Source organism: Pistacia vera, unplaced genomic scaffold, assembly GCF_008641045.1.
Source record: "Pistacia vera cultivar Batoury unplaced genomic scaffold, PisVer_v2 Contig108, whole genome shotgun sequence".
Classification (NCBI taxonomy): Eukaryota; Viridiplantae; Streptophyta; class Magnoliopsida; order Sapindales; family Anacardiaceae; genus Pistacia; species Pistacia vera.
This window is the reverse complement of record NW_022195115.1, coordinates 446,998-499,319: the sequence shown is the minus strand read 5'-3', so window position 1 is coordinate 499,319 and position 52,322 is coordinate 446,998. Positions and strand designations below refer to the sequence as shown.

At 39.2% G+C, this 52,322-nt stretch overlaps 6 protein-coding genes and 1 pseudogene across 7 annotated transcripts; 2 read left to right on the top strand and 5 right to left on the bottom strand.

Annotated features, from left to right (window-relative positions):
* Positions 1-1,417: 1,417 nt before the first annotated feature.
* Positions 1,418-7,015, top strand: LOC116133545. The gene is made up of 5 exons (XM_031419236.1): positions 1,418-1,751; positions 2,793-2,887; positions 3,068-3,391; positions 3,480-5,497; positions 5,588-7,015. Exons 3-5 carry the CDS (start codon positions 3,197-3,199, stop codon positions 6,687-6,689), a joined length of 3,315 nt encoding a protein of 1,104 aa, XP_031275096.1. The 5' UTR covers positions 1,418-1,751; positions 2,793-2,887; positions 3,068-3,196; the 3' UTR covers positions 6,690-7,015.
* Positions 7,016-11,591: 4,576 nt separating this feature from the next.
* LOC116133535 (ferric reduction oxidase 5-like) lies at positions 11,592-13,409 on the bottom strand. The gene is made up of 4 exons (XM_031419229.1): positions 13,015-13,409; positions 12,682-12,919; positions 11,860-12,572; positions 11,592-11,738 (listed from the first exon to the last, which is right to left on the bottom strand). Exons 1-4 carry the CDS (start codon positions 13,298-13,300, stop codon positions 11,599-11,601), a joined length of 1,377 nt encoding a protein of 458 aa, XP_031275089.1. The 5' UTR covers positions 13,301-13,409; the 3' UTR covers positions 11,592-11,598.
* Positions 13,410-13,492: 83 nt separating this feature from the next.
* Positions 13,493-17,567, bottom strand: LOC116133517 (ferric reduction oxidase 4-like). Of its 2 annotated transcripts, XM_031419220.1 has the most exons (8): positions 17,206-17,567; positions 16,993-17,092; positions 16,685-16,870; positions 16,271-16,505; positions 15,071-15,398; positions 14,738-14,975; positions 13,916-14,628; positions 13,493-13,794 (listed from the first exon to the last, which is right to left on the bottom strand). In XM_031419220.1, exons 1-8 carry the CDS (start codon positions 17,357-17,359, stop codon positions 13,655-13,657), a joined length of 2,094 nt encoding a protein of 697 aa, XP_031275080.1. In that variant the 5' UTR covers positions 17,360-17,567; the 3' UTR covers positions 13,493-13,654. The 2 variants fall into 2 exon arrangements, with proteins under 2 accessions (XP_031275080.1, XP_031275084.1); XM_031419224.1 differs by lacking the exon at positions 16,685-16,870.
* Positions 17,568-19,193: 1,626 nt separating this feature from the next.
* On the bottom strand, positions 19,194-23,504 carry LOC116134231 (uncharacterized membrane protein YjcL). Its single transcript, XM_031419905.1, has 6 exons — positions 23,419-23,504; positions 22,237-22,908; positions 21,410-21,520; positions 20,499-20,651; positions 19,917-20,158; positions 19,194-19,611 (listed from the first exon to the last, which is right to left on the bottom strand). Exons 2-6 carry the CDS (start codon positions 22,736-22,738, stop codon positions 19,288-19,290), a joined length of 1,332 nt encoding a protein of 443 aa, XP_031275765.1. The 5' UTR covers positions 22,739-22,908; positions 23,419-23,504; the 3' UTR covers positions 19,194-19,287.
* Positions 23,062-25,666, bottom strand: LOC116134224 (uncharacterized membrane protein YjcL-like). Its single transcript, XM_031419898.1, is given in 6 exon segments — positions 23,062-23,635; positions 23,807-24,048; positions 24,467-24,622; positions 24,737-24,847; positions 24,989-25,215; positions 25,301-25,666. Coding segments are annotated over 6 exon segments (1,395 nt in total). The 5' UTR covers positions 25,636-25,666; the 3' UTR covers positions 23,062-23,311.
* A 13,728-nt stretch (positions 25,667-39,394) lies between these two features.
* Positions 39,395-44,532, bottom strand: LOC116133820 (annotated as a pseudogene).
* A 3,675-nt stretch (positions 44,533-48,207) lies between these two features.
* On the top strand, positions 48,208-48,732 carry LOC116133811. Its single transcript, XM_031419495.1, has one exon. It carries the CDS (start codon positions 48,208-48,210, stop codon positions 48,730-48,732), a length of 525 nt encoding a protein of 174 aa, XP_031275355.1.
* The last annotated feature ends 3,590 nt before the right edge of the window (positions 48,733-52,322 follow it).

The following is a 52,322-nucleotide window of genomic DNA, read 5'->3' as shown; positions in this document are numbered from 1 at the left end:
AGTAATTGAACTGGGCTAGCACTAGGCTGGGCTGGGCTGGGCTTGCAAAAGAAGGGACAGAACTTTTAGAAGGGCCCATGGCAAAGCCAATTAAGGAGCTCCAACATTCGCAACGGCTTTGTCGGATCTTGAAGGGGTAAAGGGACAAAGACAATTGATAGTGGTGGGATCCAATCTACCACATCTTCATATATCAGCCGTTGATTTGAGAGGTGAGATGCTATTGGCAAGAGGGGAAGGAATCTTTCGACTTTTTTTTTTGGTAATGTGGGGTCTTATGCACTTCTTTTCGTGGAAGAAAAGTCATAGCTTCTTTTTTGGAATATAATTACAATTTCAAGAAATAAAGTAGAAAGGCATCAAATTATTATAGAAAAAAGGTCACTACAAGCCTCTTCTTGTTCATATTACTTTTTTTTTTAATCGAGATTGTTCGGGCTAGCATGTGTGTAACTCAACTGATTTTTGTGATTTATTGAACACTTTACAAGTTCAAAAGGTCAGACAAGTCACAAAGTGGTATGTGGTCTCAAGGTTCAAAACATTTTTTTTTTTTTTTTTGGATAAGCTCAAGGTTCAAAACATGACTCAATGAAGGGAGTAACCTTCCTTAACCGTAGGCCAAACACTCGGTGTTTAAGTTCATATTTACTTTGATGTGTGGATGTAAGTGTACAAATCAAAATTGAATATGTTTGGAATTAAAATTCTAATTAAAAAGGAAAACCATTTTTTTTAGCTGTAACAAGTCATTATTCTTAATAGAATTTAAATTAAGGTAAACAAGCAAAATTTTGATTACATAAGGACACCGAATTTGACGAAAGTAAAATTGTTCTTATATTGCCTACTTTTAATTCAAATAGAAATTAAACTTAAACTAGGAAAGTAATAAGTCAGAAGAATTATCCTAGATTATTTTTAATATATTCTATTTTTCTTGAAGAAAAAAAATGTTTTAAATTAAAATAATTTATTTAAGCGCTTTATCATGGTAATTATAAATATGAATCAATTAATATAATAATAAATACAACTTTTATTAGTATACGTATATGTGATGAATTTGTGATCTAAAATAGAGCTTTTATAAAAAATGTTTTATGTTTAATGTTATTAAATAAAAAAAAATATACAGTATTAGAAATAGTGAAGCAACCAGTAACGTGGTGACACCTCATGAAACTTGCCGTGCCAAATTGCCCTTCTATTGGTCACTATTTGACTATTGACTTTCCTTTAACCAAATGAAGACTTCGAGAAGGCAATATAAAATTTATTTTTTTTGTTTAATACGAGTTAGGGCAAGGGAGAAATTAGAAGTATACAAGGATGGCATTATCGGCAGAAAAACAAAATAAACAAGGACATTGTGGGTACAAAGCCAATGATAAATACGTGGTGATAGGGCTCCTAGGTCTCATCCAGACAAGGAAGAAAAGAGAAGAAGATTTTAGTTGATTGGCTCTGGAGGCGCAGCGGAGAAATTATCAGAGGAAACGAACTACACCGATCAAAATCTGATCAATCGGAAGGTCATTAATCAGCGAGCATTCGTCTCTCTGTAATCTTCAATATTTCAAGCCGTGGCTTGCCGTGCCGTGCCGTGCCTTTAATAATAACTAGACCAAAGCAAAGAAGAAGAAGAAGAAGAAGAGGAAGATCGTAATAATCTTTGTTGAAGATTTGAAGATTAATGCGAGTTGTTTAAATCTGTGGAAGTTTATCGTCAAATCATCTGTAAGAAACAGGTATTAAAACACCGTAGCTTTTTTGATTTCTACACTTTCTTTGTGGATGTTTTTCTTCGACAGAGGACCGAAGACTTAATATCGTCACGAGATCTTTGATCTATCGGCTTAAATCTCCCGAGATTTCTATCAATTAGAGAAGAAAAAGTTAGGGTTTCTGAATATTGTGCAAGACAACTGTCGGATTCTTCTAGATTTAGGAAAACTATCTGCTCGGAGTTTGATCGTGGCTGCTTGGCACGTGCTTCGTTATAGAGCTGCTGGGGGATTTTATTATGCTTCTCGGAGCTAATATGACTGCTAATGGCGTTGATGATTTACCTTCTAGATTTATTTATAGACAATTTGAATATGTTATATTTTATTTACTACATGAATGGATATATTCGTTATGGACGAGATTATGTTACCTCCGGAGCCCCGTTCATATGGTAGCTTGTGAAACTCAAGCTGCATGTTTGCAAGATTATATGCTTCACGCTATGTGGCTTTTGATGGATAATAGCAAGGACCATAAGTGGGAAGCTCACGTAGATTCTATTTATTTGCCTTGTATAATAACTGAAACAATGGATTCAAAATTGTTGGGCGATGGGAGGCGGTGATTAGACAACAAGTGGCTTATTAATGATTAGTTTTCGCGCCTTTCCTACAAATTAATGTCGTTTAGAAACAACTGAATAACCCTTTCGGGTGCTAAACTCATACTTATATATCTTGATTATCTATTAGCATGTTATTTATTTGGTTGCAAAGAAGCCCTGGTTCCTTGTTTTGGAACTATGTCAAAAGCTACAATCTGAATTGAGGAAGTACTTACAGGCCAAAACTGGTTAATACGACTTGCCTCAAGGTAATGGCCTATGGAGGCATATGCTGGCAGTACTTGTTATTAGCTTTTGGGCTTGATAACATGTTGTCAATTAGGTGGATTAGCTTTTTGTTTTTTTTTTTTAATATTTTTTAAAATATTTTTATGTATATATATTTTTTTGTATTATGTTCTTGTTTTGTTACTGATCTGAATGTTATGCTTTGTAGGTGTAGTAGGTTGGAGACGTTTTGACCCAGCTGTAATCGCCAGGAAGGGATCATTCCTCTCAAAGTCTGTCAAGATTGGAGGAATTAAATTAAAAGTAAGTTTTTGTTTTTTGGGTCGCATATATGGATGCCGTTCATATTGAATTTGCTTGATGGTTTTTATATTAGTTGCATAATGATTATAATTCTAATAGAAGGAAAGAAATTTATTTCAACATGAGTCAATACATTTCTTCTCTCAATATTAATTAGAGTTTAATGTTTTCTTTTTGCAGAGTCGGTCTTGCACCTGCACTGGGGTTTCATCAACCCTGTTGTCAATTGGAAAGCAAGGAGCAACGGCTTCCTGCAAGACTTGTCGTGGTAGACAATTAGTTGATGGGATAGGATCTGTATCGGCAAAAATGATGAGCACTGTAGGCCTAGAACTTACAAACTTTTTAAATCCTGACTTGACTTGGAAGACAGTAGCAAAAGGAAATAGAAGTGCTACAAGGCGTACTAGGAAACCTTTTGTTAGAAATTTTACAGCAGGAGTGGAGCTAGCTGATAAGAGTCCTAAAAGGGCAGAGAACGGAACAGTTTCAGAATCTGAGAAGGTTATTATTGTGTTTTGGTTATTTGGCTTTTCATTGTACTTATGTAGTTGCATTTTACCTGATGAATTTGTTTTTGTCTCTTTGGCAGCTTGGTGTGGCTGTTCTTGGACGACGATTCAGTGACAAAATAGAGCATGTGCCTATCAAGAAAAGAAAATTTAATCTACGGTCTCCATCGCCACCACCTTGTTCCCACCATTCTTCAAGTCGAGGATGTTATCCAAATTCAAACGGCAAGAGACAACATAGGGTGATTGATGCTTCTACAGAAGCTAGTAGTCCCGGTGTTAAAGGGGAGATTTCTGATGGATTGAATGGGAAACTTGGTTGTAGAGAAGACTTCTCTGGTATTGAAATTCTTGCAGCTGCAGCTTGTGATAACAACTTTGATGTTGACCAGGATAAGGAGAATAAAGTGGTCGAAGAGTCGTTGTGTGAAGATGATTCAAAGCCAGTTGAGGAAAAAATTGCATCAATAGGAGCAACTAATCTCTCCAACAAAGATCTGGCACTTGAAGATAAGAAGGACGTGTCTTCTTTTCAGGATTTTACCACTTCGTCTGCACAGAAATCCCCTAATGAGGGGGATAAAAAAGGAGCTGAAAAGTCTGTTCCCTCGCGAGATGATAGGTTACACTGGGATTTAAATGTTGTGATAGATGCTTGGGAGCAACCTTGTGATATTGAGAATGTTGGTTCTCAAGCAAACCCTGCTATGGTTACTTCGGTGGTTGGGAGTGGAAAGCTGCACGGGTTAGAAGGTGGTGAGATTGAGAAGGAAACTAAAGAAATCAAACATGATGAGGCGATCATGGTAGATTCATCTGAAGTTCATGGGGAAATGTGCATTCCTTCAGACCCAAGAGACCTGCTTCATGGGTCAAACGGAATGGACCATCAATTGGAAACTTGCTCTGACCTTGACTGCTGCCATGATGAATGTGGTGACGGTGCAAAAGCTTACACTCAGGTTGTCAGCACAGATGCATGCCTCAATAATGTTGCCTTCCCGAGTAATACGGCGGGCAACATAGTACTTCCTGATTGCCTCGAGGAGGAGACAGAAGGTTGTGCTACTGGTGTCCAAGAGGAAGAAATTGTGTGTATAGAAAATGTTGAAGTTGAGAAGTGTGCTGTTGCTTCTTCTTTTGGACCTGCATTAGAGAGAGTTACTTGTGAGGTTGACAGCTCAACCCTAGTTGAAAATGCTGAAGATTCTGGTCGTACTCAAGAGATGTTGACTTGTGCTCCTCACGAGATGTTGACTTGTGCTCCTCACGAGATGTTGAGTATGGACAATTGTCAAGTGATGGTACCTTTATCCCTTGGAATGGAGCCTGCATGTGAAGCAGAGGAAGTGGGTATTGACCATCCTTTATCCATATGTGACGAAGGACCTACTTCCAGTGCAGTTGTTGAAGAAGCCATTCCTGTAGAAACTGGGGATGGAACGGGAGAATCAAATGAAGTTCTTCGTGGTAATATTGTTGAGATCGATTCTTCTGTGGATATTGGGTCTGAGAAACTGATGCTTATGTCTTCTGGAAATTTTACTGATAGCTCGGATAAGATCAATATTGAAGGTCCTTTTGATGAAACCTGTGAGTCAGACTCTTATCAAGATGATAAGGTTCAGATAGATGCCATAGAAAAAACTGGGGAACCCCAGGAAGCTGGTTATGATTCTCAGTTTGAGGATGGGGAATTGAGGGAATCAGATGTGCATTGCTGGGAGGATAATGAAGGTGAGGGTGCAGACATTGAACAATTGGACTATGGGTCTGATTGTGATGGAGAAAGATTCTTTAGTCTGGAACTGGAGGATGCTGAGAATAAAAGAGCTGGGTCTAGTGTTGCAGTTGAAAAAATTGAACAATGTTCCCCTGGAAATGCTTTCAGAGATCATTTAACAAGCTCAAAGACAAAAACTTTGGAAACCGTTGATGGAAGCAAAATTAAGAATCACACTGTTGATTGTGAGGATAGGGTCAATAGTAAAGAATTTACCTCTAGAGTGGTTGGACCCAGGGCATTGAAGAGGGATTTGCCGTCACACATTCAGGGATCTTTATCCACTGATGCCCCTGATTCTGTACAAAGAAAAAGGTAATCTTATGAACCTTACACTGTATCTTCTTTTCTATTGTGCCTTTTCTTTACTGCCTGGTTAGTTGCTTACATACTTCTTTTTTCCAGATCCGATGATTTTGATGATGTATGCCCTCGATCAGTAAGGGGAGCTGGTTTAAACAAATTTATGGGAAGGGATAGATATGCTCTGGATATGCAGTGCAGAAGTCCAGGCACTGGCCACTTTGTCAGTAGCCGTCGGTCACCTACTTACCATGGCCCTTATGGTTCCTCACGTCCTAGACCAAGAAATGTTATTGAGGGCCGTGGATTTGTAACGACCTCTGACCGTGCAATTTCAGATGCAGAAGCTGTTGAAGGATTTGACAGCCGTGTTCGTAGGCAATATTTGAGCTCCTCGTCAAATAGTGGCTATTGGCCTTTTAACCGGAGATATGTGGCCTACAGGGATGATTTTTATGGAACCCATACTGGAACAGCTCTTGTTAGAGATGATGTCAATCCTGATAGGAGTAGGTTTAGAAAATATCCACAAGGGGTTAGTAGAGGCATCAGGGAGGAATTTCGGAGGCCCATACCTAATTATTCCTCTGAATATGCTGATCATATGCCTTATCGTATGAGCAGGAGAGAGAGAAGTATTTCACCACCAAGTGGAGAAAGACTGCATTATTCCCAACCTTATAAGAAATCTCGATCAAGATCCAGAAGTCGGTCACCCAGTTCATGGTTATTGTTAAGGGAACGAAATGAGGGATCACGACGTCGCAGTAGGTCACCAAATTTTAGATCTGCCAGAATGGATAGGGTGAGGTTGCCTTTTCAAAAACGTTTTGTGGCAGAGTATGAAGAAGGGTTTGTATCCCCTCCAAGAAACCGCTTCTCACCACAACGTCATTCGAGGTTTGATGACCGGATTTCAGGGTTAGATAATTTTAGGGATAGAAAGTCACCTCCTATGAGGATTTTCCGACAGAGCCAAAGGTTTGATTCAGTGCGTTCTATTAGACCCATGGTACATCCTAGAAGATTGGCAGATATGGGTAGTGGTAGAGAATATAAATATGAAGGTGGTGAAGATGATAGAAGAAAACAGGGGAACAGGTATGAGATGATGCCTCGAGTTAGGCGTCATGATGCTGATGGTGTGATGCGGCGATTGAGGTATAATAATGCGGAAGACTCTTTTGTGGGTAATGACTCGTAATTTAACGTGAGGAATTATTAGTGAAAAGTGTTTGCAGCTCCAATTCATTTGACTTAGAAGCAGAATATTTATGTCTCCTCAAATGTTCTGGGTTTATTTGCTGTTAGTAGATAGATTTCTTTCTTTTTGGCCCGTCTGATCTCCTTAGTAGGCTCTTATTTTCTTTTATGATAGCTAGAGGTTATTATTGTTATTTTTTCCTTTTTCTTTTGGGTTTATCGTCTTATTTTCATTGTCATTTTTCTTATGGCCGTCTCTGGCCGTTGTAACCTCTATACGAGGCCATTAAGATATATGAATATGACTGGTAAAGAATGATTTCGTAATGTTATTTCATTGAAAAATGAAACAATCAGGTGTTAATTGTCCATACAAAAATGTACACAAAACAAAAACAAGTATAATCTCCTGATCAGAGGATTAACATTCGTGGCACTTTAATTGCAGTAGATTGATCAAACATGCTTTCCAAACACTCAGTTCGGTCATGGTTAGCTAGTGAGATCTTGTTTAATTTAATTACTGAAGTAGCTTTTCCTGAATCACCAGCTAAAGCTCACGGACTCGAAATGTAAGTTGTCTGCCAAACCAGATGCACAGATTTTCGCCACTTGTTGCCTCATCCTTCTGGGGCCGCTAACAAGAACTCCAATGTTAGACCCTTCCTTCTCCGTTAGTATCTCTGCTACCAAATATTTAATACAGTTAAATCAAATCAGAAGATTAGGAGGATCTTTAGACTTTTTACAACATCAGAGGAATCGATCCTGATAAAACTGTGCATGATTCAATCATAAATAAATAAATATGATATGGATTTTATCCTTTTTATTAGTCTCAAAAAAAGGGTAATTGCTTACTTTTCAGGTTAGGTCTTTCACCATAATGCACTCTAGTTGCCTGCACAAAAGACTGGTGGGGAAGGCTTTCCAATTCTCTATCTGCATTGTAAAGCCATGAGCCTGGAGATACTGGTGTTGGTGTTTCCATGTTTTGAATCTGTTTCATTTCCTTCACATGCCCTTTTTTGTTCCAAAAGAAAGCAGCTGTTGCAGTCATGGCTATGGAGACACAAACAAATAACATGTTTAAAGCAGATCTCCAGGTGGTGGCATATATCATGTCAGAGTTATGGTCAATCGGGTAAATGTAATATCGCGTGAGAATGCCGATGAGCATAAGAAAGATGATGAAGGAAGAAGAAATTATTGCGCCAAGCCAGAGCCAGCTCCTAGCACCTAAAATAGCTGAAACTGGTGCGTCTGCTGCATTAGGCTTCAACCATACGGTGCGGAGCAACTTCTCATTGTTTGTTGTGGATCTTTTCTCCCTTGTTACATAGGCTTCAATTTGTATCTGCAAGCGAGAAATGTCTAGAGTGCTGCCTGAAACTGGGAGGATGAGATCTAGCATTGTAAGATCCTCAGATTTCTTGAAGGCACATACAAGAAGAACCTGCGGAGTTCTTCCACTTGAAGTGTTGGCCACAGAGAGAAGCTGACGGATGATGGAGATGAAAGGAGTAATGCCACTTCCTCCACTCACCATTACTAGCTTCTCATACCTGTGGCATATTGTCTCCATGTTAATTATAATTATTCATACATTACAATATCCCTCAATTTTCACTAGATGAATGGTTAATTTTCAAGCAAAGTTGTCAGACGAATTTCAAAATCACCCAAAGTTGACCCATATAGTGTAAAAAGCTTTGCAAGCCCTCTTTTGTTGAAAGCTGTGTCAAAGGAAATATTGAAAGGATAAAACAGGGAAGCAGCTATGGTATTATAACAGATTGTAAACACCTTGTAAAATGGGTTGAAGCAGGTCCATAGGGTCCTTCAATGGAGACCTCAAGGCGGTCCATTGGTGAAGGGAGGGAAAGCTTTTGATACAATTTGTGAGACCAACTTCCGTTACTTTTGATCACAACACTTAGCTTCTCGGGATCCATATTGCTACTAGAAGTGATTGTGAAAGGGTGCCATTGCAGCTTGGAAATTGAAGGCACATTTACAAACACAATGCTTGTCGGATTATAGCTTAATCCTGCATTAATTAATTATATTGGATAGAAACATCAGAGAAATTCTTATCGTATGCTTATAATCACATGGAAAGTCATTAGTTAAACATCACCTGGGCTCTTGGAGAAGTTAAACTCCACAGTTTCACAGGGTAAAATGCGCGCCGAAACAAGACGAACCTTTTGTTGAGATTGCAAGAATCTCAAGAAACGGTCAATCAAGAAGAGATAGAAGCCAGGAAGTATGATGCAAGAAGAGGAGAATCCCACATGGAACACATAAAACACAAGGAAGAGAATGTAAAGATAATGAGTATACAAGAAGAGCTCAAAAATCTTTCGCCGTATGCGTTTAAGGCTTGTAATCCACATGCCTATTCCTGAGAGCAAAGCTATTTCTCCGGCCATATTTGACACAGAGATCTTCTCCCATTTCAACATCTGCAATATGCAGCACAATTAGAGATGTAGGCAATTAGCAAATCTGTTAATTCAAGGTAATTAATGTCATAAATTCTGTTATTTTACCTGTGAGATTTGATCTGTCTTGGCCCAGAAGATAATATAACAAAAACCATGTATTGCAAAAAAGGTCATAGCAATATTTCCTAGCCAAATATGATACTTGACGCTTCCTTCAGAGGTGAGCCCAAAAAGCTGCAAAACTGATGACCCTCTACTCACTGGAAAGAATAGAAAGGCTAGGCATATGTTCCCAACAAGGCCTAGCATTAGACCTGACATCTCCAGTTTAGCTTCCCACCTAATTTGTGAACCAGAGAATCAATGTTGGTTTAAGATCATATGGTAAATTCGTATAGGCAAAAAGTTCAGAATGATAAGAGCTCTTACACTTGCAGGCCTTGTGCAGCTGCCTGTTGGCTTATATTTGCAAACATGTTGTGTAAATAAGAAGCGAAAGACCAAATCAGTAGTGCAATGAACATGGTTGAAAATGAAAGCTCTATCCATGAAACAATCCCAAGCGGGCCTTTTACTAGCACTGGTCTTTTCCATGATGCAAAACGAGAGTCCTTGACCTCACGGCCGCTTCAGAAAAAAGCATGCATTAATTCATTATGTCAACTAAATATATACACCATTGAGAAGAGTCTGATCGTTTATAGAGATGGGTACCTTTCGCCATTGTTGTTTCCAAGATGGAGATATAAACAGCCCAAAGTAGCAATGAAGAGGATGGGAAATGAGTAAATCAGCATGTATGCACCTAATAAATATTAATAACAATGCAGAGAACTTCAAAAATCTTCAGCAAAACAATGCAAGAAAACTGCGAACTAGCAGTTTAAAACATGAAAAACTAAAACACAAACCTTGTTTCCCAAAATATGTAGCATTTGTTTTTGAATGGATTTCAGGAAACCAGTGCATGAAAAATGTGTTGGTGGGCATCATGATCCAAATCATCATGTACCCAAGAAAGATCACCATGAGTAGCAATCTAATAGCTGATCGAACGGCCTCCATTACTTCGCTGTCACTGGAAATTCAAGTTTCTATATGGGGTTTTGTTACTTAAAGTTATATGTATATATAAGCGTTACATAGCAAGAATGGAACGTTACTGAATCAGAAGATCGTTGTTCATTAAGTAAGAAGTTGGGGGATAAATTTAATGGTTTTTGGAAGCCAAATTATGTGTCAAATCATCATGTGAATCTGTGCAGGACCAATAAAATTATGTACATCGCTGAAAACAAAGTTTACTTCTAATTTGAAGCAGGCAATATTAAGTGCCAAAATGAATTGTAATTTGTTTATATGTATATAGTTTCTTTTTTTGATAAGGTCAATCGGGACTCCATGGCCTTAGCGTTCCTTCCATTGCAAGTGTTATACTCAGGTTTGGACCAAATTTAATTGATTATTTGGTACATATTTTATCTGTATTAGAGATTCTAGTTGACGTTCGTGTGTGAAAAAACACTGGGTCTGATATTAGAGCTGGTTTTGACTGATTTGTAATTTGTGCGTACATTGATATATCACTATAGCAGCAGGTGCATTAGTTTGTTTATTGTAATGTAATGTGTCAAATTCATTATACCTTGATTCTGGTATTGATTTGATATAAACCAAATTATTAATTTTAATTGTTATTAATTATTATAAAGAGTAAACCATTTTTTTCCCACCCAAGGTTTGCCTTAATGACCCTTTCCCACCAAAAAAATTTTAAAATATCATTTTTCCACTCAAAGTTTATATTCCGTTAATACCCAAAATATATTTCACTTTCTCAGTCAGCGTTCTACAAGTTCCTAGGAGCCAAGATAAAAGGGGTTTTGTAGTTGGAATCAACCAAAAATTAGTTAAGAATAAGAAACCTTAACTTTAAAGAGAGAATTTTCGTCGTTGGAATCGGCTTTGAATGATAACGAATATTAACTTTGGGTGAGAAAGTGGTATTTTAAAACTTTTTTGGTTGGGAAAATGTCGTTAAGGCAAACCTTAGGTGGGAAAAAGTCGTTTACACTATTACTAAAGTTTTAATTATGAGTAATATCATATCTATAACCTTCTTATATAAATTTTCTCTCACAAGTTTATGTGGTAAAAAGTGATCGGATGAAAGTTTATTTAAAATTTAAAATCACTCAATCATCTTTTATTATATAAGTTAAAATAAAAAAGTCGTGAGTGTAATATTATTGTTAAATTAGTTTAATAGTAGATTATGCCCCATCCCATGAGATATGATAAAGCATCCCAAATATTCCATTTGGACCGAATACAGAGAATTCTTTTGTCTACATCACGTCAACCTTATTTATTTCACATAATAATACACATTTAAAAGATGGAGATTATGCAATGAGACCTAAAAAGTTCAGACCTTTTTATCTATTGTTAAACCTGTCGTCACCAGTTGAAGCTAATGGACTCAAAATGCAAGTTATCTGCTAACCCAGACGCACAAATCTTGGCGACTTCATATCTCATTTTCTTGGGGCCACAAACTAAAACTCCCACATCCGATCCTTTCAGACCAAACAGTATTTCTGCAAATTAAAACAACACCAATTCACTTCTTGAATATATTTTAGTTAACAATAATAACACAATAACTCTCTAATCTTATTATAATTAATTAGTGATTTGGTAGAAGTAGCAATAACTTACTTTTGAGATTTGGTCTTTCACCAAAATGCACCTTGGTAGCTTCAACAAGAGACTGATTGGGAAGGCTTTCCAGCTCCCTATCTGCACTGTAAAGCCACGAACCTGGTGATGTTGTCGGTGTTGGCACTTCCACGTTCTGAATTTGCTTCTCTTCCCTGTGATCATTCTCTTTCTTGCACCATAGGAAAACTGCACTAGAAGCTATAAAAATACAAGCACAAACCAGAAACATATCCCAGAGACACTTGTACGAATAATGGTAAACTTCAGTGCCGTTTCTTTCAATTGGGTAAATGTAGTAGCGAGTGATAATGCCCAACAAGAGGAGGAACATGACAAATGATGATGCTATTATTGCACCAAGCCATAGCCAAGTTTTAGGACCCAGAGCCGTGGAAATTGGTGAGTCCAATGGATTTGCCTTAAACCATAAGGATTGGAGTAGCTTTTGGGTGTCTGTTTTGGGCTGTTCAATCTCTCTGGTTACATAGACTTCTATCTGTAATTGTAGTTTTGAAATTTCTGCCGGTGTGCCGGAGATTGGAAGCAAGAGGTCCAACATGGAAAGGTCAGAAAAGTTCTTGAAGGCACAAATGAGATGAACATTGGGAGCTTGGTAATCTGGTTTGGTACTTTGAAATATGATCTCCCTGATTATGGAAATGAAAGGACTAATGCCACTCCCTCCACACACCATCACCAGTGTTTCATGCCTGGAAAGCAATTAGATTATTCGTTGTTAATAACATGCAGTGGAGAATTAAGTATATAATTTATAGCACCAACCCACATGAAAATTAAACTTTAATCTGTCCACACGACCTTAGAAAATCAGCTGAATTAGGACCATAGGGTCCTTCAATAGAGACTTCAAGACGATCAATAGAAGAAGAAATTTCTTGATAAAGCCTTTGAGTCCAACTTCCCTCGCTTTTACAAACAATGCTTAACTTATCCTGCTCCATGTTGCAGTTGGAAGTCACAGTAAAAGGGTGCCACTGAAGCCTGGAAATGCTTGGCACATTTATGAACAACATGCTTGTGGGATTATAGTACAATTCTGTATATAATTAGCACAAATGAATTAAGTTAAATAATTTGATGCTTCGGATTAATTATTAATTTTCTGTAGTTGTTGGCTAGGCTTATAATTACCAGCACTCTTGGAGAAGTTCAATTCAACAACGTCGCATGGTAAGAGGCGAGCAGAGAGTAATCTAGCACGTTTTCGTGACTGTAGAAATCTCAAGTATCGATCCACAACAAAGAGAAAGATTCCTGGAAGGATCATGCAAAAATAGGCAGAGCCAACATGCAATACATAGAAGATGATAAAAATGATGTAGAGATGGTGAGTGTAGAAGAAAACTTCAAACATCTTTCGCCTAAAGCGAGGCATGCTTGTCACCCACATCACCACTGCAATTACAGTTGCAATCATCCCAGCTAAATTTGATAAATAAGTTTTGCTCCATTCCAGTAACTGCAGGTATTATTAAAGATCAAATTAAAATTTGCTTCCAATGTCCACATTCATATAAGCAAACATAATAAGAGGATTCCATTCATTTCCACATATTCCAATAAATAAGGTAAATATATCTTATACCAATCCATTNCCCATGAGATATGATAAAGCATCCCAAATATTCCATTTGGACTGAATACAGAGAATTCTTTTGTCTACATCACATCAACTTTATTTATTTCACATAATAATACACATTTAAAAGATGGAGATTATGCAATGAGACCTAAAAAGTTCAGACCTTTTTATCTATCGTTAAACCTGTCGTCACCAGTTGAAGCTAATGGACTCAAAATGCAAGTTATCTGCTAACCCAGACGCACAAATCTTGGCGACTTCATATCTCATTTTCTTGGGGCCACAAACTAAAACTCCCACGTCCGATCCTTTCAGACCAAACAGTATTTCTGCAAATTAAAACAGCACCAATTCACTTATTGAATATATTTTAGTTAACAATAATAACACAATAACTCTCTAATCTTATTATAATTAATTAGTGATTTGGTAGAAGTAGCAATAACTTACTTTTGAGATTTGGTCTTTCACCAAAATGCACCTTGGTAGCTTCAACAAGAGACTGATTGGGAAGGCTTTCCAGCTCCCTATCTGCACTGTAAAGCCACGAACCTGGTGATGTTGTCGGTGTTGGCACTTCCACGTTCTGAATTTGCTTCTCTTCCCTGTGATCATTCTCTTTCTTGCACCATAGGAAAACTGCACTAGAAGCTATAAAAATACAAGCACAAACCAGAAACATATCCCAGAGACACTTGTACGAATAATGGTAAACTTCAGTGCCGTTTCTTTCAATTGGGTAAATGTAGTAGCGAGTGATAATGCCCAACAAGAGGAGGAACATGACAAATGATGATGCTATTATTGCACCAAGCCATAGCCAAGTTTTAGGACCCAGAGCCGTGGAAATTGGTGAGTCCAATGGATTTGCCTTAAACCATAAGGATTGGAGTAGCTTTTGGGTGTCTGTTTTGGGCTGTTCAATCTCTCTGGTTACATAGACTTCTATCTGTAATTGTAGTTTTGAAATTTCTGCCGGTGTGCCGGAGATTGGAAGCAAGAGGTCCAACATGGAAAGGTCAGAAAAGTTCTTGAAGGCACAAATGAGATGAACATTGGGAGCTTGGTAATCTGGTTTGGTACTTTGAAATATGATCTCCCTGATTATGGAAATGAAAGGACTAATGCCACTCCCTCCACACACCATCACCAGTGTTTCATGCCTGGAAAGCAATTAGATTATTCGTTGTTAATAACATGCAGTGGAGAATTAAGTATATAATTTATAGCACCAACCCACATGAAAATTAAACTTTAATCTGTCCACACGACCTTAGAAAATCAGCTGAATTAGGACCATAGGGTCCTTCAATAGAGACTTCAAGACGATCAATAGAAGAAGAAATTTCTTGATAAAGCCTTTGAGTCCAACTTCCCTCGCTTTTACAAACAATGCTTAACTTATCCTGCTCCATGTTGCAGTTGGAAGTCACAGTAAAAGGGTGCCACTGAAGCCTGGAAATGCTTGGCACATTTATGAACAACATGCTTGTGGGATTATAGTACAATTCTGTATATAATTAGCACAAATGAATTAAGTTAAATAATTTGATGCTTCGGATTAATTATTAATTTTCTGTAGTTGTTGGCTAGGCTTATAATTACCAGCACTCTTGGAGAAGTTCAATTCAACAACGTCGCATGGTAAGAGGCGAGCAGAGAGTAATCTAGCACGTTTTCGTGACTGTAGAAATCTCAAGTATCGATCCACAACAAAGAGAAAGATTCCTGGAAGGATCATGCAAAAATAGGCAGAGCCAACATGCAATACATAGAAGATGATAAAAATAATGTAGAGATGGTGAGTGTAGAAGAAAACTTCAAACATCTTTCGCCTAAAGCGAGGCATGCTTGTCACCCACATCACCACTGCAATTACAGTTGCAATCATCCCAGCTAAATTTGATAAATAAGTTTTGCTCCATTCCAGTAACTGCAGGTATTATTAAAGATCAAATTAAAATTTGCTTCCAATGTCCACATTCATATAAGCAAACATAATAAGAGGATTCCATTCATTTCCACATATTCCAATAAATAAGGTAAATATATCTTATACCAATCCATTGTTGGATATGGTGTATACTTCTCTCACTCTCTTAGCCTAAACCCTAATATTTAGGTCCGGGTCGGGTTAGATTCTAGTAAGTCCAAATGAGGTTAGGGTTTTCTATTATGAGTATTTTGTAATAATAAGAAGGCTAATGTGAAAAAATATAAAGAGTAAGAGTGAGCTGTAGTTGTAATTGACGTAGAGTTCTTATACTCAATAAAAATTATTTGTTTGAATGCTGGATGTAGTTCTTTAGTCGAAACGAACTAAGATGAATTATATGTTCTGTCTTTTATTTTATACTTTACTTGTGAACTTGTGACGTGTCTGATTTTCGGTTTCACAAAAACAAAAATTATCATCTAACTTATAAATCAAACTGGTTAATTTGGACCTCATATTTATCTTTCATTGATGGTGTGTTTTTGGCTTGTACATACTACTCGATCCATAAAGAGTTGAAAACATGCAAACACAATCAGTACTCATCCATATTCTCTTTGCCTTTTTGAAAAGAAAAGAAGAAAAAGAGGAAGAAGCCAAAAGGAATCTAAGCCCACCATCATTCTTTTCCTATTAGTGTCAAATAAGAAAGACAACGTAATTCAGGTTCCAATAAGCTCAACCCACAAGATAAAAGATAATCGCATTTTTCATCTCACTTTTAAGAACATCAATGATCAAATTCGTACAAAAATCCAAAAATATTGAACAAAAAGTAAAGAACAATTTAAGAGGAATATGAATTGTACCTCAATCATTTGGTCAGTCATGGCCCAGTAAATAATAAAGCCAACAGTATGCGCCACAAAGAGGAGATTAGAGAGATGGCCAAGCCAGATATGATACTTGATACTTGACTCCGACGTGAGCCTAACAAGAGGCAAAATTGAAGAGGCTCGAGTCACCGGAAAGAACAGAAATGCCCAGCATGTGTTTCCAATATACCCAAGTCTTAACGATACACTTCGGAACTTGGCTTGCCACCTGCACCTCCAAGAATTAATCTATAAAAAAGCTCAAGCAATAACAAAGGAGAAAGCTAGTTGTTTTGCACTGTCATAGAATTAATCATGTAAAGATCTAAGTTCTTTGCATGGCTAAATTAATTAGCCATTAATAAGATGGGAAATCGAAGAGATTGGAGAAAACTTTTCTACACTCACACTTTTTCTCCAGCTTTATGCATGTGGAGATGACCAAAGCTGACATATAAGTAATTACCAAGGGACCAAATCATGAGTGCTATGAACATGACTACAAAAGTAAGCTCCAGTGCAGTTACAATTCCTAGAGGAGCCATTACCAGCACCGGACGTCTCGAGAAGGTCACACAATTGCATTTCATCTCGCTGCAACCGTTCAACACAGATGCATGTATGAAAATAACGTAAAAATCTAGAGCAACATAGTCAAGAGATGATGAAGAAGAAGATAAGAAAGAACATTTTTCAAGAGAAACTGCTTCAAGTACCTATTGGGATTAAGCCGACGTTTCTTCTGAAGATGGAGATAAACGCAGCCCAGAACTGCAATGAGCATTATAGGGAACGAAAAAAGTAGAAGATTTGTCCCTGCAACATTATATTCAACGATGCGCTTTCAAAGAATTTCAGTAATGATCAGCAACAAATTAAATACTAACGAACCGTAGTAGAAGCAACAGAGAAAATAAGCAAAAGAAAACCTTTTTCTCCAAAATATGTGGAGTTGAGGTTGGAGTTTAGTTTGGGAGTCCATGTTTGTTTGTAAATCTTGGTGGGAAGCAGAACCCAAACCAGAAGCCAGGCAAGAAACACCACAAAACATATGGTGTTTAACGGTAAAGTGCGGCTGCCCATATCTTCTCAAGCGGATCGATCCTTTGAAGTTACAGCTGCCTATCCTCAAGTGAAAGTAGAGATGTTTTTATATGTGGTGAGAAGAAGAATTTATAATAGATGGGAGGCAATTTGCATTAATTATTGCCTCTTTATAGATCAATTTATTAGCAAAAGAAAAGAAAACAGCATGATTCATGCACTATTAAGCCAGTCGTCTGTTGTTAAAGTCCATTTTACACACATTGTACAGCTATAATTTGGTGAATAATTACTGTAAGTCAATGGCTTTTTATTCAGATAATGCATCATCTCATATCAGATAATAATGATTGTTGACTTATGATTTTGGACAACGACTCGCACGCGCAAACTATTAAGAGGATTTTAGAAATTACATGTGATGGATGCATGAGATTTGAATATGGAGCTGAGATTATATATGTTACAGAAAACATAAATAATAAGCTAACAAGAGAGATTTTTATAATAGTTCGGATGCTTAAACAAGCGATTCCTACATTCACTGTTATTTTATTGATCTCTGACTATTTCTATGATGTTGCCCGTAAGACATACAAAGATAAAGAAATATAGTGTTTACAGAGAGAAAGAATTGAGCTCAAATCTATGCCTAACTCTCATATGCCCAGTCTCCCTTTTCGGGAAGAGAAGTGCCAATTTATACACCTCTGAACTCAATGTAACGAGTGTTTTGTAAGTTGTCTTGACATATGGAAGACTCTCATCCATTCATCTTTTGAAATGAGATAGGGTTGGTATGAATATCTTTGAAGAGATATGGGCTTGACAGCTAATACAAAAAGATATTTATTAGACTGATATAAGCGTGATTTTTTAGGCATAATAACAATGATAAATATATTAACAAAGTTAATTAATCAGTCGGATATAAATTTGTCACCATCAGATGGTATATATTTTACATCACACGATTGATCTGGGGCGCTATATATCACATGTGGCCATGCTGGCTTCATCAAGCATATAAAATTTTGACGATATCTTGTATCTATCAGGAAAAAGAATAATTTTTTCCTTGAAAAAGAAAGAAGAATGACAGCACATCTTATATATTCTACACATAACTTTTATATATTTATCGCTTGCTAGCCATTGGCAGAGTTTTATATATCTGAACAATCTAAAAGGAATCGATCAATTTGAAAAGGGTTAGGCTTCAAAATATCACCTTGCTAATCAAGATTAAAGATTGGCTTGGGTTACTGGGTATTGTCACCTGGCCTTCAAATCCCTTGGGAAGAAGACAAATAAATGGTAATTCTACTTCAGTATTTGAGAATAATATTTGTACAGTAGATAATTACCATTGCAATCTGAAAGTATACAGTTGACTTTGGTTAATGAAAGTACAGTTGACAATTGGGCAGTAGTACAAGAGTACGTCCATTCGAAACTCAAAACATGCAAAACTAGGAAAGGCCTAGAATTTCTAGTCAGTTACGTATAATAATACGCAGCCACTCATAACCATTCAGCAGAAGATTTCTTGATGAACGAAATCAGATATTAAATACTATAAACGTATTTTAAAAGAATTTCTGTTAGCATCATTTTACATCATCTGAAATTTTGACTTTGGAAATAAAAAATCTCGCCTATAAATTAATAATGCATTACTGCATTTCATTGACTTCCACCATGCAATTAAACAGTCAGTGGCTGACTTTCAGTTTTCACTACTAAGTAAGGGCAAAGATCTGGTTAACTATGACCATCCGATTGTTAATGAAATCATCAGCAACGTAAATGCAATAAATATAGCTTTTGTTTGCTCTATCTCACCAATTGGATAGACTAAAACAATATTCCCTAGATGTACAAAAACAATATTATTGACTTGTGAAATTTAATAGTGTGTTTAATTGAGGCAATTATTCCAAACCAAATGCCAAGTTTCATTGAATTTACAAGTATTTAAGAACCATCTTTCCAAATCCAATGCCAAGAAAAGTGGCAATGGCAATTCCAAAAATGCCTACAAGAATCCCAGGAACAATTAGAGAACCCCATCCTTTGGCCGTCGCCATTCCACATGCTGTTGTAGGACCTCCAATATTAGCATTTGATGCAATAAGTAACAGCTTTAAATCAAACCGAAAAAGCTTTCCCAATCCAAGGGCCACGGCGATATGAACAAGTACTTGAACTAGAGCAAACAAGAAAATACTAGGTGCTGTGTTGATGACATTCCATATGCTCCCACTCGCACCCACCACTGCAAAAAATACCTGTTGTAGAACACATAAAACATGTCAAATGGAAACGTTTATTAAACAGCCACAAAAAGATGTCTGGGGTTTTCATATGTGTTGTTGACTCAGATAAATTGAAAAATCAAGAACACTGCCATAAAATTTATAACCATTTACTTGATAAATCCTAGTCAAACCTGAAACATTTGCTGTTCTTAACAGGAATCTTTGTATCTATTATTAAAAATAGAGTCAAGAATATTTTGGGTCACGTAAGTATCCATAGCAGATTAGCAGTTCCATAGAAAGGAAATCAAATGCAAAGGAGATGTGTCAGTTACCTGCATCAGGACCAGAGCAATGGTATCACCTGCTGGTGCAAGATTAGCAAATAGTTTTGGGAACACGGTAGCCAAAAGGACAACAATAGCTGTCACTCCTGGAAGGTTGCCTCCTTGAATTCCGAACAATTTCGTGATGTAAGTGGCAGTCTTACATATTGCAAAGGATATGGCAAGAGCCATAGCAGTCTGTAGCACAGGTGTCTTGCCTCCAGAATTAGACTCTGCATCCATTTCAACACCTGCAAGAGAATTTCTGGTTTTAATAGAGGTAAGAGTTTGCATAAGATGATAAAGATGGTGCACATCTGATTGTAGTGTTAATCTACTCACATCAACATCAAAACAATGATAAAATCAATTGGAATAAATAGGTACGCGATCCATAACTGTCAAGGCATATTTTTTCTGGATGGTCAAACAAAATAGGGGAAATTGATAGACTAAATAACGTATCTGTTAAGGAGAGACAACAAGCTTTTATTGTCAAATACCATACACAGCTACCAGAGTTGATAGCAGAAACCAGGAGAAGGTGGGGTCAAACTAAATTATATGGTATCAAAGCAAAATGGCACATACCACTGGCTGCTGAAGCCTCAGGAGGTATTTTAGAGGCCAAAGCAAACAATATCATAAAGTATATTGCAGTAATAACATTGTCTGCAGCTACTCCGGCAGCCAAAACTGATGGAGAAACACCAAGAGCCTCTGAAATTGCAACATAATTAATAGCTGCAACAGTAAAGAAGGAAAAGGAAAAGGAAAAGGAAAAACGTCGTCAGTTATAACATGGAACTAGGTCACAGAAATGTACATGTGACAGCTACATTCAAGGAACTGAAAGCACCAAATTTAGCAATTATATAGTCAAATAGTATCTATAGAACAACTCCAGAATTTATTGATAACAGTTTAACATGTCACGGCAGCTTTGTGTTAGCTGCATGTCAAAAAATAAGATGTTTGACGGTCTAAAAATACAAAGCCACTGCAAATGAGTAATTGTTGAACAAGTAAAATAAACTTATCTTCCTCCCCCTCCCCCTCAGCCTCTTAATTCCCTCTTCCTTGTTATACTTAAATGATAGATGATAATTGAACCTCAAACGAAACAGAAACTAATGCAAAATCACATGTTTACAGATTATCACTACAATCAACTTTGGCAGGATAAATCCAATATGTCATTGTACAATTTCGGTTAAACGAAATCCAACCCTCAAGTTCCCTTCTACAAATTACATTCTGTTACAAATGAATGCCCCACAAGAGTATAAGTAACCATAACAGAGAGTTCATTTCATTATAGACAACATGAGAAGAGTACTGAGGAATTGCAGCTACAAAAAAGAGCTAATCAGTGATATAATGCTGTTAGCAATTGGCACAAAGAATGGGGGAGAATGGAGCTAATAGAAGATATTATAATCCGTACTATCAAACAGAGAGCTCAGTCCAAAAGTAAGATGCAACATCTCCTGAAAACTTACATCCACCAATATAACTACCCATGAGAGCTGCCGCTATTTTCCAACTATCTTCTCCAAGTGATCGCATAGGCACCAACCGGAAAGCCACTACCGTTCCAACAATAGTCGCAACTTCATACAAAATAGAAAGAAAAGTTACCGAGGATCATAAAGGGTTTAGTGCATTAACTATACCAAGGAAATAACATTTATGAGCTTCCCATGTGACTCACTCAGTTACGTATAAGAGGTCTGATAAATTAAAATAGATGATCATATAAATGATGAGGAACTTGCAAGATTCAAAAATAAATCAGTCTTTCACAATCCGCACCACTACTAAGATCGCTGAACATGCACACCTCCACTCAAAAGCTATGGTCCTAATTCTTTCATAGGCTTACCTAAAAATAAATATCAGACACTTAAGTCAGACTCGTTGTGTCTATATAATTAGTAAAACATGGATACCATAAACAAACAACTACTCAACATTCTTCTGTTTTGATAAAAAACTGATAAGCATTCTTCCTTTTGACTCCACTCATATATATAGTATTCAAAACTTTCGGCTCTCGCCCTTTTCTTCAGTATTACAAAGCGTTACACCACTCACAGTATCAGTTTGTTTACTGAAACCAAGCAAAACAAATTGCTATCCTCAATAACTTCAACATTAGAGAAAAAAATTCTTTAATGTAACCCAATATAGTTACATGCCAATCTACCAGTGCTACTAATGTTAAAACTCAGGATACAATGAGTAAAACAAACATAATCCCTTTAATATTAAACTCTTCTAAGTTTGGAAAAAAAAAAATTGTATGCTAGTATATAACGGCCAATACCTGATCCGATCAAGAAAGCGAAGAGCAAAGTCCCAGTTGAACGAATAACGCGACGCAAATCAGCTCTAAACAAGAGCAATGGCACAGATAAAGGAAGCAGAAACTCCAAGAACATTGAATATGCTGGTGCTTCACAAGGAATTATTCCTAGATTACTGGCTGCCAATCCGACCAATGTGCTCACCAGAGCTGCACTCACCATGCTCCCAATCTTGGTCTTCTCTGACCAGAGACCAAAAGCCCCCGTGGCGAAAAGAGCCGTCCACGTGCCCCAATGGTCGTCCGGAGAAATGACCGGGTAATTCAGCTGTGACAGGACCTTAAAAGATCGAATGGGGTTGTAGCTCTTAGAAAATATAGAGGGTGAAAGTGAAAGAGGCGTTGGCTTTGTGGCTCGAAACGAGAGAGTGATAAGGTTATGGCGGGAAGAGGAGGGTAACAGGTGGAGGAATGGGATTGGTTGTGAGGGATGATAGAACAGAGTAGCGGAAGCCATAGCCATTAATGGTGAATTCTTGTCTCCCTATCTCTCTAAGGAGACGAGACGAGACGAGAGTCTTGCGTGTGTGCGTTTCGTTTTGTTGTGTTTATCTTCTTCTTGTACAAAGCTTTGCCATTAGTCCACGTGGCGTCATTACGAGTTCCTGAAAAATGGAGACGCAGAAAAGTTTTCTGCGAATCCTCCAACTTTAGATTCTGTGTGACCGTCTGTTTGTTGTACTACATGTATTCAAAGTTAAAATCCAAGTTTCATATCGTTAATTTGTGATGATTAACAGTAACACTACTCTTCTCTATAAAGATTCCCATAAATTGATGTTGTGAATGAATAATTGGGTACGCCTACATCTCATTGAGACTTAAATCATATTATCTTTTTAAGGTTGGATTTCCTCTCTTCAAAGCAGATTTGTCCCTTGAGGATCATGTTAATGTTTTGATTCATTCGGTACAAATCTTTCTAAACAGTCCTCTTCAACAGAGACTTCGCAAATCAACAGCAATATGCATTGAAAGTGAAGTTCACAAATGTTATTTATGAGCCTGATACCAAAAGAATAGACTTTTGCAGGTTCTACATGTATTTTAGGACTGTCACTCCAAAGGCAATGCCAAGAAAAGTTGCAATGGCAATTCCAAAAATGCGAGCAAGAATACCAGGAACAATCAAAGAACTCCAACCTTTGGCCGTGGCCATTCCACATGCAGTTGTAGGGCCTCCGACATTTGCATTTGATGCTATAAGCAACAGCTTCATATCAAATCGGAATAGCTTTCCTAATCCAAGGATCACAGCGAGATGGATAGATATCTGGACAAGAGCAAACAAGAAAATGCTTGGAGCCGTGTTGAGGACATTCCATATGTTACCACTTGCACCCACTACCGTAAAAAATACCTGTTCTCAAAACAGGATACATTAACATTTCATTATCAGCAAACTTCAACACTTAGCAATGCCACATAAAGATATAAAATCTTACTGCAAAAACCATAAACATAGCATCATGTATTCAGGATGGTACAAATGACAAACTAAGGTGAGCTTGATCCATGAAAATTGACTCACCTGCATTAGAATTAGAGCCATAGCCTCACCAGCTGGTGCAAGTTTATTAAATTGAGCTGGAAGTGCAGTTGCTAAAATAACAACAATAGCTGTTATGGCCGGCAGGCTAACTCCCTGAATGCCAAAATATTTCGCGAGATAAGTACCAGCCTTGCAGATAGCTAAGGTTACAGCAAGCGCTGTAGCAAACCGCAGAACAGGAATTTTGCCACCAGGGTTGGATTCTTAATCCATTGAAACATCTGTCAAACATCAAACTTTTAAATCAGATGTTACAAATTTTGGTTGAGTGAAACAATTCTGTTGTTCTGTAACTATCATATTCCGAGCATCAGAGTCAGTGTAAAAAGGAAACACTAAAATGTAGCCTTTGCAAACAAAGAAAAGGCTGACAGTAATCATGGATAAAATCAAGGATAGTAAAACTATTTTATGGATAGAGTAACTCATCTTTGTTTTACAATCACAATGACCCATAAACCAAATCTAAATTGCAAGAAATATGTTTTGTAAAGTGAACTAATTTATAGAGTAAAAAGGTCACTTAGGTCCAACAACCATCTGTCAAATAAAAGCTGGACCATAATTCATTCACAAATCACAATGAAGATGGTAGAAGTGCAAACAATAAAACCATATGGAGATGAGAATTCTACGCACCAGTGGTTGGTGGTGAAGATTCGGCCGGTATTTTAGAAGCCAACGCAAACAATGACGTAAAATATACTGCACAAATAACATTATCTGCAGCTAATCCAGAAGCTAAAACTGATGGAGAAACACCAAGAGCATCGGAAATAGCAACATAATTTACAGCTGCGAAAAACACCGAAAATTTACAATTAGTCATGACACACAATCCAAAATGAATAAAGATAGAGATTCACAAAGAACATCATGAAAGTGAAAAAGAACATTAAAGAAAATAACCTCCGCCAATGTGTCTACCCTTGAGGGCAGCTGCTATTTTCCAACTATCTTGACCAAGTGACCGCATTGGGACAATCAGAAATGCCAATGCTGTTCCAAATGTTGTTGCAACTGTCATGCATCAAAAGCAAACAAAGCTCACAAATACTCCAATCTAGCTGGATAAAATAAAAAATCTGAGTCAAAGATCCACAATAAGGTCCTCATATCACTTTATCTTGTGTGTTTCAACATGATAAACAAGCCTACTACCTGATCCCAGCAAGAAAGCTAATAGAAGGGCCCCCGTGGACTTAATCACGCGACGCAAGTCAGCTCTAAACAACAACAATGGAACAGCTAAGGGGAGCAAAAACTCCAACACAATTTTGTACGCAGGGGATTCACATGAAATAATCCCCAAATTACTAGCTGCGAGACCAACCAAAGTGCTGACTAGCGCCCCACTCAATGCGCTACCAATCTTGGTCCGCTCTGACCTTCAAATTTCATTGTAAAAACAAATTCAACACCACTGTAATGCTCATTTCCACAACACGTTTAAAGAGGTAGAGTGGAAATTACCAGATACCGAAAGCGCCGGTAGCGAAGAGGGCAGTCCACGTGCCCCATTGGTCGTGGGGAGAAATGAGGGGGAAATTTATCTGGGATCTGACGGTAACATTTCGGGTCTGATCGGAAGGATTAGGGAAAGGAGGCGAGAGAAAGACATTACTTTTGTTTAGAGATAGTGATGATGAGGATGCTGATTGATCACTTGAAACTGAAAAGATTCTGGTTGTTGGAGAGATTGAGAGAAGATTTTGGCGGGAATAAGGAAAACGAGAGCGTTGGGATTCAAAAGGCGGTGGGGAGGTGGGAGTTTGGTGGGGTACGAGAAATGGAAGTTTTGTTGCCATTCTGAAACCAGAGCTCAGTTGCGAGAGACTGAAGTTTAGTTGAAAGTAGAGTGGAGTTGAGTGAAATAATAATAATCCAGTAAAAAATAAAATAGATGGATCAAAACCAAATCAATAATTGGTAAATAGAGACAAAACGAATCCCCGGACTTGTGCTGCCAGTCAACGCCTAGTACCAAATATGGTGCATATTAAATAACACATCACTCTCGTAAAATATTCGAAGAGACAGGACAATGACTCCAAGCACGTGGCGCCGAAAAGAAGTTTCAATGGCATTTCCAAATACTGCGAAACGAGTCAAGCTCCTTGCTAGCTGCTCGGACTCAACTAGAGTTGAGCTCAAGCTTTAGTAGCTCGCATATTATCTGTGTTGATGCGTGATTTTGATATCAACTAAACACATATGTAAATTACTGAGTTGACTTAGAAAACACATGTCAGTGGAGGTATGAGAATGGATAAGAGATGGAGAACGATGTTTAAAGTGGCTCGGATGCTTAAACAAGCGATTTCTATGTCCACTGATATTGTATTAATACACTGAGGTCAGGTCATGCTCAGCGAGCTGATTTACAAGTGATTACAAAGAGAAAATAAGCATGCTATTCTAGAGAGAATTTAGCTAATCCTACAAACGGGAGAGGAGTCTTCTATTTATAGTGGGATGAATTGAGATAATGATTACTAAATCAGGGAGTAGATAAGATTGTCGTCCAAATCCTCCATTATGCCCCGTTATTCACCTGCTCGAGTGATTTACTCGATTCTTGTAGGGATTGAACACGTGGATCACCTCCAACCTTTCACCAGCCTAACGCACACCTACTGCACTAGCAAGAGCACGCCTCTTGTGTCAGCGTGCGACGTGACTGCATCTGAACGGCTGCTGGACTTACCTAAGCTCTGACCACTTATGCTGACAGGGCTCAGCGTCAGCCCTACTTTTCCAAGCATAACAGAAGTCCCCTAATTTTTAAGGTTTGAGAATCGAACCTTGGAAACTATACATTATGCCTTGATTTGATGCGTTTGAACACTGGTTGACCCGACCTGGATGCAAAGAGGTCGAAGAAACATTTTCATGCAAGCGACCTGAAATGGCCTTTACTTTAAGGGTCAGCGACCTGTATTAGACCATATCTAGTACCACGACGATGACTTTGACCTTCGTCCGAGGTTTACGACCTGATTGCACTTTGCGAAATTTTTCGCTTAAGGCAAGGGATCGTGTGGCTTTGCGACCGATATTCATCCAAGTCGAAGAGTCATGTCGCCTCGTGGTTGACACGAGACAAGATCGAGGGGTCACATCGCTTAGCGATGAGACATGAGTCGAAGAGTGTTGTACGTAATGACCTTTTCAGATGTTATCCATTGTACTTTTATAGCTGATGCATTTAATGAAATATCTTTTGCTTTGACAGACATGTCCTGTGCGCAATAAGTTCCAACCATGCGCATTAAATGCGAGCCATACTGAAACGACATTCCCTATTAGAGCATTAAATATGGATGTGAGCGCATTTAATGTGGAGGAGGGAAAACGTGTCGTCGCTTGAGTGTTTCAACGGAAGAGAACGACGATTTGGTTTCTTGAAGCGTGACGGTCACTCTTCTCCGTTGATTCGCGACACATGGTCGCGATCAACGGTTAGATGTATTTTCCACCCAAACGTCGTTTGACTTCGGGAAACCAAAGCGCCATTTCCTTCCCTATAAAATCCCAAGCTCACTTCAGGCAATGTCACAATATTCATTTTCTCAGAGAGAGCAAGAGATCTTCGTGAGCCTTGGTTCTTTGTCTATCATATTGGTGCACGCTTGATATCTAGAGCAGGAGGGCTAATCTTCTCATTTCAAGAGGTAAGGATGATCTTTTTGCCACTTTTACTATTTTTTCTTGTTTTCAATAGTTGTCATGCGATGACAGTCTGTCGGTAGTCGATCGGAGATGAAATATTTTCTTTGGGATTGAGCCAATGATGGTGGCTCTAAAAGCATTATGTTAGGGTTTTTCTTGGGTTTAAGGGAGGAAGTATTTTCTTTTTCCTCTACGTCATTGTACGAAACAGTGTACGAAGATTGAGTGATTCCCTGCATGTCGCTTTTCTTTTCAGACCGCAGAAGAATGGACTCCCCGACGACCAGGATTGAGGAGGGTCCCCCTCAAGAGATCCTGTCAATAATTACTACCAATGACATCCAGAAGGTGGTAGACCAATACGCTCTCGACGTGGAGGTCTTCTGAGATAGGGTACACACAACTCGGAGTCTGCCACGAGGGATGACTGCGATCTCCGAGAATATTTTCAAGAGTGGAGGGTTGATCCCTTTCCACCCTTTTGTCAGGTCGGTATTCGATCATTTCGGGATCGCACCATTACAGCTCATGCCGAACGCGTACATGATAGCCGTGGCTATGTACATCGCGTGCGACGAGAACGGATTGGGCGAGCTAACCGCGCTAGAGCTCTGTTGCTCGTACATTCTAAAAAAGAGTAAGGACAAGGATTTTTACTATCTTTCCAAGCGACCTACCATTGAAGCGGGAATACACAGTTACCCGAGCAACGTAGGGGCATACGAGATGAAGTTCTTTTTCTTTCGTCATGATGGCATTTGCCATTTTCAAGAGCCGAGTAGGTCTTCCTTTTTTTGAGTTTGTGAACTTTCTTTCATTCTTTGCTAACGAGCTCTTTGTTTCTTCGCAGTTAACAAAACGACCAGGTTAAAGCTCCTCGAGGATCCGGACAAGATTGCTACCTTCGGCTTTCTGCCCGAAGAGAGTTGCGACGCAAAATTGCTCCTGACAACCGCAAATTTATGAAAGTACAGTTTCTTCATCTCAGAAGCGACCCTAGAGACCACACCGAGTAAGCCTCTCGACCTTAACCTTTTTAATTTCGCATGTAGCGAACTGTTTTATTAACGATGTTCGTGTGCAGCGACCATGCCTCCCAAGGTACCCAGGTCGCCACGACCAAGACAATTTTCCTTCCCCCGGATGGGTGCCACTGGACCAACTAGAGCGGCACCCAACGGTCCCCCCGTCGGAGGGACATCGGCGGGTGCTTCGGCCTGACCTACGGGCACTCCCTAGCCTTTGGCTGCTCACCCGAAGCAGAAAACCACGGCCCAAAGGTCTAAGAGGAGGAGGCAAATTCAGACCGAGGAGTCGGAGTCCGAACCGGAGGGTTTGGGAGTTTAGCCCAAGAGGTCGCAATCTTACCAAGCTTTTCGCTCGGGAGGGCCACCTAGGGGCACGACCGACATCTCCATTGCACCCGAGGGTCTGCAGACAAGACAACAAGTAGTCGCAATCCTCGGGAGGAGGTCGGCCAAGGAGCCAGCGAAGGGAACTTTACCTGCTATGGGTACAGACACCCTCGTGCTGGAGTCAATAGGTTAGCTACTGGACCATCTGCAGCCGGTAGTCTTTGCTTTGCTGGAATGCGGGCTTGTAGAGGCTTTTGAGTAGTTTGTGGCATCCGGCACTATGGACCTGATGACCACGTCCTTCCAGCACCTAAGCCAGGTAAACGAGCTGCCCTCAGCAAGGACTTATATTTGCTTTTGTAATATAAAGGACTAACTTTATTCTCTTCATTATGCAGGCCCTACTCTCCATGCACCTATCCTTGCAGAAGGTCTAACTGGGGACTGTTGAGGGATTGGTCGAGATGAGGGAAGAGAATGTGCAGCTCAAACGGAAACTAGCGGCCCGCGCGAACAGACAGAGACTCGTCCATCGTTTAGGCGAATCAGCATTTGTCCGAAAGGGATGCTACACTTCGCACGGTGGACTTTCAGAAGGCTAAGCTAGAGAAGTGCAGCGATGAGGTGAAGGAGTTTCAGAGGACCATGGCCAAACTCACCAGCGAGGCTAGCAAGAAAGACCAGGCACTGTAAACGACCTCCAAGCAGGCCTTACGAGCAGATAGGGAAATGAGAGAGCTATGGGAGACTACTGAGAAGCAGCGATCAACGCTTGAGGTCGAGCTCCACTTCACTCGAGGTCGCGTCACTTTGCTAACTATAGAGATGCAGCAGCAGGAGGTAGATATCGAGAGTAGGGCTGCAGAATGGACGATTCAGTCTATCTTTGCCCTTTGGCCAAAGAATCCTGAGATGGATCTGTCCGACCTCCTTGACGAGTACCAGAACGAACTTGCTTCCATGGCATGGGCCGAGGCTGAGGAAGCGGCTCGAGGACCTGACCTGGAAGAGGAACATCCGGAGTTCGTCCCAGAGCAGCCCGCACCCGAACAGGCGATCGACGACTAGCCTGGGGACGAGGATCATTGATCTCCTTCTGTAGTCTTTTCCCTTTTTGCCCATGTACTTTCCCTTGTTATTATAAATAAAAACATCGCTTTTTACAATCTTTCATGAGTACTTACAATTTTCGTATTTTCTACTACATATGAGATCGCATTCTAACTGTTTACAATAACATTGGTACAAGTTTATGCGAACAGAATTGTATACATGGGAAAATGATTACAAAAGAACAGAATTATACACTTGCTATTTATAAAGATTAAGAAAAGTAAAATCTTTATAAGGAAAAAATTGAGTTCGGAATTACTGATAATATGGTCGGAGATATTCAGCATTCCAAGCTCGCGGTACTTCGGAACCATTCAGCCTTTTGAGATGATAAGTCATCGGTCTTATCACTTTGGCGATGCGGTATGGGCCCTCCCAGTTCGGTCCCAAAACTCACGTGCTTGGTTCTCTGGTACCGAGAAGGACTTCCTTTAAAATGAGGTCGTTAACCTGGAAGTCTCTTCTTCTGACCTTAGAGTCGAAGAACATTTTTGCGCGTTGCTAATAAGCTGCTATTCTTAGCTGAGCCTTGCTGCGATGTTCTTCAACTAGATCCAGACTTGCGCGCATGAGCACTTCATTGTCGACTTCATTGAACAGGTCCCTCCGAAGTGAACCGGTCCCTACCTCCACAAGGATCATCACTTCACAGCCATATGCTAACGAAAAAGGGGTTTCTGAGGTAGAGGTTCTCGGAGTTGTCATGTATGCCCACAGGACTTTAGGAAGGTCGTCAGCCCAATTTCCCTTGGCTACGCCAAGTTTGGCATTTAGAGTGTGCTCGATGGTTTTGTTGACAACTTCAACTTGACCATTTGCTTGCGGTCTTACGACTGAGGAAAACTTTTTGTGGATACCCATCTCGTCGTAAGACTGTTTGAATTCCTCATTATCGAACTGCTTCCCGTTATCAGATATGAGGGTATGAGGAATCCCATAGTGGCACACAATGTTTTTGAAGACGAAGTCCTTGACCTTTTTAGTGGTGATCGCAGCTAATGACTCTGTTTCGACCCACTTGGTGAAGTAGTCTACTGCGACCACCGCATACTTGACTCCCCCTTTACCAACTGCATGGGACCAATGAGATCGATTCCCTACATGGAGAATGGCCAGGGGCTGGTCATAGTTATCAGCTAGTGGGAAGGAGCTCGCGGTATATTCACAAACCGCTGTCACTTATCACACTTTTTGACAAAGTTGTAGGTGTCTTCTTGGATCAGGGGCCAATAATATCCTTGACGAACAACTTTGTTGGCGAGAGATCGTGCGGTCGTATGATTACTGCGGATCCCTTGATGTATCTCCCGCATAATGTAGTCTGCTTCTTCGCCGGTTACACATCATAGAAGGGGGCGCTAAACCCTCACTTGTACAGTTGGTCTCCTATTAGTGTGTAACGAGCAGCTCTTGTTTGCAAGGTCCTTGCTTCGACCTTGTCATTGGGCAAGATCCCATCTCGAAGATACTGAATGATAGGGGTCATACAGGAAACTGATTTTGTTGTATTCACGGCCTATTCAGCCGAGCCGACACTGTGGATCTCTATGAACCGAAAAGGAATACTTTCCGGTGTATCTAAGTCTAGCGATGAGACTATCTTTGCCAAGGCATCTGCCACAGAATTGTTATATCTAGGAATCTGTGTGATCGTGAAGTGCTTAAACGGCTCGAGTGCGGCCTTAGATTTCTTCAGATAGCTGATCACATTTTCTTCCTTGGCCTGGTATTCCCCCAAATTTTGGTTGACAACCAGCATGGAGTCGCTGTGGATGCTGATCGCGGTTGATCTCATTTCTTTGACCAACCGTAACCTAGCGAGCAGAGCTTCATACTCAGCCTCATTATTGGTCATTTTGAGCCCAAACCGGAGTATGCCATGAATATGAGTCCCCTCGAGACTTAAGAGGAAAAGACCTGCTCCGACCCTCTTCCTGTTCGATGATCCGTCGACGTATAGGCTCTAGGTCGACAGTCTGAATAGTTTCCTACCTGAGTTCGATGGCTTGTTGCTCGGATTCCTTGGTCGGATGATATGAGAATTTCGAAATGAAATCAGCAACAACCTGCCCTTTGATGGTTGCTTTCAGTCTATATTGCAAATCGAACTGACTTAGTTCCATGTCCCATTTGAGTAATTTTCTCGATGCCTCTGGTTTCTGGAGGACCTGTTTAAGTGGGTAGCTTATCATTACATAGATTGTATGGGCGTGGAAGTAAGGTCGCAACTTTCTAGAAGCGATCAGCAGGGCATAAGTCAATCGCTCAATTTTTGGATACCGCATCTCGGCATTTAACAGACGCTTGCTCGCGTAATACACTGGCCATTAAACCTTGCTCTCCTCTAGAACTAATGTTGCACTGACTGCATACTGAGAGACGGACAAATACAGGAGCAAAATTTCTTACGAGAGAGGCTTGGATAAAAGAAGTGGTTTTTCGAGGTGCTCTTTAATGTTCTAAAATGCATGTTTGCACTCGGGAGTCCACTCAAACTTCTTATTGGCCCTGAGAATGCTGAAGAATGGCAAGCAACGATCTGTTGCCCTCGATATGAAGCGACTAAGCGCCGCTATTCGCCCATTGAGACTTTGAACCTGTTTTTGGTTGGTCGGGCTTTTCATATCGAGGAGAGCTTGGATTTTCTTGGGGTTGATCTCTATTCCCCGCTGGTTAACCATATACCCTAAGAATTTTCCTGAGGATACTCCGAATGAGCATTTGAAGGATTGAGCTTAATTCTGTGTTTCAGGAGGATGTCGAACATCTCAGCGAGATGTGCTATGTGATCTGAAGCGACATGCGACTTGACTAGCATGTCATCAACATAGACTTCCATCAACTTCCCAATCTGCTCGGAAAACATTCGGTTAACCAACCGCTGGTAAGTCGTGCTAGCGTTTTTCAGGCCGAAGGGCATAACTATATAGTAATACAGCCCCCGATCTGTTACAAAGGAGGTATGCTCTTCATCCGGCGCATATATCAGAATTTGATTGTATCCTGAGTATGCATCCATAAAACTTAGTGGCTCGTGCTCGGAGGTGGCATCAAGGAGCTGGTCGATCCTGGGTAGGGGAAAGCTGTCTTTTGGATAGGCTTTGTTAAGGTCGGTGAAGTCAACACAGGTCCGCCACTTGCCATTGGGCTTCTTTACCAGAACTAGGTTGGCAACCCAGCTTGGGTAGAGTGCTTCTCAGATGGACCCATTCTGAAGGAGGTTATCTACCTCGATTTTCAAGGCAGCATACCGCTCTAAATCCATCGCTCGTCTTTTTTGGCGGACCGGCTTGGCTTCACTATCGATGTTCAAGGCATGGCAAATGATGTCCGGGCTGATCCCGACCACATCGACATGCGTCCATGCAAACACATCAATATTTTCTCTGAGGAAGCTGGTCAGGTCGTTAGCGAGCTGGGGGTTGAGATTGCTTCCAATCCTCAACACTCGGCTCGGCTTGGCTCGGCTCGTTCTAGTCGACTAACACTTCTGTTAGATCCTTAACTGGCCCACTGGCAGGGCATTCCTAGATACGAAGATCCATAGTATCCTCAACTAAGCCAGGCTGTGGTTCGATCCTACTGATCGCCATTGCCTGTTTGAGAATGCCACGCGAGATGCCTTTCCCCTTGCATGCCATCTGCACTGCCTTTACATAGCAGTCGCGAGATGCATGCTGAGATTCGTTTACTTCCCCTATCCCCGTCGGGGTGGGAAACTTCATCTTGAGATGGTAGATCGAAGTGTCTACTTTGAAGTTCCTCAGTAGAGGTCGCCCTAGAATGTCATTGAAAGCGGACGGGCAATCCACTACTAAGAATTTAGTTATTTTGGTCACCTCGTCAGAGTCACCCAGCGTGACTGGAAGCAAGATCGTTCCTTTGGGGATCGGATGATCCCCTGTAAAACCATATCAGGGGATTGATGTGGGCTTCAGGTCGGCCTTATCCAATTTCATTCTCTTGAAAGCTGGCTGGAACAAGATGTTCACAGCGTTTCTGTTGTCCACTAACATTCTATGGATGTCAAAGCGCCCTATTTGGGGCGTGATGACGAGAGCATCATCATGGGGATGATGCAATCAGACTGCGTCTTTTTTGGAGAAGGTGATTTCCTCCTCCCTGCGAACCTTTGGTGGTCGCTGCGTCGTGTTCATCACACGGATAGGGTTGTGATGGGCTACGTGAGCATATCTTTCTTTGGCACCTCGCGAGTTTCCTCCGAGGTGTGGTCCCTCAAAGATTATGCCCACGCTATAGATACCCTTGCGATCACGACGCTTCTTACTCGGTTCCTCTCAATTTTTCTCCCTTACGGGAGCAGAGTCATCAACATACTCTTTAAAATGCCCCTGCTTGATAAGATCTTCGATTGCCTGCTTGAGAGCTCGACACTCATCGGTGTGATGCCCATTGTCCCGATGATAACGATAGTATTTTTTGCTGTTTCTGGATGAGGAGGGACCTTTCATGGGCTCAGGCTCTTGGAGCATACTGACCTTTTCTAACTTATCAAGAATGGCCGAAATGGATGCATTCAAAGGGGTATACTGATTCCTATCGCGATCGCGACGAGGAACTGGAGCACAAGACTTTTTGGGCTCGAACCGTGGTTTCTTTCCTTCTCGTTGATCGTCATTAGCCCATCTGCGATCAACTCTCTTATTCCCCCCCTCCCCCCCCCCCCTCCTGACTTGGTGTACTGCCAGAAGTGCCGGGGTCATAGCGGTGGAGCGCCGCCATGGAGTTACGGGGGTATTTCTCCATAAGGCTGTAAAAGTGGGTGAGAGAAACATCGTCCTCTGATTGCAGCTCATTTCATATATCTGTCTGTGGACGAACTCCCGCTATGATGAGAGTTCAAATGGACTATTCGGGAGTGTGAACTACTTTATGGAGCTCTCTGTGGAACCTATCGATGTAAGATTGGAGGGATTCATTCCTCTCTTGCCTTATGTTGCAGGGGTAGCTCAAAGGCATTGAGAACTTCATGTTCGTTTGGAAGTGTCTCAAGAATGTCGAGCTCATCTGATTCTACAAGCTGATTGATCCTGTCGGGAGCGACCTGAACCACTACTTGGCATGAGATGTAAGAGTTACTGCTAAGCATCGACCTTTAGCCAAATCAGAAACTTGGTGAAGTTCCATCAGGTTGTTGAATTCGTATAAATGATCTTGCGGATCAGAATTTCCATTGAACGCTTGTATATCGGGCATTTTGAATCTAGATGGGAGAGAGGCGGCTAACACAGCCGTAGAAAAGGGAGACGCCTCTGTAACCTGCCCTTGCTCATTTTGCTGAGCCTTTAGCTGATCCAGAGCTTGTTGTAGCTCCTCAATCTGAGGTAGTGGAGCCATCTGGGGATTGCTTTCCCCAATGCAGGTTCGACCATCGCGATTGCAATTAAGGAAATTCTGGAGGTCAGATTCCTCCTCACCTCGGACAGCAATTCCGATCGCTCTCAACACACGCTGGCTAGAGTCGTGTGATGGCGATGAATGGTTCAGGGAACCTTCTTGACCTCCGCAATGGTGCGAACTGACCCGCAGACGGTAGAAACTTCCCGCGCGATGACGATCAAGGTTATCATTTTGACGATAGTGGGAATCTCCCCGCCTAGCACTTTTGTGGGAGTGCTCGCGTGATATGGCATAGGACAGCTCGAGCTGCGACCTGTCATCGGGTCTTTGCGCCACGGGTATTCTACCTGGGGTGCGGTCGGTGTTCGCTGGTCCCTCGGAGCCCCTAGACCCTTTGTTCGCCACCTGCTTTCCTTTTCTTTGACGCGTTGCAGTGCGCGCGGCTAGGGCTATCGCCCTTTTCCGCGCTTTCATGCGACCTACAGGCATTTTAGGCGGTGCCACCGCCTCATTTGATTCAGATGGTGCAACTCGATCCAAACGGTCTAGCCTTTGGTTGACCGTTTAGAGAGTATTGTTGAACCTCTCCAAGTAACTCATGACGGTTGGGTCAAGCCGTGAGCTTGAAGAAATATCTCTCACAAGATTTTACAGAACTGGGGGCCCTTCGGAAGAAGTGTCCTCTTACGCCTGGGGGATTTCTCCCTCACCATGGTTGGTTCGTTTAAATTCGAATCCGCGAGCCATTTGCTGTTGTAGGACCGACTAGTTAGAGATTCTCCTGATGAAGGATGAATACTAAATCAGGCCCTCCTTCTAGCGTCAAACTGTTGATGCGTGATTTTGACACCAACTAAACGCACGTGTGAAATGCTGAGCTGACTCAAAAAACATACGTGAATGGGGGTATGAGAATGGATAAGAGATGGGGAACGATGTTTAAAGTGGTTTGGATGCTTAAACAAGCGACTTCTACGTCCACTGATATTGTATTAATGTACTAAGGTCAGGTCGCGTTTAGCGAGCTGATTTACAAGTGATTACAAAGAGAAAATAATCATGCTATTCTAGAGAGAATTTAGCTAATCCCACAAATGGGAGATAAGCCCTCTATTTATAGTGGGATGAATTGAGGTAATGATTACTAAATCAGGGAGTGGATCAGATTGCCGTCCAAATCCTTCCTTGCACCGCGTTATTCACTTGTTTGAGCGATTTACTCGATTCTTGCAAGGCTTGAACACGTGGATCACCTCCAGCCTTTCACCAGCCCCTCCAGCCTTTCACCAGCCTAACGCACACCTACTGCACTAGCAGGAGCACGCCTCTTGCGTCAGCGTATGACGTGGCTGCATCTGAATGGTTGCTGGAGTTACCTAAGCTCTAACCACTTACGCTGACAGGACTCAGTGTCAGCCCTACTTTTCCAGGCATAACAATGTGGAATCGAGTTTGAATCGAATTCGAGTCTAATAATATTCAATTGAACAGTTTGTGAGTTTACTCGGGCTTGACATATATTCAATTGGAAAATAAAAAATGATACTTTTTTGGTTAAGCCTAAATATACAACACGTTGCACATTCTCTCCTAAACTCTTCTCAATCTCTTCTTTTATGTCCTCACATTCTCTCTTTGCTCTCCCCTGCTTTCTGCGGCATCTTGACAGAATTTTCAAATGAATCTTGGAGGCTTAGTTCTGTTGAGTTGGCAACACTCTCACAAACTATAGGTTTTGCAGTTTGGCAATATGAGAGGTTGAGAGAGATCGAAGGATTTGATTGTTGTCGAAGATTGTTGAACTTCCACCGAATTCGATAATGTGAGTGGGACAGAGGTTAAAGAGTTTGGGTGCCTTCGACGACCGTTGAACCTCTAATGGAATTGGTGCGATAGGAAGAACAATTTTAGCAGTTAGGTATCGTCGAGAGCCCGTTGAACCTTTATTAGAGTTCGACAATGTGAGATGGAGAGATAGATTGTGGAGGTAATGGATTTCGAGAGATTGAGTAGGATGAATTTTTTTTTTATTCTAAATTTGTGATAGTTTTGGATTTATTTTTATATTATGAATTTTGTCATGGTGGATTGGATTCAACTGAGTTAGGCAGTCGTGCTTGAGCTTGATTTTGCCTTGATTGTAATCTACCCGAGCTCAAGTAGATCTTATATCTACCGAGCTCAAGCTCTAGCTCAACAATTGAAGCTCAACGAGCTTGAGCTTCAACTATAAATCAACACACAATATCTCCACCCTTATCTAATTCAACACACAACATTATCACCCTTACCAAATCAACACAAAACAGCATCATCCAAATCAGAAAAACTTGGTGGGTGGGTGGGAAAGTGTTGTTTCGCCAAACCTTGGGTGGGAAATGTCGTTCTCCCCATTAATTTTTTATTAGCAAAACCGTCATTTAACTTGACAAAGGTTAGTGTAAAATCAAAGAAGTAAAATTATATTTGTCTTTAATTACCTGGAAACTTTTGAGAGAATTTAAAGGAACAAAATAATTTTTTTTTTTAAAAATACCTCCCTTACAACCACCCCCTTCTTCCTTCCTTCACCCCTCCTCCCCCGGCAGCGCCCCTCACACCCGGCAACTTACTGCTCTACATTACTACACACCAAATATCACTTCCACTAACATAAAGCCACCCCTATCAACATATAATATAATAGAAATCCAACAATTTTTCGACAAAAATCAAGCACAAAACATCAACAAGAAATCTAACAATTTTTTTTTTTCCTTAAAAGAACCTATTACCTAGGAGCAATCAACAAGCAACCCACAATCCCCTTCTTCCATTACATCGAATCCACCATCCTTTTCGAATTCACAACCTCAATCTAGACCAAATTGTTGACTGTGATAGATAGATGGAGATGATAGTCTTGTTAATGGTTTTTTTTTTTTTTTTTCTATTAATTTTTTGTTTCTAAGTTTTTAAAATTTTGATTTTATTCCAATGCATTTTAGCCTTTTAACATAGAGTAAACGACATGTTCTTACTCGAGGTTTAGCGAAATAGTAAGGTTTTTTTTTTTTTTGGGTGATTAAATTTCATTAGAAGAAAAGAAAGAATATACAAAGGCCAAACAACCTACCTCAGGACATGCCCTGGCTTTAAGAAGATTGAAAACCTTCAACTTAGTGGGTACTTTGACAGTGATTGGGCTGGATGCATTGATGATATGAGAAGTACTTTAGGCTATGTTTTCTTTTTGAATTCAGGAGCTATATGTTGGCTTTCCAAAAAGCAAGACACCATTGCTCAGTCCACAGCAAAAGCAGAATACATTTCTGTTGTTGCTGCTGTAAACCAAGCTATATGGCTTAGGAAAATTCTACTGGATTTGAAGCAAACTCAGAAGGATCCACTGTAATTTTATGTGACAACCAGTCGGCTATAACAATGGCAAAGAATCCCATCTTACACAGCAGAACCAAGCATATCAAGATCAAGTTCCATGCTATGAGAGAGGCAGAAGGTAATGGAGAGGTGAAATTAATTCACTGCAGGGGTGAAGAACATATAGCTGATGTTATGACCAAGGCTTTGCCTAAAACCAAGTTTGAGAATCTAAGACTTAAACTTGGTGTTTCCAGCAAGATTATCAAGGAGTGTTGAAGATGATGATAACCTGCTGGAAATGCAACATTATTCAGCTGAGGTTTCAAACCATCTTTTTGGTTAAGATGCAGTAGTTGATGCTGCAGATTTTGGCACAATGCAGTGATATTTGTGTGACATGTTTAGTTGAGATTAAGACATGTTTTGGTGTTAGTTTTTTATTTAAATTCAAATGCATTACATCTCATCCGCTGCAGTAGTTTGTTTAGGTAAGAACAGTGGGTTATTTTGTATAAATGTATTCCATGTTCAATGAATGGAGATGAGCACATATTTTTCAGCTTAAGTCGTCTCTTTCCATTGCAAAACACTCACACTTCTCACTCTCCAGTCTAACAATCTGAACCAACACATGGCCTCACCGGCTTGTGCGAGTTTATCAAACTGTGTTGGAAGGGCAGTAGCTAAAGTAACAACAATAGTGTTATGGCTGTGAGTCTATATCCCGGAATGTCCCAATAATTCGTGAGATAAGTACCAGTATTGCAGACGGCAAGGCTACCGCAAGGGCGGTAGCTAACTGCAGAACGTCAGTTTGTCACCACAGTTGGACCCCTCAATGCCCTCACCTACCTTCACTGAAACATCAGAAACACTTTCAACTTTAAACCAGATGTTTCAAAGTCTTAACATTTTTTTTCTTTTCTTTTAAATAAAGAATCACAACGAGAACGAGGCATAAAAGAAAACTAAATTTATTAGATTCATGGTAAAGACAGTAAAACTGCAATAAGTGTGGGAAAGATCAGACGGTGAGACTTATGCGCACCAGTAGTTAATGTTGAAGACTCAGAAGGTAATTTAGAAGCCAATGCAAGCAATATCATAAAATATAATGCACAGATAACATTATCTGCAGCCAATGCAGCTTTTAGAACTGATGAAGAAACACCAAGACCGGTAGCGGTGGCTTCATATTTGTCAGCTGCAATAAACATCAAAGATAAAAATTCCATCAGTCGTGAAACACAACTTGGAAAACAAGAAAAGATAAATTTACAAAGACGATCATGATAATTAAAAGGATCATTAGCACAAATTACCTCCACCAATGTGCCTACTCATGAGTGCAAGTTTTATTTTCCAACCATCTCGACCGAGCGACTGTACTGGTATCATTATACATGCCAATAGGCCCAATATTGTTCCAACTGTTTTTGCAACTGCGACAAAAGCAAATAAAAGTCAAAAACACTCCAACTTAACTAAATTTTTGAGAACCAAATAGTATGATTTTGCCATCTACACAGTAGTATATTACCTGATCCTAGCATAAAGGCGGATAGAAGTGTCCCAGTGGATTGAATCAGGCAACGCAAGTCAGCTCTAAACAGCAACAATGGAACAAACACTCCCAAGCCGTCGAGTACGCCGGAGATTTGTATGGAATAATCCTCCCATTGCTAGCCGCAAAACCAACCAAAATGTTGACTACCGCCGCACTGGAAGCGATCCCAATCTTGGTCTTCTCTAACCTTCAATATTTAATTGCAACAACAAATTTAAAACGATATCTAATGCTCATTTCTATAATCCAAAGAAGGAGAGAGAGGGAAAATACCAGATACCGAAAGCGCCGGTGGCGAAGAGGGCAGTCCACGTGGCCCATTTGTCACGGGGAGAAGAAATTAGAGAGAAATTTAACTGGGATTTGATGGTAAAAGATGGAGTAGACTTGGAGGTTTTACGTAAAGGAGAGTGAAAGAAATTACTTTTCTTTTGAAGTAATGATTTATATCCAAGAAGTGAATTGATTCTTGTTGTTGAGATTGAGAGACGGTTTTGTCGGGAATAAGGAAAATGTGAGCGTTGGAACTCAAAGGCCGGTGATGGAGTGCAAGTGGGTTATGGATGTAGAATGGAAGCTTTATTGCCATCGAAATTTGACGCCAAGTCTCTGGGCAGCTCAACCCACTTCAGTTGAGAGACTGTATTGTTGGATTGATGGTCATTAGTTACACACAATTCGTGGAAACTGATTTCGTGTTTTTTTTTTAACCAAACAATTATTATTTTAGATTATACTTCCCGGTTGATTTCGATGAACAGAAGTCTTTGTTCGGCTGTTCAGCTACTTTCTGCCTCCGCAAATTCTTTCACATGTTAAGATTCCTTCATGTGTCCGGTGACGACCAACCATCTTCTACGAGGGTCCGTTTGTTTTAATATCTCATATCCTATTCTCCATCCTATTTTCAAAATAGCTATTTGTTTCGTTATCCTTAATATATTATTATATTTTTTTAACTATTTTTAAATCCTTTAAGTTTATTAATTTAACTAAATACTCTCAGAAAAAAATTTAAATATTAACAAAAACACCCCCACCCACCCATGTTTATCAGATTCTAGCCACTATCGTCGAAAGGTGACCAAAATTTGGTATAATGGCACACTACCGGCTAGATCTGACCGATAGTATGCCGATCTATAATTTTTTGGCCAGATCCACAGCCAGATCTTTGGTCGTCGCAACACCAGATCTGGCCAGATTCATGGTGAATCTGATCAAAAAAGGCCATATTGGCAAACGAACAGCCAAATCTACAGTCTTGCTCCGTAATGCCAGATTCCAATGGTGGTGGCCAAAATCTGGCAATTGTGGGTGGGGGTATTTTTTTCATTTTATAAAATTGTTATATATTGGGATGTTTCGAAACTAGCAAACTTAGAGGGGTGCTTTTGTTAATTTTTAAATCTTACATCATTATTCTCACCCAACTCTAAAAATATCAAAAATTCTATCTAAAATACTAAAACAAATGGACCCTAAATTACTTGTAAAAGTTCAAAAAATAATATGAATTATATATATATATAATTCAATATATTCAATGAAAGGGGCAATTAAAGATCCTGAGATACAATTTTAAAAACACCCGAATGGTTTCAAAAACTTTAAAAACACTCCTGATCAGTTAGATTTTGGATAAATAACTAAAGAAAATCTCTTTTTAATATTATCTATGGGGTTAAAAAGAAAAAGAACATCGCAGGATGATTCCAAATAGTTACCCCGGGAGAAAAAAAGGTACAATGCTACTGCTTCCTTTTGGCATGAATTGATGCGTCCCTTTGTAGGTGAGGGCTTTAAGAAGATTGAAAACCTTCAACTTAGTGGGTACTTGACAGTGATTGGGCTGGATGCATTGATGATATGAGAAGTAATTTAGGCTATGTTTTCTTTTTGAATTCAGGAGCTATATGTTGGCTTTCCAAAAAGCAAGACACCATTGCTCAGTCCAGCAAAAGCAGAATACATTTCTGTTGTTGCTGCTGTAAACCAAGATATAGGCTTAGGAAAATTCTAAGGATTTGAAGCAAACTCAGAAGGATCCACTGTAATTTTATGTGACAACCAGTCGGCTATAACAATGGCAAAGAATCCATTTACACAGCAGACCAAGCATATCAAGATCAAGTTCCATGCTATGAGAGAGGAGAAGGTAATGGAGAGGTGAATTAATTCACTGCAGGGGTGAGAACATATAGCTGATGTTATGACCAAGGCTTTGCCTAAAACCAAGTTTGAGAATCTAAGACTTAAACTTGGTGTTTCCAGCAAGATTATCAAGGAGTGTTGAAGATGATGATAACCTGCTGGAAATGCAACATTATTAGCTGAGGTTCAAACCATCTTTTGGTTAAGATGCAGTAGTTGATGCTGCAGATTTTGGCACATGCAGTGATATTTGTGTGACATGTTTAGTTGAGATTAGACATGTTTTGGTGGTAGTTTTTTATTTAAATTCAAATGCATTACATTCTCCCGCTGCAGTAGTTTGTTAGGTAAGAAACGTGGGTTATTTTGTATAAATGTATTCCATGTTCAATGAATGGAGATGAGCACATATTTTTCAGCTTAAGTTGTCTCTTTCCATTGCAAAACACTCAAAATTCTCACTCTCCAGTCTAACAATCGAACCAACACATGGCCTCACCGGCTTGTGCGAGTTTATCAAACTGTGTTGGAAGGGCAGTAGCTAAAGTAACACAATAGTGTTATGGCTGTGAGTCTATATCCGGAATCCCATAATTCGTGAGATAAGTACCAGTATTGCAGACGGCAAGGTACCGCAAGGCGGTAGCTAACGCAGAACGTCAGTTTGTCACCACAGTTGGACCCCTCAATGCCTCACCTCCTTCACGAAACATCAGAAACACTTTCAAATTTAAACAAGCAACCCACAATCCCCTTCTTCCATTACATCGAATCCACCATCCTTTTCGAATTCACAACCTCAATCTAGACCAAATTGTTGACTGTGATGGATAGATGGAGACGATAGTCTTGTTAGTGGTTTTTTTTTTTTTTTTTCTCTTAATTTTTTGTTTCTAAGTTTTTAAAATTTTGATTTTATTCCAAGGCATTTTAGCCTTTTAACATAAGTAAACGATATGTTTCCACTTGAGGTTTAGTAAAATAATAAGTTTTTTTTTTTTTTTTTTGGTAATTAAATTTCATTAGAAGAAAAGAAAGAATATACAAAGGCCGACCAACCTACCTCAGGACATGCCTTGGGTTAGGTGCAAAAGAATAAAGTAATCTAAAAGACTACTATCAAAAGGCTAACTAGACAAGAGCCTATACAAAACCAAATGCCACTCTCCTCTTGTTATGCAATCTTAAAACCAAGATTGTGGACAAGAGGAGCACAAATGAACCAGCCCACACAAAGCAACTAAAATCAACAAAATAGATCAAAAATAAAGAAACGGCTCCTCCCATAGGACAAGCCCCTGGGTGAGGACCAAAAAACAAATCAAAGACAAGAAATATAAAGACAACAACTTGGCATTTCCATCTTCAATAGCAAGCAGACCAAAACAACATCATGAGGGCATTAATCAATTGGACGGGTAAGATTTGAAAATGGACCTCAAAAGGCCCCAATCATCCATCAAGCGCCTATTTTTGAAAGTAACCTTAAACTTTTTAAGCCCCATGGCTTTTTCTCTAACCATACACTTAATAAAGTCTATAATAGAATTAATATCTCTATATTCACCCAAACATCCTACTATTTCTCTCCCTCCAAATCCAATAAACCGTGGCTCCCAAGCAAAGTTTGTCAATTGCATATTTAAGTTTTTTCCATTTCCATCTTCTAGCAAGTAACAAAACATAATTCTCCCAAGGTCTTACAAGATAGCCCAAATGAGAGCTCAAGAATTCTACCCCAAAGTGCATAGGAGAAAGGACATGCAAAGTAAAGGTGATCAAGAGATTCTTGCCCCCCGTTACAAAAACAACAATTATAATCTCATAAGCTTGTCTTTGGTCAGAAGCCTACCTTTCATTGCCATCCATAAGATCATAGCATGCCGAGGGATAGAATTTTAGAACCAAACCAGATCACTCCAAGCAACTTTCGACTTTCTTCCTCTAGTAATTTCCTAAGCCGATTTGAAGGAAAAACATCCCGAAGAAGAGGGGCCCCAATAAACTTTATCTCCCCCAAGTGAGAGATTAAAACTAATTGAATTTTCCATGTCCATGAGAACCCAAGAGTCAGCCACAGGCCATTTCCAACCATCATTGTCAATAACATCACTCACCATAGCTTCCTTGGTGAAACCCAAATCATGAATAATCTACTCACCATATTTGCAAATCAATGGACCATTTGGATGCCAATTGTCAAACCAAAGTGAAGTCAACTTGCTATTACCCACAATATTCCTAATCCTTTCCCTAACCAGCACCCTAAACTTGAGAATGTGTCTCCAAACCCAAGTACTTTCTTGGGGAATTTTGATCTCCCATAAATTCCTATTTCTAATGAAGTAGACCTGAACCCAAGCCACCCACATAGACTTTGTGTGATGGTTACATAAGTTCCAGAGGTGTTTGAGAGTGGCGGCTATGTTCCACTCCTTGGATTTGATAAACCCGAGCCGACCTCCATTCTTAGGAACACATACATCCTCCGAAGCAATCCTTACTTTATTTCTTTTTACATCCACACCAGACCAAAAGAATGCTCTTAAATAAGCATCAATTTCATTATGGGTTTTAGAGGGAAGGGTAAAAAGTGAGGCCTAATAAACTTGGACACTCCAAAGAATAGATTTGATGAGAACCACTCTCTCTCATAAGAAAGAAATCTACTTCTCCAAGAAGACACCCTAGCAAAAATCCTATGTATAAGGGATTGACACTCCCCGTACAATAATGTAGAGGTAATGATGGGAACTCTTAAGTATCGTATAGGAAGTTTGCCCTCGACATACTCAATCAAACTCAAAAGCTCCATTTTCTCTTCACTAGAAACTCCGGATAAGAAAATGTTACTTTTATCGGGGTTGGCTCTCAAACCTGACCATAATTCAAAATTTTAAAAAGCATGTTTAAAGAGAGAGAGAGAGAGAGAGAGAGAGAGAGAAGTACCTTCGGCTTGGCAAAAGAGCATAAGGTCATCAGCAAAACATAAGTGAGTAATCCCTAATTTCTTGCATCTCTAATGAAATTTAAAGTTCGGATTGGTTGCTACTATATTAAGCAATCGGGATAAGACCTCCACACCAATAACAAAAAGATATGGTGACAAAGGATCCCCTTGAATTATCCCTCTCAAACTCCTAAAGAACCCCACCAACTCACCATTAATCCCCACCGAAAATTTAGGAGAAGTAATACAACACTCAATTAAGAAACCAAGGTGTTGGGGAAGCCAAAAAGTTTAAAAGTTTCAAGAAAAAGACTTCAATTGATTGAATCATATGCTTTCATCAAGTCAACTTTAATAGTACATCTTTTCTCCTTAGCCAAAGGCCTATTATAATTGCGGACAAGTTCTTGGCAAAGGAGGATGTTATCCCCAATACTCCTTTCTCCCACAAAAGCCGCTTGCGCATGATCAATAAACAAAAGGAAACAACTTTTCATTCTATTCGCAATGATTTTAGTAATGCACTTGTAAATGGTGTTGCAACAAGAAATAGGTTTGAAGTCTTTACAAGGAAAAGGGTTATCACACTTAGGAATAAGGGCAATAGAAGTGGAATTTACCTCTTTAAGAAGGTACCCCTCTCTAAAGAAACTCTTGATATCACAAATCACATCTTCCCTAACAATATGCCAAGCTTGTTTGAAGAGGAGAGCTCCAAAGCCAAAGAAATAGTAAGTTGATATCCTTGGTTTCATTTATTCCAGATTCTTACCCTTAAAGTAACATCATTAATTTGGTGGTGACTTTAATCGAATAGGTTATGGGCACTAATTTGGGGTTTGATTTCTAGCAATTGGGGAGTAAAAAATGACCAAAAATCACATCACAACAATCAACTGATGGCAGAGATGCTAGCGCTGATGTCTGGAGAGATCGGTTGTACCCAAATCGATTAGAAAAAACTTGAGAAGTAATTAACCCAATTTCACAAGGTGGCAAGAATGGAGGTGGCTGAAAATGGTGAGTGAGGTCGGCAAGTGAAGGTATGGGTTTTGTAGAGGAAGTTGTGGGGAGTCCAACGGTGATCTTGGAAATGATTTTGGACTTCAGAATCGACTGAAAAAGCCAAAAACTGTCGACTTGGATGATACTAATATGAGCCATTTCTTGCTAACGTGAGCCTACCTCTTGCCAAAGAAAGATCTAACACACTTTAGCATACTAACGTGCCTCGCACTATAGTGTATGTGACCATTTTAGCAAAGGGTAAAGTCAGGGATATCAAGGATAAATGAATGAAACCAAGTATATCAACTCGCCATTTCGTTAAACCTCGAGAGGGTACATGTCTTTTACCCTTTAACATATTTTCTAGTGTCAGTTAAGCAAAATTAGTAATGTTTGTTAGATGTAGGGACTTTTCTGTTGGTAAAAAATTAATATGCCCTTAATTGTTAGTTGCTATAAATAAGGATGACAAAAATATTTTTCCCTTGCATTTTGCTGTTTATTTGGTTAGTAGAGTGGATTTGAAATGGGGAGTGGAGTGAAGTTACATACAACTCCTACGAGTTAGCTTTTGCAAATTATTATTTTGCCCGATTATTTGTTGGAATTGTGCCTTGAATCCCATATTGCTTGGGAATGAGAGTTGCAAGAGGACTCTCCCCTTTAAATAGACTAGTAGATTAGGTTTTAAAGTATCTCAAAAAGTGTAAAATAGACACCAAAAGAATAGTCATTATGGGTTGTTATTAGGGTGTAATTGAGCTTTATGGGATAGTGTAAGGAGTTTGTAATTTTTTCTCTTCTAAAAACTTCATAGTTGTAAGCTTTTGCTTAGTGAATTGTTTGAGTGGATAGTGGATGTAAGCTAAATTGATTGGGCTGAACCCTTTTAAAATTCTTGTGTTTGGTTTGCTTTATTTTTGTTGCTTGCTTTAATTTTGCGTTTGAGTTGTGGGAATCTTTTTCAACATGTGATATCAGAGCCAGGTTCGTGATCTGGGAAAAGGCAAGCAAGGAGAGGGCAAGCTTGAGAGGAGGTTGGATTTAAGAGTAGATCAACGACTGTCAAGCCTCTCAAATTTTTGGAGGTCTGTCTAAGTTTGAGTTTCCTTTATTTGATGGTAAAATTAATTTTATGTTATAGCAAAGTACGATACAAGATCTTTTGGTACAACAAGGTCTTGATCAGGCATTAGAAAAGAGTAAGCCAAAGAAGATGTTTGATAAAGAATGGAATATAATTTAGAGGAAAGTTGTCAGTACAATCAGATTGGCTTTAGCTCCAAAGATAAAGTACAATGTGCTAATTGAGTCTACACCAAAGAGTTTGTGGGAAAAATTGGAAGGTATTTATGCATCGAAATCGTTGACTAACAGACTATGTTTGAAGATGGATCTATACTTTCTGAAGATGGATGAAGGTACGAATCTCCATGATCATTTAAATGAATTTAATAGGCTAGTATCTTAGTTGTTGGCTATTTCTTATGAGTTAAATGATGAAGAAAAGACATTGATATTGTTGTCATCTTGGCCTAAATATTATAGACCGTTAGTTCAAACTTTGTTGGTAGGTAGATCTACTTTAAAATTAGATGATGTGACTGCCTTGTTGCGTGAGAATGAAAGGTTTGTGGGATTAGAGAACTCATCACTTAGAGGAGATCTACCAGTTATAGAAGATTCTAATCGAGGGAGGACTCAAGAGAGAGGTGATAAATCAAAAGTCAAAGATTACAGTAATAAGGAGTGTTATTATTGTAGAGAGAAGGGACATATCTAACCACGCTGCAAGAAATTAAGGAAGGATATACTTGCTTTCAAGAAGGCTCAACAAATGAAGGATTCGAAGGATGATGCTTGGGTTGCTAATAATGAAGGTGAATTTTTAATAACATGTCAAGATGAAACTCAAACTTCAAAGGGTGAAAAAGGTTGGGTTTTAAATTCTGCTGCATCTATGCATGTTTGTAATGATAAAGATTGTTTTGTTGAATTAAAAGAAGATAAAAAATATGGAAATATTGTTGTTGGTAATAACGAGAAATTGAAGATTAAAGGCGTTGGTAGCGTTCATCTCAAGCTTCACAGTGGTATTGTTAAGAAGCTTCGTCATGGTATTGTTAAGAAGCTTCGTCATGTGAGGTATGTACCTTGTTGTAGTCACAATTTGATTCCTTTGGGTGAGTTGGCTTCTTGTGGATATACCTACTTTGGTCAAAGAGATGGATGTGAAGTGTATAAAGATGATGTTCTGATTTTGCAAGGTAAAAGGAATGAAAAACAACTATATTTGCTTGATGAAAGTGTGTGTCATAGGAAATCAAGAGATAAAGTTGTTCTAATTCCTATTGTGAAATAAAAGAATACTGTCAACCGAGTAAGATTTTCAGATGCTACTATGATGTTCGGGGATTCAAGTCAAGGGAGGAATTTTTAGGATTGTGCCTTGAATCCCATATTGCTTGGAAATGGGAGTTGCAAGGGGACTCTCCCCTTTAAATAGACTAATAGATTGAGCTTTTAAAGTATCTCAAAAAATGTAAAATAAACACCAAATAAAATGGTTATTGTGGGCTGTTATTAAGGGTGTAATTGGGCGTTTCGTGATAGTGAAAGGAGTTCGCAATTTTTTCTCTTTTAAAAATTGCAAATTTGTAAGCTTTTGCTTAATGGATAGTGGACGTAGGCTAAAGTGATTGGGCCGAACCACTTTACAATTCTTGTGTTTGGCTTGCTTTATTTTTGTTGCTTGCTTTAATTTTGCGTTTGAGTTGTGGGAATCTTTTTCAACATTATTGCCCTTTTGTTTTCACTTGCTTTTATTAAAAAATTATTTGCTATTTAAAAAATATATTTGATATCATATAAAAAAATTAAAATATCAATATGATAATATTAAAAATCATGAATTATAGACTTTTTCACAATTTTTCAACTGAAAATTGTTAGCATGATATCAGATGTTATTAAATTGATAAAAACAGTTAGTTTTGACCTTTTTATTATACATTACCACTATACTTCTGGTATAATTATCTTGACATTAAACATTGAAATGATCTCTCCCCCCCCCAAAAGGGTGTTGTGTGGTGGGCGGGTGTAAATAGATGTATAGCTTTATAAAAAAAGTCATACATCAATAGTATATGATTGTATTCCAACTAAGCAAAGAAATTAACTAAAGTAATTATAATCCAATGAAAAAAGAAAATAGAGTGTCTTATGGAACAAAGCCAAATCAATAATTGGTAAATAGAAAACAAAACAAAATAGAGCAAATGATAGTAAGAAAATTGATATGGTTAAATTATAATCCTGTAATTGTGCTTTGTCAGTCACTGCCTAATACCTAAAATGGTGTACATTAAATCAAATACATAAAACATACCTCTCTGAAAATAAATTGGGAAAAATGAATATATTTTCTTATTGAAGAATGTGGAGTACAAGTGTTTATATACAGGGAGTACAACTGTTTAACAACTAAAACAACTAAAACTAATTAACTAACTTAATAAAGATTAGTTACAACTAATCCTAATTATACAATTAACTATGTAATTGATCCTAACTACTAACTGGTATTTTCTAATACCTGCCTGCAAGCTGGAGAATGGATATTGATCATTCCTAGCTTGGATACAATATCTTGAAATGGAGCAACACCAAGTGGTTTGGTACAGATGTCGGATAATTGATCAGAAGAGGAGCATGGCATGAGATGAATGAGACCTGTATGAACGTGTTCATGGACAACGTGACAGTAAATTTCGATATGTTTAGTGCACTCATGAAAAGTTGGACTGGTAGTAATTTGCAAAGCAAAGTTATTCTCACAAAAAAGTAAAGCAGGATGAGGATGAGGGACATAAAAATCTTGAAGCAAGTATCTAAGCTATTGTAGTTCATAAGTTGTACAAGCAAGTGCGTGATACTCGCCTTCAAAAGATGAACAAAAGACAGTGGTTTGTTTCTTAGCTTGCCAACTAATCAAGGAAGAGCCAAGAAAAATACAAAAACTAATGACTGAGCATCGAGTATCAACACAGCCAGCCCAATCAAAATCACTAAATGCTTTGAGAATCAAAGATGAATCAGTTGGAAAGAATAATCCAGATGTAGGAGAGCCTTTGACGTATCGGAGAACTCGATGAGCAGCTTGAAGATGAGAGGAAGTTGGTTAATCCAGAAATTGACTCAACTGTTGTACCACAAATGCCAATTCTGGATGAGTGGTAGTTAAGTAAAGTAATCAACCAATCAATCATCGATAAGAGGAATTATCAAGAAGAGGATCCCCATGGTCTTTACTAAGCTTCAAGGAGGAGTCCATAGGAGTCTTGGCAGGGTTTGAACTAAGGAAACCAGAATCAGATAATACATCAAGCGCATACTTACATTGAAACAATGCAATGCCCTTGTGTGTTCTGGCCACTTCCAAACCCAAGAAGAACTTTAAATCCCCCAAATCTTTAATCTTGAAAGCATTATCAAGATATGCCTTGACAAAATCAATTTCCACCAAATTAGTTCCAGCAAGAATCAAATCATCAACATAAACTAAGATAATAGTAATAGAATCAGTTGCATGCTTGACAAATCATGAGTGATCAGAAGAAGATTGAAGATAGCCCAAAGAAATCAAGCCAGATGCTAATTTGGAAAACCATTAGCAACTAGCTTGTTTAAGGTCGTAAAGAGACTTTTGAAGCTTACAAACTTGATGAGAACTAGAGGAATTAAAACCTAGAGGCAGAGCCATGTATACTTCTTTAATGAGTTCACCATGCAAAAAAGCATTATTAACATCAAGTTGCTCGAGATGCCATTGATTAGTAGCTGCCAATGTTAAAAGTAATCTAACTGAAGTGAGTTTATCAACAAGAGAAAAAGTGACAAAATAATCAACACCCTTAGTTTGTGTATATTCCTTTGCAACTAGTTGCGCCTTATACCTTTCAATAGATCTATCAGCCTTGTATTTTATTCTATAAACCCATTTGCAGCCAACTGTAGACTTACCAATAGGGAGATCAATGAGAACCCATGTATTATTTGTTCAAGAGCAGTAATTTCAGCTTGCATGGGCTCTTTCTAGCATTGATGCTTAATGGTTTGGGCATAATTTTTGGGTTCGAATGCAGCAGAAATGGCTAATGTAAAATGCTTATGTGAAAGAGATAAATTGGAGTAAGAAATAACAGAAGATAAAGGATACAATGTACCTAAGTGGAGACGAGGAAGATTAGCTGAAGTTGCAAGATGAGAATGATAATCCTATAAATAATTTGGAGCTATACAAACTCTATGTGATCGAGAAGAATAGGTGGAGCAGATGGGAAACAAGAGATGGTAAAGATGACAATTGAGAAATTGATAGGACAACATAATCAAGTAAAAAAGAGTCTTGAGGTAAAGGTACTGATGGAAGCAAGGATTGTTTAGTGAAAGGAAATTTTGTTTCATGAAAAAGAACATTTCGACAGACAAAGAGTTCTTTTGAAGCAATGTCTAAAAGAATGAAGACTTTAGTTCTAAATTTATAGCCAAGGAACACACATCTTCGAGCTCAAGAATCAGACTTCGTCCTATTGGCAGACAAGGTAGATGCAAAACAAAGTGAATCAAAGACTTTTAGACTAGTAAAATCAGGAGGTTCATTATATAAAAGCTCAAAAGGTGACTTATGTTGTAAAAATGGAGAAGGAATTATGTTGTTAAAATGGAGAAAGAAGTATGTTAATCAAATAAACTGCATGGAGAACAGTATAGTTCCAAAAAAAATTTGGGCAAATTGGACTGAAATAGCAATGGTCGAGCCACCTTTAGTATGTGTTGATGTTTACACTCCACAATGCCGTTTTGCTGGGGAATTTCAACACATGAAATTTGATGAATTGTTCCTTTAGAAGTATAAAAAATTGGCATGTTAAATTTACAACCATTGTC

What these genes read in the sequence shown, in the direction of transcription:
- LOC116133545 (XM_031419236.1), top strand. Translation starts at nt 3,197, where the DNA reads ATGATGAGCACTGTAGGCCTAGAACTTACAAACTTTTTAAATCCTGAC. An exon ending in CAGTTTCAGAATCTGAGAAG is followed by an intron (nt 3,392 to 3,479) that starts GTTATTATTGTG and finishes TCTCTTTGGCAG; the next exon opens with CTTGGTGTGGCTGTTCTTGG. An exon ending in GATTCTGTACAAAGAAAAAG is followed by an intron (nt 5,498 to 5,587) that starts GTAATCTTATGA and finishes TCTTTTTTCCAG; the next exon opens with ATCCGATGATTTTGATGATG.
- LOC116133535 (XM_031419229.1), bottom strand. Translation starts at nt 13,300, where the DNA reads ATGATTGCAACTGTAATTGCAGTGGTGATGTGGGTGACAAGCATGCCT. An exon ending in AATTCAGCTGATTTTCTAAG is followed by an intron (nt 12,573 to 12,681) that starts GTCGTGTGGACA and finishes ATTGCTTTCCAG; the next exon opens with GCATGAAACACTGGTGATGG. An exon ending in TGAAAGACCAAATCTCAAAA is followed by an intron (nt 11,739 to 11,859) that starts GTAAGTTATTGC and finishes TTTAATTTGCAG; the next exon opens with AAATACTGTTTGGTCTGAAA.
- LOC116133517 (XM_031419220.1), bottom strand. Translation starts at nt 17,359, where the DNA reads ATGGGCAGCCGCACTTTACCGTTAAACACCATATGTTTTGTGGTGTTT. An exon ending in CATAAAGCTGGAGAAAAAGT is followed by an intron (nt 16,506 to 16,684) that starts GTGAGTGTAGAA and finishes TTGGAGGTGCAG; the next exon opens with GTGGCAAGCCAAGTTCCGAA. An exon ending in TGAAAGACCAAATCTCAAAA is followed by an intron (nt 13,795 to 13,915) that starts GTAAGTTATTGC and finishes TTTAATTTGCAG; the next exon opens with AAATACTGTTTGGTCTGAAA.
- LOC116134231 (XM_031419905.1), bottom strand. Translation starts at nt 22,738, where the DNA reads ATGGCTATGGCTTCCGCTACTCTGTTCTATCATCCCTCACAACCAATC. An exon ending in GGGTAGTTATATTGGTGGAT is followed by an intron (nt 20,652 to 21,409) that starts GTAAGTTTTCAG and finishes TTACTGTTGCAG; the next exon opens with CTATTAATTATGTTGCAATT. An exon ending in TTGCTCTGGTCCTGATGCAG is followed by an intron (nt 19,612 to 19,916) that starts GTAACTGACACA and finishes GTTCTACAACAG; the next exon opens with GTATTTTTTGCAGTGGTGGG.
- LOC116133811 (XM_031419495.1), top strand. Translation starts at nt 48,208, where the DNA reads ATGAAGGATTCGAAGGATGATGCTTGGGTTGCTAATAATGAAGGTGAA.